Source organism: Panicum virgatum, chromosome 7N (genome assembly GCF_016808335.1).
Source record: "Panicum virgatum strain AP13 chromosome 7N, P.virgatum_v5, whole genome shotgun sequence".
Classification (NCBI taxonomy): domain Eukaryota; kingdom Viridiplantae; phylum Streptophyta; class Magnoliopsida; order Poales; family Poaceae; genus Panicum; species Panicum virgatum.
In genome coordinates this window covers 47,546,298-47,607,245 of record NC_053151.1, presented here as the reverse complement: position 1 = coordinate 47,607,245, position 60,948 = coordinate 47,546,298, and the positions used below count along the sequence as shown (strand labels likewise).

General features: G+C 47.8%; 9 protein-coding genes and 3 long non-coding RNA genes across 19 annotated transcripts; 5 read left to right on the top strand and 7 right to left on the bottom strand.

Moving 5' to 3' along the window:
- Positions 1-314: 314 nt before the first annotated feature.
- On the bottom strand, positions 315-5,331 carry LOC120682113 (putative chloride channel-like protein CLC-g). Its single transcript, XM_039963866.1, has 7 exons — positions 5,020-5,331; positions 4,712-4,912; positions 4,452-4,629; positions 3,504-3,766; positions 2,514-2,783; positions 1,117-2,245; positions 315-818 (listed from the first exon to the last, which is right to left on the bottom strand). Exons 1-7 carry the CDS (start codon positions 5,280-5,282, stop codon positions 684-686), a joined length of 2,439 nt encoding a protein of 812 aa, XP_039819800.1. The 5' UTR covers positions 5,283-5,331; the 3' UTR covers positions 315-683.
- Positions 5,332-9,129: 3,798 nt separating this feature from the next.
- LOC120683086 (coatomer subunit epsilon-2-like) lies at positions 9,130-11,247 on the bottom strand. The gene is made up of 7 exons (XM_039965105.1): positions 10,984-11,247; positions 10,741-10,833; positions 10,490-10,641; positions 10,112-10,247; positions 9,772-9,927; positions 9,537-9,616; positions 9,130-9,429 (listed from the first exon to the last, which is right to left on the bottom strand). Exons 1-7 carry the CDS (start codon positions 11,152-11,154, stop codon positions 9,336-9,338), a joined length of 882 nt encoding a protein of 293 aa, XP_039821039.1. The 5' UTR covers positions 11,155-11,247; the 3' UTR covers positions 9,130-9,335.
- Positions 11,248-14,482: 3,235 nt separating this feature from the next.
- LOC120683182 lies at positions 14,483-15,995 on the top strand. The gene is made up of 2 exons (XR_005678696.1): positions 14,483-14,661; positions 14,877-15,995. It is a non-coding gene; the product is annotated as an uncharacterized LOC120683182 (long non-coding RNA).
- Positions 15,996-16,477: 482 nt separating this feature from the next.
- Positions 16,478-17,999, bottom strand: LOC120683181. Its single transcript, XR_005678695.1, has 2 exons — positions 17,014-17,999; positions 16,478-16,775 (listed from the first exon to the last, which is right to left on the bottom strand). It is a non-coding gene; the product is annotated as an uncharacterized LOC120683181 (long non-coding RNA).
- A 9,754-nt stretch (positions 18,000-27,753) lies between these two features.
- LOC120682495 (haloalkane dehalogenase-like) lies at positions 27,754-31,846 on the top strand. The gene is made up of 11 exons (XM_039964444.1): positions 27,754-28,213; positions 28,335-28,410; positions 28,749-28,834; positions 29,280-29,373; positions 29,446-29,522; positions 29,609-29,736; positions 30,173-30,244; positions 30,465-30,535; positions 30,862-30,937; positions 31,215-31,358; positions 31,556-31,846. The coding sequence occupies exons 1-11, from the start codon at positions 27,857-27,859 to the stop codon at positions 31,593-31,595; spliced, it is 1,221 nt and encodes a 406-aa protein (XP_039820378.1). The 5' UTR covers positions 27,754-27,856; the 3' UTR covers positions 31,596-31,846.
- A 1,224-nt stretch (positions 31,847-33,070) lies between these two features.
- Positions 33,071-33,792, top strand: LOC120682038 (putative lipid-binding protein At4g00165). The gene has a single exon (XM_039963777.1). The coding sequence runs from the start codon at positions 33,120-33,122 to the stop codon at positions 33,486-33,488; it is 369 nt and encodes a 122-aa protein (XP_039819711.1). The 5' UTR covers positions 33,071-33,119; the 3' UTR covers positions 33,489-33,792.
- A 3,809-nt stretch (positions 33,793-37,601) lies between these two features.
- Positions 37,602-38,514, top strand: LOC120682037 (14 kDa proline-rich protein DC2.15-like). Its single transcript, XM_039963776.1, has one exon. It carries the CDS (start codon positions 37,666-37,668, stop codon positions 38,278-38,280), a length of 615 nt encoding a protein of 204 aa, XP_039819710.1. The 5' UTR covers positions 37,602-37,665; the 3' UTR covers positions 38,281-38,514.
- Positions 38,515-38,765: 251 nt separating this feature from the next.
- LOC120682036 (NEDD8 ultimate buster 1-like) lies at positions 38,766-43,007 on the bottom strand. 4 transcript variants are annotated; one of them, XM_039963774.1, is made up of 12 exons: positions 42,538-42,881; positions 41,906-42,031; positions 41,730-41,826; positions 41,544-41,579; positions 41,270-41,457; positions 40,943-41,045; positions 40,620-40,801; positions 40,463-40,540; positions 39,696-39,798; positions 39,577-39,613; positions 39,292-39,455; positions 38,766-39,261 (listed from the first exon to the last, which is right to left on the bottom strand). In XM_039963774.1, exons 1-12 carry the CDS (start codon positions 42,879-42,881, stop codon positions 38,929-38,931), a joined length of 1,791 nt encoding a protein of 596 aa, XP_039819708.1. In that variant the 3' UTR covers positions 38,766-38,928. The 4 variants fall into 4 exon arrangements, with proteins under 4 accessions (XP_039819708.1, XP_039819709.1, XP_039819705.1 ...); XM_039963775.1 differs by having other exon boundaries at positions 38,766-39,231; XM_039963773.1 differs by having other exon boundaries at positions 38,776-39,455; positions 42,538-43,007.
- Positions 43,008-44,859: 1,852 nt separating this feature from the next.
- On the top strand, positions 44,860-46,654 carry LOC120683985 (protein ALP1-like). The gene has a single exon (XM_039966070.1). It carries the CDS (start codon positions 45,084-45,086, stop codon positions 46,398-46,400), a length of 1,317 nt encoding a protein of 438 aa, XP_039822004.1. The 5' UTR covers positions 44,860-45,083; the 3' UTR covers positions 46,401-46,654.
- Positions 46,655-51,385: 4,731 nt separating this feature from the next.
- On the bottom strand, positions 51,386-53,912 carry LOC120682918. Of its 5 annotated transcripts, XR_005678643.1 has the most exons (8): positions 53,863-53,912; positions 53,645-53,720; positions 53,506-53,562; positions 52,974-53,080; positions 52,772-52,894; positions 52,141-52,291; positions 51,843-52,034; positions 51,386-51,618 (listed from the first exon to the last, which is right to left on the bottom strand). It is a non-coding gene; the product is annotated as an uncharacterized LOC120682918 (long non-coding RNA). The 5 variants fall into 5 exon arrangements; XR_005678644.1 differs by having other exon boundaries at positions 51,386-51,638; positions 53,506-53,720; positions 53,863-53,911; XR_005678642.1 differs by having other exon boundaries at positions 53,506-53,720; positions 53,863-53,911.
- A 1,828-nt stretch (positions 53,913-55,740) lies between these two features.
- Positions 55,741-56,600, bottom strand: LOC120682711. Its single transcript, XM_039964709.1, has one exon. The coding sequence runs from the start codon at positions 56,532-56,534 to the stop codon at positions 56,001-56,003; it is 534 nt and encodes a 177-aa protein (XP_039820643.1). The 5' UTR covers positions 56,535-56,600; the 3' UTR covers positions 55,741-56,000.
- An 837-nt stretch (positions 56,601-57,437) lies between these two features.
- LOC120683768 lies at positions 57,438-60,266 on the bottom strand. The gene is made up of 8 exons (XM_039965845.1): positions 59,888-60,266; positions 59,574-59,746; positions 59,283-59,464; positions 58,843-59,127; positions 58,688-58,746; positions 58,532-58,568; positions 58,365-58,436; positions 57,438-58,266 (listed from the first exon to the last, which is right to left on the bottom strand). The coding sequence occupies exons 1-8, from the start codon at positions 60,003-60,005 to the stop codon at positions 57,597-57,599; spliced, it is 1,596 nt and encodes a 531-aa protein (XP_039821779.1). The 5' UTR covers positions 60,006-60,266; the 3' UTR covers positions 57,438-57,596.
- Positions 60,267-60,948: the final 682 nt, after the last annotated feature.

The following is a 60,948-nucleotide window of genomic DNA, read 5'->3' as shown; positions in this document are numbered from 1 at the left end:
AAATAGACTGTAAATCGCGAGACGAATCTAATGAACCTAATTAGATCGTGATTAGACATTAAATTGTTACAGTAAAATAACAGTAAACATATGCTAATGATGGATTAATTAGGCTCATTAGATTCGTCTCGTAGTTTACAGACGAGTCTTGTAATTAGTTTTGTGATTAGTCTAGATTTAATACTTCAAATGTGAAAAGATTCCCTTTCTCAATTCCAAAACCAGTGAACTAAACACACCCTTAATGCTTCAAAATTTTATGTAAAAGAAATTGCAGCATCGCCAGCCATAAACCCTGGTACACCATCAATTCATCATGGCCTCATGGGAGTGCGGAATCATGAACGATAATAATAAATGTAGTCACATCACATGAGATTAGTACAACACCACCAATCAACCCGACAATAAACTGATCCGTTCAGCTGCTGCCTGTGAATGAATTTACATCAACATGTTGTTGCATCCTCTTGTTCGTGGGAAACGAACTCGTTAGCAGCCATGTCTCATCCTCTTGTTAGCTTACAACATACAGTATTATTTTCCTACACTAACGCGTCACAAAAAAGAAAAAGAATCTGCACTACTATTCAAGGTGAGTTGTTCTCTGAAAAATGCACAATCTCCCACGACGACTTTTGGAGTAAAACAGCAGCAATGCGATCATCAGTTACTTGGAGGCATCATAATATGCTGGTGACATTCAACTTGCCAAGTCGCACCTTCTTCCATCTGCTCTTGAAGAGGAAAGGATGGAGACCCAGTATATGTTCAGGCATGAAATCGTGCCTAGTCAGTATGCCAACAACAGGTGCCCTCTGCATTTAACAAAATTAAGCAGCCCAAATCTGTCAGTGATAATTATTTGAAGTGTCTGTAATTCCTAATACTGATTTGTGTGATAAGGACAATGCTACTAGCATGGAATAAAAATGCAAACTATGTCATGTTGATCTTTCCCGTCAATGACATCTGCTGTCATATTACATTTGGTTAGAGACAATTTGCTGCTAACAAAGGGGCTCAGATCCAGGCAAGCATGAAAAGGAAATACAAACTAGAATCCTGAAATAGACATCATAATAATAATGTAACTGAAGCGCAAACATGACTAACCTTAGAGGATTTTGGCAGAACCAAAAGATGTCTCAATCCAACTTCACGGAAAAGTATAAGAGCCTTAGCCAAAGACATAGTCTCAAGGACAGTATAAGGAGATTTATTTGTGAACGGATGCAGGTCTACAAACATTTCCAACTCTTCTGAACTTAATTCAATGTCCTCAATCCTGTCTTGTTTTCCTGATCCGCGTTTAGCAAACTCATCATGTGTGAAATGCTTCGAAGCATTCAGTGTAGAAGATGTGCAACTGCGGATGAAATCCTTCTTTCTCAATAGAACAAGCAGGTGGTCTCGAAGAATTAGACCATACAATGTTGGACTATCTGAAAATGGTGGCTCATCAACTACAGGGAAACCATTATGGCCTGTTGTCTTCAAGACATGCACTATGTGGCCAACCTTCTCTATACCACTGAATGTTTGTAGAGGACCAGTTACAACATCACTGACTGATAATTGTCTCATGTAGGGTTCAGCATATCCTTCAAGATGAGGAAACCCTTTCAATCTAACAAGCAAATCGTAGACGTTTGTATTGAAAGCGTCTGCCACAACCTTTGATATCAGAAGGACAAGCATAACCAGAGGAAGCATAAGCAGATTATTAGTCAGTTCTAGGATAACAACACAAACTGAGACTGTCATTCTCATCGATCCACCTAGAAGAGCAGCAGAGCCAAGAACCGCAAAAAGACCATGATCCAAAGTTGATTGTGACCCAATCAACATGGCTACCAGACGACCATAAGCTGCACCAGTTAAAAGAACAGGCACAAAAAGACCAGATGGTAGAGCAAGGCCATAGCTGAAAATGCCAAGAAAATATGATGCAGCAAAGAACACAAGTATCGAAGACATGTGAAATTCATCATCAGTGCCGGCGCTGTAAAGGTTTCTAATAGTGTCATCATTGGTGTTGAAGAACAGGCTAGCCAGGTCATTATATTCATTCATTCCACACTGAAACTTCTTGAAATTACCAGATCTTCCTATTGATGGGCAAGCTTCTTCTGTATCAGTTGGACAAGGTTTGCAAGACGCAATCCATGGCAAGCCAAAAAGACAACAGGATGTACAAACAGTGACTGTTGCAGCCAGGAGAAATTTGTATGTTTTCCCTTTCCTGAGAGCAAATGAAAGACTTTAGGCAAGAAGATGTCGCAAATATTTGAGTGATTTCAAGTGAATGTATGAATCTCAAGTATACATGGTTCAGCAGACACACGTTGGAGTTTTTTTTTTGAACAGTTCCTGTTTTCGAAAGTGATAGAAGACAATACTACAAGTGACACATTTTGCGTGTTGAAATGAAACTTTAATAAAACAGAGCATGTGCAGTTTAAACTGTAAAAGTTAGGGTTGTTTAAAATTAAGGCAGCATCAGTACATACTCGCTGATAAGGTTGTAGAGACGGAGAACCTTGTCCAGGAAAAAGTTGTACAGACTCCCCAGTATTCCTCCAAAAACCCCTAGAGTGATTACTGGAGGTAAATCGACCAAATGGTAGGTGACATAATCTGCTGTCACGTCAAACATTATAAGGCCACCTTTCCCAAATAAGCCACACTTGCCACTTTTACAGAAATCTATCAATGCCCTAAGGACAACAGCAACCATTGCTGTTGTGAAAAAGGCTCGCCATAGTAAGGCACTCCTCCACCTGCAAATAAAAAGAACATATCTTCATATTTGTAAATTGTACATAAAAACTTTCTCCATGAAAGAAGCCATTTTACAGAAGTGTTTGAATATGTCATTCTTTACAAGGGATATGCATACAGAGCACATCTGCTGCACCCTACCCTTCAATGCATGAATACTACCCATACTTGAACATGTTTCAATGAAAACAGATCATGAATAGTAGAGTAATGGTTCAAATTGTTAGTTCCAAACAAAGTCCCAAATAGAAGTAGTGAAAAAAGAGGGACACTTTCTGTTTGATGAAAGAGGCTGCAAATGATAAGTAGCACTTCAAATTATGGAATTTTCTTTCCTTGTTTCATCCATCTTATTTTTATGCAAAAATAACTTCAAAGTCATCAGCTTTTTTTTTGGGAATTCAACAAATAGGAGGCTTTGTTTTTTGTGAATTCAACAAATATATCCATCAGCTGAGCACATATTCTGTTGTTTGATAAACCTTTGTTTTTTCCCCAAGCACATGGTTCTAGATCTTTTCAGACGATGGGGGCATCATTCTTGAATCTTGATCAACAAATAAGGCAGGTTATGGAGGTAATTAATAATAATTCAAATCATGAATCAAATGTTATTGAAGCCTTCACTCTCACTTTCATTTTCGCTCCTCGATAAAAATAAATCTAATAAACGAGGGGAGTGCAAGAAGACATCATGAAATGCATTTCAAAGAACTTACCATGATGATACTGTTTCCAGGGCAAAAAGGACTCCACCAACCGGTGCCCGGAAAGCAGCAGCAATACCAGCAGCAGAACCGCAAGTAACAAGGTCCCTCCGATCCCTATCATTCTTGAAGTATCTTAGCCATTTACATGTCATGTGATATTTACGTGACCCGCCTTGTCCAAGTATTGATGCAATGCATGCACCTGTGTGTACCAGTGGACCAGCTTTTCCCACATGCAGTGATGATGATACAGCAGCAATGCATCCCACAATCTGCTCAAAACCAGCTAATATGTATTAGATATTTAACATAAGAGCTCTATGTTTTCAAGTGCCAAGAAACAAGTTGAACTGAAAAAGGATAGTTTCTTTTGCAAACTAAGACCCAATTCTACGCAACCATAAATAGGAAGAGTGTCCATAATAATAGAAGCTGCACTGAAAAGGGTAAATTGACTTACAAATCTTATCATATACATTCTCAGTGCCCTAACACTTCCCATCAAAAATAAGTTACTAGATCATAATCTAATTAATCGATGGCCTCGTAAGGTGCAATATTATACATTTATACTTCCACTTCTTTAATGCATATACCCGCAAAAAAAAATTCTTTAATGCATATACCATGCTATAGTTTTGTAGCCTGTACAGAACCGATCATGTTCAGTACTCCAACTACTGTAAACGATGTATACCAGGACCTTGAGTTTCACTTCACCAGAACGACAAAGTACCCAAAAAAAGAACCACATCAGAGCCTGTGAGACTGTTACAACCGGTTAGAAATATCTCTGCTACTTCACTACAACCATCAAGTGACAAGACCAATAATTCAGTCAAACCTGTTCATATCACATTAAACACAGAACCAGGTGTAAGGGCGTAATTACATTATGCCACTCTAAACTATCAATGACATTTTTGCTTAATGAATGAAAGAGGTAGAAAGAATTACCTTCACTATCAAAGTTTTCAAAGAGAATATATTGGGGGCGTCAACGCCGTTCAAGTAGGCCTTGACCTCCGGGATGCCTGATCCGGCGGCCGCCGGCGCCACAAATACCGTCAGCACCGCCGCTAACATGGTGAGCGCAAAGTTGGACGCCAGGAACACCGCAAACGCCGACCCGTGTCTGACCAAATTAACTTCTTAGTCAACACCACTCCCACGGCAAAATTCCAATTAATCAAGTGCCAGAACGTGGTGCTGCTTACTTGCCCTCGAGCATGAGGTTTGAGGTGACGACGAACTTGGCGCCGGCGACGTTCTCGACGCCGAGGTTGGCGACGAAGCCGGCGGCGGCGGCGAGCGCCCCGACGAGGAAGCAGAGGACCCACTTGAGCGCCACGTAGCGCAGGATGTGGCCCCGGCCCCGCGCCCTCCAGTCCTGATTGAACACGTCGTTCTCGATCAGCCTGCACGGGAGGCGCCGCACGCGTCGGTGAAAAAGCGGAAGGAAAGCGAGCGAATCGCGCCAGATTGGGGGAGGAGGCAGGCAGCAGAGCAGGGGAGCCGAGCCTACTCGTAGTCGAGGCTCTGGATGGGGCAGACGTCGGCGCCGACGAGCGCGACCTGGGAGGTGATGTTGGACTGCGTGTGGCTGCCGAGGAGGAACCGCCTCCGGCGGCGGCGCTGCTCCTCGTCGCCGTCCTCGCCCGCCGGGTCCAGGAAGAAGGACGAGCCCGAGGAGGCGAGCAGCGGGGCCTCGATGTCGCCCTCCGGATCCGCCGCGCCGCCGCCGCCTCCCCCGGCGCCTCCTCCGTCCTTGGGGTCCCTCGGAGCCATCGCCTCCGCCGCTCCGCTGCCCGCCACTCGCAGGCCGCAGCCGAGCCGAGTAACTGATGCGAGCAGATGGGAACTCCTACTGGGGACGCTGGGTTTAGTAACGAGACGCAACCGAAGGACTCGGAGAGAGAGTTATCGACGTGACACTGCCCGGTGGGGCCAGGGATATCCGGGTCCCGCATGGACGTGACGGTGGCACTGGCACGACACCCTCGTGTGGGGGCGTCGGGTATGGAAACGGTTGGGGGCGCGGCTCCCAGTCTCCGGTGGCAGCGGCGCGCGGTGGCGGCGAGCGGCGCTACTCCTGCTAGTGGGACAGGGCAAGATCGGGTTTTTTGGATGGGTTTTAATACGGATATTATTGGATGGGTGGAAATGGGTGACACTATGAAATGGGTTGGGGCGGGTTGGGTTGACGACATAGACGGGTTGGGACGCTATGGTAGTAGATCGGCACGTAAGTCGCATATCATCTTCCATCGTAACTTCGGGTTGGGGCGGATTGGGGCATTGGGCCGACGGGGTGGGTCGGGGCGGGTGGTAGTTAGGGCTCTTGAAATATGGGTAGGGGCGGATTTGGGGTGAGTTCAACCCCATTAGCAGACCTAAGCGGCGCGCTGTCATGGACAGGCCTTCTCGGAGTGGCTGCCTAGTGGGGCCAGGCTAATGGAACGGGTAAAGCAACAAACGGCAATGGACCAGACTAGTAACGGAACATCGAACCAATAGCAACAAACTTGTCTTCCTCCGAACTCTGTCCCTTTTGTATCTCTTGCTATTCTTGAACTCTAGCCTCCGATTCTTACTTTCCGGTCTGAACTCCCTCTAATTCCTCCCCAATTTGTATTAATACTCTTACTATTTTGATTTGGAGGTCTAGCACCATAACACGCTCCTTGGGTACGGACAAGATCTGGCGGCGTTACCATCCCCGGAAGTCGCGTCGTGCGTTTGGATCAGATTCCCCTGGCGGGTGGAATCTGTGCTCGACACTTGTGTCTTACTATTCTGCTTGACCCTTTTGATTCTTTCTGCCTAATATATATTTAAGCGAGTAAATGTTGACAGATCTGTCGATCTGAACAAACTAGACCTACTGGATTAATGAATGGATCACGAGGTCTTTCGGCATGGTGTCACTTTCAGATGACGGATTCAGTGTTACTACTACGTAATTCTCAGCCTACACTTTTGTCAAAAAAGAAAGTTGGAGCACGCCAAGGTTTTTGCAAATCTTTTGAGCTACTACCTTCTTCTGAAATTCACACTAGTGCATCGTGAGTTGATGGCGCCTGTCTCTCCCGTCGTCCTCGCACGGGCGGCGTGGGAGACTCGAACCCCAGCCACCGCCGCCGCCCTTCTCTCCTGCTCCCTCCCACCGCGCCGCTGCGGGCCGCCGGCAACTCGCGCGGCCCGTGGGAAAGGCGGCGGCGTGGCCTTCCCCTCCTCTCCGACTGATCTGGACGAGCGCGACCTCCATGGTCCCCGGAGCAAGCTCGTCGGTGCGGGCCGCCCCCGCGGCGGCGGAGGCTGAGGCCTTCAAATCCGGCGTCGTCCCGGCCGGATCTGGGGGCTGCGCGGCGGGGGTGCGGGTTTCTGTGGCTGGGCGCGGTGTCGGGGTCCGACGGCGGCCGGAGGTGCTAGAAGACGGCAGCTACGGCGGCCTTGGCCAGCGCGGGCGGCACTAGCGGTGGGGGCGTCGCAATGGCACTTGTGGTGCCTGTGGCCGGCGCAGGACGTGGACGGCGGTCAGCGCAGGGCCCGGGGCGCACCGGCGCGGCCCATGCGCAGGGGCGGTGGCGGCGGTCTGCAAGGTGTAGTGCGCGGTGGGCTCAATGGAGCGGGAGGCCCTGTGTGGGGGACGCCAGAGTGGCTGGCCGCTCTTGACCATGGTGGTCGGGAGGTGGTGCCGGCGGACATCTGCATGCGGACAGTGGGGACGGAAGCGAGATGGTGGTGCTCCCCTTCTCTCCTCGACGGCTGTGCGGGTTCGGCGTCGCCTCGGTGGCGGGGCTGGGTGCTTCCAGCACAGGTATGTTCTCGCGGTGCCGTGGCGGCATTGTTGGGATGTTCCGGGTCATCTTCCTAGCAGTGGAGTTGCAGGGGCGGCGGTGATGTTGTTTGCTGCTGCTTGTCTATGAACGTGCGTAAGGCGCAGTGTTCATCCGGGCGAAAGGCTTCACCGGCACTCTTGCTGGTGGTAGTGGTGACGGCGCTCTTGGGGCACCGTTCTCCCTGTTGGGGGCATCACTATGGGGAGCCGTGTCCTGAAACATGGGGTCTTGGGGTGAAAACCCGGTCCAGTCTACTGGACGAGCGATGGCGGCGCCATCGGCGTCACACCCTCCTTGGAGGCGCCGCTTATGGAGACTCGTATCAGCTTGTGACAGTGTGGGGGTGGTCTTGATGGCTTGTGTGCAGCGGCAGAGGAGGTGCGCAAGGTCTTTGTGTTGGTGGCAATGTGCAGAGGGCCCACGGGTGCTAGAGGTCTTGAATCGGCACGCATAGCAGTGGTGACCTCGGTGACGGTTGGGCGGAAGTGGTGCTCTCAAAGCGGTTTTAGATATCTGAGTCCTTGGCAGAGAAGAGACGGTGGGTGAGACGAGACCCCCACGTAGAGTGGCCGGGATCAGTGGTTTTCATTGGTGCCGTGATGGGAGTTTTCTGCTATCCCAACGCTGGAGCAGGGAGATCGACGATTATGGGTGTGCGGCTTGAGGGTGACAGTCCCGTGGTGGAGGAGTTCAGGTGGCTGCTCGGGCTTGCAGCGGGCTACGGCTTATGGCGTGGTCCAGCGTTGGTGACGACGGTGCAATCTTGACGGCTTGCTTCAGTTTCTCTCCCAGGTGGTGGTGTAGCGTTGTGTTGTGTGTGTTTTGTTTGTGTGGTGTACGCTTCGGCGCGTTATGTACGAATGCTTCTTCTTCTTAAATGACAGAAGAGTACTCCTGCTATTATTTCAAAAAAAAACACTAGTGCATCGTATTTGGTGTCTGAAACAGCTGCCGATGGGGATTCAGAGACCCGTGTCCGTGTGGGGATCGCCGGAGTCTGGTCAGGATCTTCTCGGCGTTATCCGTCAGACGGTATGACCGTACAAGGGGCGCGTGCGCTTGGATCTGGTTCTCGTGGCCAACTGGCCATGGACATTGCGCTGGATGACTGGATCTCGTGTCTTGTTCGGCTTAATTCTTTGGTTCTCTCTGGTACCCGTGAGTCTGTCTCATGATATTAGTTAGAGCCTTTGAGTGCCTGGTCCCTCCATATGCTGACAGATTTGTGAAACCTTTTTTTCTGAAGAAGCTAGTAGATCTGCTGGAATATTTAATGAAGTCTTATGGTGCAGTGCACTTTCAGACGAGGGGTTCGGAGCACAAATTGGCCATATCTAGAACATCATGTGGCAGGTTTAGAGTATACTAATTCTCAACCTATACTCCTTTTTTGCGAGTAATTGTAATTCTCAACCTACACTTGCCAAAACGCTTTTTATTATTTCCTCGAAAGACAGCGAGAGCTTTGCTATGATATATCATTAGACGGAAGAGAAAAACAACAAACAAAACAAGTAAGAATGAAAGAAAAGAAAACAACAACTACCAGCTCCCCAAAAAACTATTGCTTTAAGAAATTTAGAAGTAGAAGCACGGACACGTCAAAAAAAAACTGTCGCTTTAGAAATTTAGAAGTAGAAGCACATCAATGTTATTGAAAAATCTTTTGAGCTATTTGGTGTCTGAAACAGTACAGATGCAAAATCTTCTGAATTCACACTGCAGCGTATTTGGTGTCAGAAACAGTACAGGTGCTCCATCAGAGCACTCAGAAGCGAAGCGTGTGATCATAATTACACCAATGCATCGTATGATAACCTTTCTTATGGTAGTCAAGATCCCACCACACAAATTTATTGACAGGTATGGCATGTCTGTTAATCGCGAGTAGTAAACTTATCCAAGCACGTACTAGCTGCTCTGCTTCAGAAAAGATGATGACAGGGTTATTCTGATTTATCCCAGAGAAAACGCAACGGGTACAGCAAATCAATCGAGTTCATGCCATCGCTTGGCAGGCTCTATCGAAACTGTCGGCGGCGGAGGACGTTCGCTTCACCAGCGTGTGCTCCGGGTTTACTAGCTTCAACTGGCTGCAAAACAAATCGGATTTGCTCGCATCAATTCAGATCAAGCGAGCCATACAAATTCAGACTTGTCAGGCAGGTTCTTCCAGCAATACAGGCAGGCGTTCACTTACTTGAGGTATCGCGTTGCAGGTTTTCCCAGGTTCAGGCTGCACACCGTCAGGTTCGCAAGAGTTTCAGCATCCTTGGCGTCCTGAACAGTTTCAGTAGTTTCGTTTAAGCACAAGGAAGAACAGATCGAGGATTCGGTTATAGAAGCACGGCATCGGCGTGTGCTGCGATGGCGTTGAGTGTTGGGCCAAGGAAGCGCCCGTTTGGGCAAAGCCGAGTGAGATCGCCAGGGCTAACCTTGTTCAGTGACTCCAGCAGCAAGCCCTCCGCGTCCTCGAAGTTGCCCATGTGCATGGAGCACAGGGCTTTCCCGTTAAGGATCGTGCAGGTCGGTGGGTATTTCTCAGATAAATCTTGGAAGATGAGGTGCGCTTCTTGGATCTTGGACCCGCCCTGAGAACCATGGTAAGGTAAGGTCATGGTGTATCATGCCAACAAAATTTGAAGAACTCTGAATTTTCTTCAGAAAGTAAAGTGGCTGAACTGGAACACTGACGCTGATGGCCAAACACAGCAGTAACTTTTTTATCATGCCATTTCGTCCAATAGAGAACTCACAGGAAAGGCGTGCGCCTACCATGACAAGGTCGACCCATGCGTTGGCGAGCTGCGTCAGCGTGTGGTCTTCGTCCAGCTGCTGCATGACCCTGAGTTGCTTCTCTGCGTGGTCTGCCCGGTGCATTTGGAGGTATATCTGAACATTCAGAGCAAGCCTGCATCACCAAATTGAACGACGAGCCCTTAACGTTTTGTGCATTGTATTACGCTGAAAAAATGTTTTGTGCATTGTAAAGAATAGTATCGGAGGAGCTGAAAAATCTGCAGTAGCTAATTAACTAAAAGGCATCGAGTCGAGGAATAAGACATGCATGATTTCGGCGAAAGATGATGGAGAATAATGAATACTTCAGATGGCTAAAAGGAGATAAGGGCGCAGGGGGGAACTGATGCTTACAGTTCCATGTTCCCACCAGAGTGGGTGTGCTTGAGAGCCTCGGCGTAATCGCGTTCGTGCATGAAGATGGTGCCGGCCATCAGCCGGAGGATCGGATTGCTCCCGATCGCCGCGTCTGACAGGAGCTCACGAAGCCTGGAGACTGCCGATTCCTGTCACAACGATCACAAAGGAGGAGATGCAGAGCTTCGCTGACAATGTGGTAATGAAACGAATAGAACACATAAGATTGCAGAAACTTGGACACCGACTCTGTTCCCGGTGTCGCCGGAGAGGTACGCCGCGAGGAGCTTGACGGCCTGGAGCGCCGTGGCGGCGCCGGGCCCGATCTCGCCGATCACCAGCTGCATTATTGCCGACGTACGGGTCGTCAAAACGTGCGCGGCGGCAACGGGCATCTGAGTTGGCACGCCAAGCGCAGGCGTCCGTACACGGCGCGCCACGACGCGATCGAGATGGCCGCGACGGCCAAGGACGTGAGAGCGCGCGCGCACCTGGTGTGAGCCGATGGCGATGTAGGAGCGGTAGAGGAGGGCGTCGCGCTCGAGGAGGTCGTCGGGGGAGAGCGCGTGCGCGGGGACGGACTGGCTGCTGGTGATGGCGGCGTGGTACGCGCCGATGTAGAAGCTGTTGCGGAGGCCGAAGAGGTGGTCCGGCGACGCCATGCTCCGGGGGCGGGCGGTGCTGCTGGGGCACTGCCGGCAGGAGACGATCGATCGAGGGGCCGCGCGCGCGCGCGCGCTGGGAGGATCGGAGGAGCTTCGGATCTCGTCGATCGAGGCGCGGGTGTTACGTTACGTTGTTGACCGTGGAAAAGGGTAGCTAGCCGCGCGTGCGCTCTACGTGTCCCCGTTCACCAGAAATGTTTATAGGATTCGATGATCAAAGATAAAATTGCTTGATTTAGAAGAAGGGAACTAGAACGATAACTAAATTTTTATGTCAGAGTGATAGCTAACTTGAAACAGTAGGAGTATTTACGACAATGGACCCATAGTATGCACACTATTTTTTTTAAAAAAAATCTTCGATATTGCCTACTTGCTAACTTGCACCCTAACCATTCATTAGTTTATTCACTAATTAGTTTGATACTAACATATTTTTTATGCGAAAGTGTGTCTGGCGTACAGCCCAACGGCTAGGACTACTCCATGGACTGGGCTGGGCCTTCATGCTACAGTACACAACAGCGTAGAAGAAATAGTATGATGACTAGGATGCTCTTTTTTCTTTTTTGTATTTAAAAAAATCAAAATTTCAAAAATATATGTCCGTTTGGAAAAATTTCAAAAATATATCCCGGTCGCCCTATTGGGGGGCGACAGGTCCTAAATGTAATTTTTCTTCTTCAAATTTACAAGGAGGTCCCTAACTGGAGGCGCGTGGGGCAGGAGGGGGCCTGTCGCCCGAGGGGCGGGCGACAGCCCGGTGTCCGTGTGCGTGCATTGGTTGTCTGTTAAATTTTTTTTGTGTCCAGATGCCCTGCAACCCATGTCTTCGTGTCGTGTCCTCTGTGCGTGTCCTGTTGCCTGTTCTCGACAGGACAGGGCCCTAGCTTGCAGCTTTGGTCCCTAGAGTAGGCATAGTGGCTATCCACTGTAGTACTATATATCTTTGTGCTATACTAGTCCTAATCTTTTGTGTCTCGTGTATGCATTGTAAAAGCAATTTACAGAGGATTACCAAACTAATTCGCTTTGTTAATCACCCGTGCACTCTCGGATCAATCCCTGAGCGTGTTCTATCCCCGTTCCCTTCTCATTTGAGCCAAAAATTCCACCAAAAATCTAAAAAAAAGAGAGAGGTGAGGAGAAGAAAAACGGCGAAGCTCTGCCGAATTCCGCACTTGTGAGCCCAATAATGCACATATCGTATACCAAATCGATGCGTAAAAATATAGGTACTGTCATAATTCTATTGCCTTATGCTGCAATATCAATAAGGTATTGTCATAATTCTATTCTAATTCATAATTAATTTAAAAACAAGTCTGTAATAGTACTAAAATTGTAATACTAAACGAGTGTTCTAAAGCACCAAATCTAATTCAGCTAATCCGCTAATTAAATTAAATTATTATACAATATCAACGGATTCATACGGAAGTTACCGGTAGATCACAAGTGCGGAATTTGGCAGAGCTTCGCAGCTTTTCTTCTCCTCACCCCTCTCTTTTTTTCTGGATTTTTGGTGGAATTTTTTGGCTCAAATGAGGAGGGAATGGGGGTAGAATACACGCTCAGGGATTGATCCGAGAGTGTACGGGTGATTAACAAAGCGAATTAGTTTGGTAATCCTCTGTAAATTGCTTTTACAATGCATACACGAGACACAAAAGATTAGGAATAGTATAGCACAAAGATATATAGTACTACAGTACTGGATAGCCACTATGCGTACTCTAGGGACCAAAGCTGCAAGCGAGGGCCCTATCCTGTCGAGAACAGGCAACATGACACACACAGAGGACACGACACGAATAAGGGACATGGGTTGCAGGGCACCTGGACACAAAAAAATTAACAGACAACCAACGCACGCACACGGACACCGGGCTGTCGCCTGCCCCTCGGGCGACAGGCCCGCGCCTGTGGGTGGGCCCCCGGTCGCCCGAGGGGTGGGCGACAGGCCCCTGCGCTCCTCCGGTCAGGGATCTCATTGTAAATTTAAAGAGAAAAAAATTACATTTAAGGCATGTCGCTCTCTCGTAGGGCGACCGGGGTATATTTTTGACATTTTTCCAAACAGACATATATTTTTGAAATTTTGATTTTTTTAAATATAAAAAAGAAAAAGGTGCGACTAGGATCAGGACCCTAGTAGCCCTATCCTTTCCTCCGCCACTGAAGCTGCATGACAGCTTGCTTTCCATTGCATGTGTAATTAATCGCATGATTTTATACTCTCTTCATCTAAAAAGGAATGAAATTCTAGCTACTCCCTCTGTCCTGAAATGTAAGTCATTTTGGCATTTTACTAGATTTATTGAACATTCTCTGAATCTAGACAAACTGTATGTCTAGATTCATTGAACATTCTATGAATCTGAACACAGTAAAACACTCTACAGGATGACTTATATTTCAGGACGGAGGGAGTATGTACCTAGACAAGTACTTGCAGGTATCAAAATTACACTCTTCATGATATAGCAAGTGTATATAGGAAAGTTTTTACTAATGACTAAAACTAAACCCTTCTTAGTTAGTTAGTTTCTAAAAGAAGAATACTACAATATTGGCAGTAGGTAATATGCATTGATTACTGCTAGGTATTTGATTGGTGCCCTAATTAAGTTTACATGTGCAATAAATGACCCTAAATGGATGCATATATATATATATATATATATATATATATATATATATATATATATATATATATATATATATATATATATATATATATACACGGCAGCGCTATTCTACACCCCATGTGTAGAATGGTATTCTACACCCACCACCCAACCCAGTAGCTACCCAGCCCACCAACCGGCCCGGACCATTACCCGCACCGACCCCCAGCTAGTCCACCTTCATTCGCGCGAGCAGGAGCCCCGAGCGGCGCGCAGCGCCGCGAGGGGCGACTGCGAGGCGGGTCTGCGGGCCGCGAGCAGGAGACGCGAGAGGCGCGGAGCACCGCGAGCGGTGACTGCGAGACGGGCCGTTTTCGGGCGCGGAGGCTATGTACACGCAGATCCACGGGCGGGCGGAGGCCACGCGCGCAGATCCGCGGGGCAGCAGGGCAGCAGTGCGGGCGTGGAGGTCGATGACGCGCTGGGTCAGCAGGGCAGCGGCGCGTCGGTGCGTGGGGCCGGCGAGGGCAGTGGGCGGGACAAGCGGGGCGGCGGTGTGTCGGCCTTCCTGGGAGCGGCGGCGCAGCCTCACTGGGAGCAGCAGTAGGTGGCCGCGCGGAGCGACAGCATTGTGGAGCGACCGCATGAGTCTACAATAGGTAGGCGGCAGCGCAGCCTGCTTGGGAAGCGAACAACTTGCGGCATCGGAACATTCTAACAGCAAAGGCGACGTGGGCCGCCACCGGCGAGCCGAGAGCAGCGGCGTCCAGCCGCACGGGAGCAGCAATCGCGGTGTCATCTGAACTTCTCACTCCGTAATGGCGTAATTAACTTCATTGATACGGCAGATTGAACTTGTCACACAGAAATTGAGGTAAATCCACCACCTAATCTAATTTTTCTCTCCATGATTTGCTCCGATTTCATAGGAGTACACAGAAATACTGATTTACACAGTAATTGCTGGAGCTATCATGCTAGGAATCAGGCCTCTGCTCCACCCATGTCTCTGATTTTGCTGCGATTTGTAGGATGTCTCTCTACCCCCAACTGATTTTGTTGTATTTTGATCGATCTCGTGGATGACAGGAGTTTAGGGGCTTTCTCCGTGGCAAGCAGATTTGGGGATCCAAATTACTGAAATCTTTCAATGGAATTTGGGAAGAATTTGGAAAAAAAAAATACTGAAGGACGCGACATCTTCGGTCAGTAGTTCAGTAATACTACTGTGCTTGAAATACCAAATTACTGAACTAAAAAAACCAACAGACGACTAGATTAACTACTCGATTTAGATTATCAATCTCAGTAATAGAAAAAAATTGCACAAGCTCGGCAGTTTTAGTTTTAGTAATTTTAGTTACCGAGCTCTATTCAATAGTATATAGTTCAGTAGTAGTCGAGTATTTCGTTCTTTGATCCAGTAGTTCAGTAGTGTACAGTAATTAGCCTTTTCAAACTATGCTTAGCTCAGCTTAGCTGGATTACTGGATTGCTAACTATTTATTACCGCATCTCTTGATTACTGAATCCAAAGCATACGGATGCTTTATGTTGTTTTTCGCTCCATGTTTTTTTTTGCACCAAAAATGTATTACCGATGCTCTCTTGTAATATTGGCACCACAAATTGTCAGAAAATGCATTTGTTCCATAGTTCATGAGGCCAAATTTGATTTACTGGATGCAAATACATTGAAGCATGATGGGTGCAAAAACCAATGGTTTGTGCTAGAACAGCGAGGGATGGACGGCGTAACTTTTTATGTGGATTGTGCTTCAGCATAACCACAAGCTCGTCCCTGCAACGCGCATGGCGAAATGTATACGGGCGCACAAGGCAAAAGACCCAGCAAAGTTAGAGCGGAGCTGTGAAGACGCGAATGCTAGGGGATTGCCACTGATTTTGCTGTGATTGGGCTCTCGTACCGAAAAATTTCACAGCCCCCTTCATTTTGATAAGTAATTTTGACCAATCTCAAGGAGCTCAGAAGTTCATGGCGCTGTTTTTTTATTCGTGTGTGTTTCAAGTGATCAAGTTCAGTAATCTGCCCCGCTCTAAAATCTCAGATGCCTTGTGTTATTCCAGTAATACATGGTTCTTTGGTAGTTGCATTTCTGAAAATAAAGAATGCCGATAATTACTGAGCATGTATGAGTAGATGTGTGCTTGAAATGTGCGCAGTGTTGCTATACATCTGCTTTGGTACTTGCAACTGAAAAAACTGGATCCAAGTAATTGCAAAGCATGTATGCCAATAATTTTACTGGAATACTTAAATTACTGATGTACCATGGCTAGTTGTTTGGATGAAATAAAAAAGTACATTGCTCATGATCTCTTGTAATACTGGGTTACTGGTTACATTGGTCATAACATGTTCCTAAAATTACTGGTTGGATTACTGGATTTCTAAAATGAACCACCCAAAACCTAAAAAATACAGGAAGAAAATGCAAGTAATGCTAATAATTTTGAATCCATCCAATGCACAGAAAAGTTCTAAATAACTGGATCTCAGAATTACTGAATCCATCAAATGAAGAAAAAACTATAGGTGAGAAGTCCCAAGTCACCAAAAAATTTGAGGGAAAAAAAATACTAGATGTACATAAAAGAAAGTATTGAATAACTGGATCTCCCAATTATTGAATGTCAGCACATACGTGGCGTGTTACTAGAAAAACCTGAGAAATTACTGGAAAAAGTACATAATGCCGAATAGTACATGTACATAATTACTGGATTACTGAATCCAAGGATATACATATAGTTGGGTGGTGACTACGCATATGTACACATATTAGTTATGATTAACTATCTCATGCAACCTCCAAAAATAAAAAAGCCTTAAAAACACATAAAGTATCTTTCTCTTCACTTGGAACCCCTCTCTCTTGTGAAATTCAGTACTATCGCTGTCGTATGCATAAGACGATGAGTCAGAAAGGGGTGTTATTGTCACATAAACCTACCACCGGTAAAACTCTGAAAAAGATCATTGAGAAAAATAGAGTGAGACCAACAAGATACTGAATTACTGAGTTACTGCTTTACTGAGAATAACTTAAATGCTACTACATAGTACTACTCTACTAGGTTACAAAGAATTACTAGAAAAATATGCAAGTATCGCTGGGGTATTGAGGGATCAAAATATACAGTAATCGCAGAGAAAAATGGGCATGTGATTTTGGATATTGAACATTACTCCTGCAGTTCTCACCTCAATTTGTCAGCGTCGTTGCTTGTTTAATGACTAGCTTGACGGGTTTAGCGTGTCTCCATTTCCAACATACCCCGAAAAAACCTAGAACATATATATAGGTAAAAAAATGTGCAGATGATTCAGTAATTAGCATATTCAAACTATGTTGAGTATCTGGCTCTAGATGATTTAGGAATTAGCCTATTCAAACTATGTTGAGTTACTGAATATAAAATTGCACGAGCTTAGTAGTTTTTTTAGTTTCAGTAGTTTTAGTTACTGAGCTCTATTTCAATCTCATGCAGCTCAATAGTCTAGTATTTCATTACTAAACTACTAGACTACCTACTCGGTTCATATCATCAGTGCTCAAAGAGTCGAAAAAAAATACTGGTCTAACTACTAAACTAACAAATTACTGATACTACAGGCCTAACTACTCAATACTGAGGTACGTAGTAGCAGGGGTTTTAGTAATAGAGAATTACTGAAAATACTACAAAATAGGATGGAGGAAATACTAAGATGGAATTACTCTGTTACTGAGGTGTGTAGTAGCAGGGGATTTTACTAATATAGAATTACTGAAATACTAACAAAGATGACATACTGAATGTGCGGGATTTAGTTCATTCTCATCGACCATCAAACAATGGCCAAGGAACTTGCAAAAAGAAAAAGAGCCATGAAGGAAACAGATTACTTGGAAAAAGAACTAAATCTGAATGCAACAGATTGGCTACTGAATTATATAAACAATATTACTGAATATGATTACTGAACAATGTTAATTACTGAAATGAATAGAATTTAAATTTAGCTAGACTACCGCCACGTTATGCGTGAAAGCACATATAGGATCCTATGAGAAAATACGTAAAATCCATTTTCTACATGCCCCCATGTTACTGAAACTAAATATGTTCAAATAAATTACTGAACTAAGTTGTTCAAGCAAATCTATGAACCGCATGCTAATGACATCACAAAACGCATAGAAAAAAATTTGGAGGATTAGTAAAAAGAGGCAGAGAGGTTGTGGAGGTGTGAGAGCCGCACCTTCATTTTCCCAGCGGCGCTCCTTCATCTGGACCAGCACAACTATGTGATACTAAATCCTAAAAAAAAAGAACTAGCCTAGCTAGCCAAAATATTCAGTAATCACCGATAAACATGGACATGTGATTTTGGATATTAAACATTACTCCTGTCGTTCTCACCTCAATTTGTTTGTGCTGTTGCTTGCTTAATGACTAGCTTGGTGGAATCAACATGTATACATTTCCAATATATATATATCGGGTCAAAAAGGGCACACGATTCAGTAATTAGACTATTCAACTATGTTGCGCATCTAACTCATTCATGATATGATTGAGCTCAGTAATTTTTTTAGTTTCAGTAGTGTTAGTTACTAAGCTCTATTTCAATCTCATGTAGTTTGATAGTCTAGTATTTCATTACTGAACTACTAAACTACCTACTGGGTTTAAACTAAGCGACAAAAAAGAATAATTGTGCTTGCAATAACAAATTACTGAAACTGAAATACAAATACTTACAAAACTACTATACTAACTACTCAGTTTAGTCATCAGCGCTCAGTAATCAAAAGAATATACTCGACTAACTACTCAATTTAGAGCATCAATATTCAGTAATTGCCAAAAAAAATGTTCGTTCAATTTTGGATATTAAGCATGGCTCCCAGTATTCTCACATCAATTTATCGATATCGTTGCTTATTTAAAGATCAGCTCGTTGCTTGTAGAAAGACCAGCTCGATGGGATCGGCTTATCTCCATTTCCAGCATACCAACCGTAGAACACACATATCAATCAAAAACTTGCAGATACATGAACACAAAAAATCTGGATCATCGAGGGGATTGCAAAAAGGAAATTATGCTCACTGGGAGTACCGCGCGTAGGCTCAGAATGCATCTTCCACATACTGCTCGTTGGGGTCACACAGGAAAGGGAGGCTAGGCACGTAGGGAAGCTAGGGAGCCTATAGCTATGCATCAGCCCGTAGCCCCGTACCTGCAGTCTGCAGCTTGAGGTCGCAGCAGCGGCCACTGCTCAAGGGCTCGATGTGGGGATGGGGGAGGACGGCGGGCGTCAAGCAGCCTCTGGACGCCGCCGCTCGCGGCCGCTGGGGGCACAACGCAAGGCCCCAGCAGGGTGTGCGCGGGGACCTCGCGCATCACGCGTCTCTGCAGCCCCTCATGCCGGCCGCTTGTTGAGGACGCCGATGAGCCGCTTCCGCACCATGCCGCTCAATGCCACAGCAGCCTCCACGCCCCGCTGCTTCCGCGCCGCCGCAGCCTCCGCGCCCTGCAGTTCGACGCTGCCGCAGCTTCTGCACCGCCGTAGCCTCCACGCCCGCGCTGCTCAACGCCACCGTAGCTTTCGCGCCTCGCAAAGCCACCTCCGCGCCACGCCGCTCGACGTAGCCGCGGCTGCCTGGCTACGCTGCTTGCTGCTGCCGCGGCCTCCGCTCCCATGGGGCCGCCGCCCTCTCGCTGCTCGCAGCCGCCGGAGCAATTTGAATCGGGATCTGGTGAGGTTGGGGGATTGACCGAAGGGGTAATTGGAGCAGGGTCGGGGTGGGCCAAGTTGGGCCGAGCGGGTTTGGCGTGGGGGAGATGTGGCTAGATCAGTTGGTTGGGTGTGGGTGTAGAATGCTAATCTACACCTAGGGTGTAGATTAACACACACACACATATATATATATATAGGAAAGTTTTTTACTAATGACTAAAACTAAACCCTTCTTAGTTAGTTTCTAAAAGAAGAATACTACAATATTGGCAGTAGGTAATATGCATTGATTACTGCTAGGTATTTAATTGGTGCCCTAATTAAGTTTACATGTGCAATAAATGACCCTAAATGGATGCATATATATATATATATATATATATATATTACTGATCTATATGTACAAGCAAAGGAGGATCGATTATCTAGCCTCCCTCTTTTCAGTTCATCTCGGTATAAGAATCAATGGGGTCCCCGGAAACTAGTCGGATGAATGCAGTTTTGATGCTGTTGGTGGTGCTCTTTGGTTCTTCCTAGCCTCAGCCCGTTGTAAGTACTACTATCAAGTCAAACAACACCTTATTACAAAAAAAAAACATAAAGCAGAGGAATTGTGCTAGTTCACATGTTTTATTGTACATAGCTTGTTATGATCTTTTACATTGATGAAAATAATGTTTTATCGTGATACTTGTAGGTGGGGGAGATCGCCCCCAACTGGGGCAGGGTGAGAGTACATGAAGGAACTATACTGTCGCAACCAATCAGACTTTGCCGGACGGTCCGAACGCGAGTGGTGTTAACAGTAGTACGATTGTTGATGTATTTTGTGTGAAGGAAAGATGTGGACAAAGCACATGCTACTGCTGTAACACTAATCAGCCCAAGCCATGCTTCGAGTCTTGGGACATCTGCAGGCAAAACTGCTTGAGATGCGCCCCCAGATGCCCGTCGTCGTTGTAGGAAAGGTAGGATGCGTATAATGTAGTCGATTGTATTGCAATGAGCCCCTTGAGTGGTATATATAGGAGTACAAGGCTTGGAGAGCAATGCACCTCACCTAGAGATAAGAAAGGTTATCACGGGATTACATCAATGCTAAACTACCATATCTGGAGTTGACTAATATACTCTAACATCCCCCCGCAGTCGTAGCGGTAGCAACACGAACGGTCAGACTGGAGAACAATGGAGACGTATCCCCCTGCAGTTTGGAACGCCGGTGCGAAAGCTTTAACTGGAGACTCATGCAGATGATAGCCCTTTAGTGCCGTAGTAGCCGAAGTCGAGGTGGACGTGGCCGAAGCCGTGGAGGGGGTGCGGGTTGAAGCGTCGTCGAGGTGCTCGAGTACACAAACTCAGCAGCTTTTTGCCGAAGATAGCAGCAGGACGGTGCGGCGGATGACGATGGTAGACGGCGCAGTTTGCGACTTAGGTCACGCTCAGGACAGGGGTGGCGACGACACAGGTTGCAGCAAGTGTTGCGCTCAGATCAGGGGTGGCGACGACGTCTTCCTTCAGGAACATCGGCGGCGACGTCCGCGCGAGAAAGGCCGGAGGCGCGGAGGCGGATCGAGCGCCTGCTTGACGAAGACCGGCGGCGAGTGGCGCCACCGCCTGAAAAGGCGACGAAACCGGTAGGGTGGCTTGATCACGAACGTCGTTGCTGCAGCCTGGAGGGCGCAACAACAACCTCGTCCTTCGGGAGTGTCGACGATGAACGGCGACGAACGGCAGGGCGACGCAAACCCGATAACAAATCGGGAAAAAACCTAAGAAAAACACACAGCAGCAACAGGGTGACCTTCGGGTACAATCTCGGGTGCCGTAGCGAATTCCTCTCTCCTCCTTGTCTCTTCCCCGCGTGGTCAACACGGGACAGAGAAAACAGAGGAGATTGTAAAACCCGAGCGGCTCTCCTCCGATCGTCAGGCCAAGATCCGCCCCCGCAGCCGCGTCTTCTCGAGAAGCAGAGGCGGCGCTGGGGGAGGAAGGGCGGTGGCCGATGGCGCAGGGGAGGTAGCCGGCGAGGAAAGGGCGGTGGGGCGGAGCCCACGAGGCGGCGGCCCGACAGCGACGTCGACCGGCGATGCTGCGGCCCATCCGCCCGACAGCGCGGTCTTGGCTCCTCCCCTCCAACCACGCACGCGCGCGGTGCGCCGGCCGTGCGGCGGCACTGGGAGGGGCTCCTCCCCCTCGGCAGCCGCGCACGCGCGCTGTCGTGTGGCGGCGGCGCTGTGAGGGGGGGCTGGCCTGAGGCGCGGAAGGGGCGGGGAAGCCGTGAGCGGGGCCGGGGACGACGACGCAGAGGCGGCGGCTGCCCAAGGCGGGGCCATGGCGATGCCGACGAGCGACGCGGCCACGGCGATGGTAGAGGTCAGCCCTCCTGCTGCTTGTGGACGACGACGGCGGCGCGGATCAGAGGGATCCGCGGCGCATCCTAGGAGGGCGCTGCCCCCGGCGGAGATCAATCTCGATCTCCCCGGGGGCGCGCGGGTGCAGCGGAAGCGGCGGCGCGGCTAGGGTTAGGATCTCGTAACCTAGGCGTCTGTCATGTAGGAAAGGTAGGATGCGTATAATGTGGTCGATTGTATTGCAATGAGCCCCTTGGGTGGTATATATAGGAGTACAAGGCTTGGAGGGTAAGTCACCTCACCTAGAGATAAGGAAGGCTATCACAGGATTAAGTGTAATGGCCGTCATTTTAACACATCAGGCGCATCAGCTTAATTAAACATAATTTGACAGTCTGTTTTCAACCCACGGCCCGATCGAAACATCACCAGTAGTCTCGCATAACGGCGAGCGCAGACGGTACACTACTACAGATTCAGCCTTTTATCCCGGTTCCAAACTGGCTTTTATCCCGGTTTTGGAACCGGGACAAGGCTTCCGGGAGAAAAAGCCTCGAGGCTTTTGTCCCGGGTGGTAGAACCGGGACAAAAGGTGACTGACGTTAAAAAAAATTTGCACACCACGGGATTCGATCCCAAGACCTCTTGTCTAGCGAATGGTTTCCTTGCCAACTCACCTAAGTAGTACACGTGACTCAGTATAGAATAACTTCCTTTTGAACTATCACGTGGAGGGGCCTTTTGTCCGGGTTGGTAACATCAAATGGGACAAAAGGGGTCTTTTGTCCGGGTTGGTAACACCAACCAGAACCAGGATAAAAGGGTTGGGTCTTTTGTCCCGGGTGGAGCCACCAATCGGGACAAAAGGGGGGCCTTTTGTCCGGGTTGGTGGCTCCACCCGGGACAAAAAGCCCATGTCCCCCACGTTGGCCCGGCTAGCCGTTGGACCCGGGACAAAAGCCACCTTTTGTCCCGGGCCCAAAGGTAATCGGGACAAATAGTCTGGAACAAAGGCCTATTCTGTAGTAGTGGTACTAGCATGATACAATTTTATAAAAATAGATAACAACATAAATAGTTGCAAAAATAGTTTTAAATTTAAAATTTATATAAAATAAATGACAGCAGCGGAAGAGATAGTATAACCTAAGAGAAGGAGATTTGATTGAGCGCGCCGCGATCCGTGCGGCCGCTACCGGTCTGACCGGCCGGTTCATACCGGTCGGACCGGTCCAGACTAACCCAACCCAAATTTAGACAATATTTGTTCAAAATTTTTTGAATTCGAATTTTTATTTTTACTTACAAAATCATAGTGTTTTAAAAGAAAATTAATCATCACATGCGTTGAAAGTACTCAAATTTTAGTTGATGGTTTTACTCGTGCAAATTTAATGCTAATGATCTTGTTAATTACATAGTTAATCTTAATTACAAGAGATAACACCTGGGCTGTTACACCTCGTCTGGCCCATCCCTTCCCCTCACGTCACCTCACCTGGCTCTCGTTTCCCACCCCTCACGTCACTCATCTGGTTCCCCTCTCTAATTAAACAATCTTTTATCGTAACCTATTTGTATGTTACAAAAAATATCATAATTTATACAAACTAAAATATTAACCAGATAAAGCATACAAATATACAACAAAGTCTATATAAAACTTTTTGAAAGGAAAAATTTTAATCGAAAGATTTCATAAAAAATGGATGGGATATAAGATAAATTTAGGGAAGAAAAGTCTAGAAAAATTTTGTTCAAGAAAAAATTCGGGAGGCGAAAAGATCGAGGAAAGGAATATAAGAATAGAAAACTTGGAGATAAAAGTTTGGATACAAAATTTGAAGATAAAAACACAAATAAAAAAAGGTGACAAAAATCCGAACACATGAAAATTAGAAAAAAAATCAGGCAAAATTATGCAACAAGGAAAAATTATGTACATAACATATTTTTGCATAAAAATTATCAGCAAAAGAAGAAGAAAAAACACGGGCCGTTGACCGCCTCTCCCATCCATGCTGCTGCTCGTGCCGGTATCACCTTCTCTCTCACCAACGGTGCTGGATCCAACGGAAAAAGATGAAATGAAAAGGGAAAAAGGAAAACAGAATGTGAAGAGACGTAGAGAATGGGCACGGACAGCATGTGGGTGGCTATGTGTATTGCCCACTGCGCCCCCCACGTGCACGAGCGTCGATCGTAAGGAGCACAGCACGTGGTCGACCGGAAATGCAGTTTTCGCGCAGCTTTGATTTGAAGAAAGCATCTGTCCTGTTTAAGGATAAAAATGGAGGGAAAAAATCCCATACCACTCGTATTTCTATATTTATTATATTCATTTCCATATTTACAAAATAAATACAAAAATGAAACGGGAAGCAGAAATATCCCATTTTTAGCCGAGATGATCCCGTATTTGTAAAATATGGGAAAAATAATAGGCACACCCTATATTCACAGTTTAATCGTTGAATAAGAAACATTGATCATATTTTTAAACAATAGCTTGCGTAAAAGAGTTGCCTAGTGTTATATTCATACAAAGTGAATTGTGATTAAATAATAATGTATTTCGGTAAACTTTCGCTTCCCGCCCATTTCCTAAACCCATATATATATATATATATATATATATATATATATATATATATATATATATATATATATCCCGTTTTCACTTCCGTACCTGACTATTCCGCTCCTGCTCCTTTTTTCCGTAATAAAATATGGAAACGGAAATGATTGAGGTATTTTCCCACTGTTCCCATCCGTTTTCATCCCTAGCTCTCGTGTCTAAGAGTCCATCTTATCTTTAACGCCAGGGCTAGTGTTACAGTGTATAGGGAAGGCTAAAGTGCTGCAGAATCTAGCGACTGCACTGCCATTTTCGGTACGCTGTTTGCGGTGCTAGAGGGCACTTACCTGAACGGGGTGTTACTTGGCCTGCTTGAGTTTGTTTCCGGTGGATTCTTTTGTGCTCGTGGATGGCATTCGTGTCGAACGGACGCACGCGCTTCTTCGGTAAGCATTGGGCCTCTTTCAAGTTGAACAACAATAAATGTCATGTTTAGTTTCCACCCCATAAATCCCGTAAACGCAAAAAAAAAACGTTACATCGAATGTTTCAACACATGCATGGAGTACTAAATAAAGTCTATTTACATTTTTTTTGTATGGATATGCTGTAAATCGCGAGACGAATCTAATGAGCCTACTTAATCCATGATTTGCAACAGTGATACTACAGTAACCATCCGCTAATTATCGATTAATCATGGATTAATTAGCATCATTAGATTCGTCTCGCGATTTACAATCCATCTGTGCAAAAAAATTGTAAATAGACTTCATTTTGTACTTCAAATTAGAAAGATTCCATCACAATTTTTTTTTTGCAAAACATCTAAACACGGCCTAAATCTGCAGAGACGAAGAGAGGGGCGTCTCTCTCTCTGCAGCAACACACGGCGATTGTTCGTGGCCAGTCCTCTAGCAAGGCAGTTACTACTGAAAATGAGGTGAGCTCATTCTTCACACCAGTACACCACCGTTCAAGATCGGATTTTGCAGCATGTTTAATCGCCAAATACGCATGTCAAATAAATTAAAAGTTGTTCAGTTGTTTTTCAAACACCGCTTCGTTTCGTGGCGCAGGACCTTGGTGGCGACTTGGCTTCTGGTTTGCAGGGTCGCCGTGATCGCGCTCTGCAGCGCGTCCCTTGCCTGCGTGGGTGCAGCGAGGGATGTTGATGACTATATATATACCCCATTCAGGTAAACCAAATCCTGTCTTACTGTTGTTTATTCAGCAGGTCCCATTAGAACAGTTATTAACAGGTTTTCATCAGGTCCCTCGAGGTCGCGGTGTCGGTGTAGCTGCCCTGGAGCGTGGCGAGGCTGGCGTACGATGCCGCGGTGACCCTCTTCCACGCTCCACTGCCCGGGCGTCGCGCCTCCTGGGCGATCGTCGCCGGCGAATGCGTGAGCACGCAGCAGCCTGCCCAATACTCTGGCTTGATTTCCAGTACTAGTTCATGACCCGTCCTCGGATTGAGCTTGACCATCGCTCGGCCGGTCTGCAGGTGCTGTCGTGCCTAACGTACGCGGCCGGCGCGTGCGCCCTGGCGGTGCAGGTGTACTTGGAGCGGGACGCGCGCGCGTGCTCGTTCCTGGCACCAGGGGCCTGCGGCGGGTACAAGGCGTCCGCGTTGCTCGCCCTGTCCGCGTCCGTCTTCACCTCCGGCATTGCCGTGCTGCTGTTCTACCTCCTGGCGTCTCGGCACGCCCACGCCCTGGACTAGCTACCTGCACTGCATGCACCATCAATTCGATCACCATCACTACGAATTCGAAAAGTTGTTGGTGTCGTCACTGTCGTGTATATTGGGGCGCTTGCATGGGCCTGACCATGTTTCTGTGGCCCTTTCGTTCTACCGAACCGACTAGTCTATCAACCCCCGGCTCCTGTACAACTCCTACACGAGCTAATTAGAATTAATATAAAAATAAAATCAATAATTATAATTATTTATATCATGTTTTTTTTCATCTATTAAATATTCTAATGCATACTCTAAAATATATATATTTATTATTATCTAGTTATAAAGATTTCATTTTGCATCACAACTCCATATATATGTATTCAATATATATTTAGTTCAACTATTTGTTTGTAAATTTGTATTCTTGTCATTTCCGTCATACATGAATACATGATGACATATATTGTTGGTAGTATTTTATATAAATAATAATATAAATAATATATTAATAATGATAGAAATAAAATTTAGAATATTTGTACACTTTAATATTTTTATTATAATTATATAATTTAGATTCATATTTAGGAGGAATTTAACTTGTAATAATAACAATATAATTGGATAATTTATATGCAAATTTAAGGGGGTATTTGTATTATTTTTATAATATCATAGGTGGGTAATTTATACAAAGATTAGAAAGGTTACTTTAGATTTTTTTATAATGGCAGAGGTGGGTAATTTAGATACACGTTTAGGGGTTACTTTAGTATATTTTTATAATAGCAGATGTCGGTAATTTATTAGAAAAGATAACAGATCCGATGGTTATTATAATTAGAGTTGTTGGCTTGATGGCTGGATGTTTCTATTTTTGTGAGAATTTATAGGATTTCTTTATTTTTTAGAGTATCCTATGAGTCTAGGTGGTTTCATGTAGAGACTCCAAAGGAGCCTCCAATTAGTAATAGTAAGATATGTTGCTCGTGTGGTTGATCATTTTTTCGACGATGCCGACTGTGAGGTTCCCTGATACTGAACGGCCCTGACGGTGATGGCCAAAACATTAACTAGAATTGGACCTTGTTTAGTTGTTTCGTGTAAAGTGTTTGAAAGGAAATTTTTTCACATTTGAAGTATTAAACATAAACTAATCACAAAACTAATTACAGAACTCATCTGTAAACTACGAGACAAAATTATTAAAATTAATTAATCCTTTATTAGTGTATTTTACTGTAGTAATTAGTGTCTAATTATAATAGTCCCTTAGATTCGTCTTGTAATTACAAGTAAACTATACAATTAGTTTTTCATATAGTCTAGATTTAATACTTCATGCATGTGCCGCACTTATTTGATGCGATAGTTTTAGAAATTTTGCATCTAAATGAGACCTTGGTTCAATTCCTGCCTCAAATTGGTTCTGAAATCGATTGGTGATTCGGATCCTACTCGGAATCTGACACCCAGAGGCCCCAGCGGGCAGTGGCTGTTGTCTCGGCCGCCGCCGCCGCCGCAGCCACAGCCACGAGACGAAGGAACTGGCCGGCCCCACACCAATCCACCGAATCTTGGGTCGCGTGGCTCGGCGCCGCTGCGCCACCCGAGCGAGGCGCTCCCGCTTCCTTCGCGGCCACACTTCGAGCGACGGGCCGACGGTCAAGGGATCCACCCACCCGAGCCGCCGCCATGCCGCGCTGCTGCCCCTGCGCGACCTCCTCCTCTCCCGCCCTCTTCCTCCTCCCCACCGTTCCCGCCTCTTCCACTTCCAAAACCACCAGCAGCAGCAGGGTTGCCTTGGCCCCGTGCGATGGCGCCTTCAGCTGTGTCAGCGGGAGGCTGCGGTGGGGGACGAGACCGAGAGGCAGGTACGCCATAGTCGCGGCGAGCGGCAAGGACGGGAGTGGTACGGCGGAAGAGGAGAAGGAAAAGGACGAGCCGGGGTTCAATCCGTTCGGGTTCGTCACAGACAACCCCTCCAGCCGCAGCGCCATCCAGCTCCCCGCGGTTCCCGCCGAGGACGGCAATGTCGGCCAGATGCTCTACGTAATGCCGCACTCCTCGTTTCGTCTCCGTGTGCTCGATCCTTCTAATAATTACAGATCAATGAACCATGCTACCACATGTATGTAACCATTTGACTAGTGACTCACCTTGCTGCGTCCAGAGGATCGAGGACAAGGGGAGGGAGTACGGTTCGTATGTCAGATCAAGAGAGTTTCGATGGTTTGTGAGGGAAACAGGTACTATTCATTCATCTATTTGTTTGTGATTACAGAGAACATTGCATGATATATTGGATACACATACACTCGCTGACACGGTGCTACAAAGTAGTACCACACTTCATTAACACAGATTAGATACAACATGACTCTGTAAAGCTTTGGTGTGAGAAGTGAAAACAGAGCAATTCTGCTTAGCCTTGTAAGTGCATTATGCCTATATAAGTTCATCCACTAGTTTTATTGCTGAATGAGATGAACCAAAGGGCTGCAACCACAACCATCATGTCTAATTAACCCTGGATAAGTAAAAGGCATGCAATTGTTGGTCATATGTGTTTGCTGATACATTGTAGGTTCACCTGATGCACGACGTGGTACTATTGTGTTCCTTCACGGAGCTCCTACTCAATCATTTAGTTACCGTGTGGTTATGGCTCAGGTTAGCTTCATTGAACTTGTAGACCATTGGAATAAATACAACTTATGAAACGATCAGTTGTTGGCACTGTGCATTATTCAGCAATAAACAGGGTGCTAATTCTGTCAGTTTATTTGCATTTTCTTACTTAGGAAGACATATTCGAAATTTCATTAGAAAAGACACTTTCCATTGGCATATGCAAAAGTTCATTATAAAAGTTTGGAGTGCTGCACGGGTATTGTTTTATTTTATTTTGCAAACCAATGACTGCATTTCTATAAGCTATTGAAACCAAATACAACAGCAACAAAATATGTTGTTTCCTTTTGAGCATATGTAGTTGCAATACTTCCATGATAGCCTAAGAAACCCCATATTCTATATAATATTATTGTTATTAACCACACTGCTGCTTTTGTTTCATCAATCATTCAATTCCCTAAGTAGCTATTGAACTTAAAAGATGGCAGATGCTGGCTACCACTGCTTTGCACCTGACTGGATCGGATTTGGGTTCAGTGAGATGCCACAACCTGGATATGGGTTCGACTTTAAAGGTCAGGAAAATGGGTGTTAAACTAGAGGAATTTGCTAAAGCTAAAGACTTATGCATATTGTATCATTTGCAGAGGAGGAGTTCCACAAGGCATTTGATGATCTTCTTGGTACTCTAAATATCACTGAGCCCTTCTTCTTAGCTGTCCAGGTACAAATGTAAAACTTCCAGGAAAATCATGGACTAGGGAAATCCTTGTTTCTAATGTAGCAATTTTTCCTTTCATTTCATTGCAGGGATTTCTTGTAGGTTCTTATGGGCTGACATGGGCACTGAACAACTCAAGCAAAGTCCTCAAGTTAGCAATCCTTAACAGTCCACTTACTGTTTCTTCTCCAGTCCCTGGATTGTTTCAACAGCTAAAGTAAGTTATTTCTATCCAACTTGGTTTCTCTCTCTTAGTAGTTCTCCTGTTCTTCTCCTGTATAGATTCAACCTATATGCATGCTTTGGTAGATTTCAAACACATGAGTTCAAAACTTGTGGATTTGAAATATGAATAGGTATATAATCATATGAACTTTGCATGTAAGTTGACTAAAATATGCATTTGCACTCTTTTAGTTGTCGTTTTTGAATGTTTATGGTTGCAGTATACTACTCTATGTAAAAATTCTTGCGGTCGAGGTTGATTAAGTTATCTATTTTGTTTAATTCACTGGTGTAGGGCGGTCATCTTTCCCTGTATAATATTGACTTGAGTATACCCTGCTTCTATTCATGATTTTTCACTTATGTTGCGGTCATTTTCAGTCAATATTCTAGTTATATAACTAAACAGAGGAAACCTTGCAATGCAGATGGCCACTCGTCGGTGAATTTACTTGTCAAAATGCTGTTTTGGCCGAGCGTTTCATTGAAGCAGGTAGCGCGTATGTATCCTTATCGCTCAAAAACTGTTCATCGTGCCTCTTTCCTTCGTACTGTAGTGTGGGTTTCTTGAAAGAAGAATAAAGTTTGGTTTATTGTCCATATCATGTGTTTTTGTATTAGCCTTGTGATCTTGTCAGCTATATGCATTTTATATTTTTACACTATTCATTTTGCACAGTGGCTTAAGATGCTTCATTTTGTCCTCCATTTATTTGGCAGCTATGTGCTGAAATTGGAAAAGGCTGATGTATACAGATTACCATATCTATCCAGTGGTGCACCTGGATTTGGTGAGCTCGTACTCCTAAGCTATCTATTTTCCACCACTTTATACGTATTGCTTTGCCATTCAGTTTGATTTACTTTCCCAATCACGGAAGAAAATTCACAATGCTTGAATTATTTTCACTTGATAGTTGACACCCTGCATTTCCATAAATGAATGACATTGTGCATATCCAGAATCATTTGCTGTACTGTCTACGAGCATACTTTTTCTTAATAAATAATATAGTAATCTAATTGCAGAGTTTCTAGGTTTTCATGAGGCTATAAATTTCTAGTTGCTACAATTGTCTGGTAATTTTGACTTCTCACTTGTATGCGTTTTTTTTAGCTTTGCTTGAAGCTGCCAGGAAGGTCAACTTCCAAGATGTGCTACGTAGAATTTCATCTGGATTTTCATCCAACAGGTAAGCGCCAAGCATCCATGTGCACTACACACTCTAGCCTCTGGTCTAATTAAAACAGGCAGACTATGGTTTATTATATGCAAGCTTGGAATTTCACTATACCGTCGGATGTGAGCTGCTAAAATTACAACATTACTGATGCACCATTAGTCATAAAAATTTGTAGAAGCACCTCTACTGCATCAGAAAATTCATTCTGAATATAAGCAATCAATAATAGACATGTAGACCTGCGACAATGTGTTTTTTGTTCTGACCAAGAAAAATCTCGTTGCAGTTGGGAAAAACCAATACTGCTCGCGTGGGGAATATCTGACAAGTACTTACCATTATCCATAGCTGAGGAATTCAAGAAAGCTAATCCCAATGTTGTAAAACTGGAGGCGATAGAAGGAGCTGGTCATATGCCGCAGGAGGACTGGTACTTGTTATATACAGTTTATAAATCATAAACGCGCATTCTAGTATGTGTGCATCCTTGCGTACAGTTTATATTATATACATTTCTGCACGAATCATAAATGATACATGTGTCACTCTTAGTATGTGTGCATGCCCTGATCTTTAGACCTTGTTGACCATTATGCTGATCCATGACGTATCTGGCATGTTCTGCAGGCCAGAGAAGGTTGTGAAGGCCCTGATATACTTCCTGTAAACGTGGACAGAGATCACAAGGTCATCTGCAAGGGTACGGAAACAGATGAATATGCTTGCTGGCTGCCATGTCTTGGCTTCGTCCAACTGTCTGATTTCATTGTGCCGTGGATTGCTTTGATATGGTGGCGCGTGACACATTGTTGCAGAGCTCCACTAAGGCATGTTTCAAAAGCATAACATGCGGAGATTATGATAAGAGTTAAAATTCAGCAAGGTATATAAGTGATCATACAGTGTTTCTCGTGCGTATAAGAGCAAAGCTACACTTTTTTCGCGCATGCTATTGTTAACCAGAGCATTTTTTGGGAACTTTTCAAGCCCAAGCCTGCCACCTAAAAAACTAAAAAGCCCATGCCTGCAGCTTCCGCGCTCGGCCGGCACCAACCAGCTCGGCTCCACTGCTCGCTTTCGCCTGCTGCCGTCGTGCGAGGTCACTTGCGTTCATCAGTTTTGTAGAGGCTTAGCTGGCAGCTGTCCTTCCTCTACACCGATCGATTCTTATCACCCACATCCTTGCAGAGAGTCAGTTTATGTGCGGCGGCGACTGGCTGAGATGGGCGACGTACTCAAGTGTAGCTCGGACGGCGGTAGGCTGGCACCGGTGTCGCCACTCGCGGCACAAGCATGCGTCTCGCCATAAAAAAAAAACACTACCCGGGGGAAGAAACGCCCCACCGTTTTTTCATTAAGAGGAAGCCACACCGGCTTACCCGGGTAGAGAAACCCCCCGAACCCTGACCCATGCCCGTGAAGGCCAAGCCTTACGGCGAGCACAGCGAGAGAGATTTTTTCTCTCAGCAATCTGAAATTCGCTTCTGATGAGAAGCGAACTCAGGACCTGCCGAGAGCGCGACGCTACCGGGCCGGGCTAGCCATCTCAACCGCCCGGCCTTTCGCGCATGCGTCTCGCCATCGTCACCCCTGTCCTCGCTTTGCTGCATCGATGGAGCCACCGGCTCCTCACATGAGCTCTCGCACGCGCTGCTGCTGCGGCTGGTGATGGTGGCTCCCCTAGCAGCGGCCGGTGCGTGTGCGGCCGGCGGCGACGTGACCGTGGACCACCGGAATCGCAAATTGGCAAGCGGCTCGCTCCGGCCGGGTCGCCGTCCATGCCCCGTCGTTTTACGAGCGACACGCCTACAGGCTACAAGGCGACACCTTGACTATCAATTTTATAAAAAGGATATCCATCATTTGAAGTATAAAGAAACTGGTAATATGAAACTACTTTTATGGTGAATGTAGTTGCATCAACACCATGCTGCAAAAACAAGTTAATATGAAACTACTTTCTCGAAGTTGAAAAATAGTGTTGACTTAAGATCTAGAGATAAACCTAACAACTTATATTGAAACAGAATTGGCACGTCCCCTGCAGTACCTACGTACGTACTCCGTGCCATACATGCCAAGGCCGAAGGCCCCAAGGGAACGAATGCTATAAAAGAGGACGAAACGCGCGTCGCCCGTCACCCTAGCGCATACCACGTAATAACGTTTGAAGCCTGAGCAAAGAAACAATATGGCCACCCGCCAAGCCACCGCGGCCGCCACCCTCGCGTTCCTCGTCGTCGCCGCGGCCACCGTCTCCGCCGCGGCGGCGTCACGCAAGGTGCTGCATTGGAAGGACTACCTGGGCTGCCCGCGGGACGCCGTCAAGTTCGGGGCCTGCGTCGCCGCGCTCGGCGCCGCGGGCCTGCAGGCCGGCGCGCAGCTCGGGACCAAGTGCTGCGACGTCGTGCAAGGGCTCGCCGCCGCCGAGGCCGCCGCCTGCTTCTGCACCACCATCAAGGAGACCGTGCTCGGCATCCCCACGGAGTGGACCGTCGGCGTCGGGGCCCTGGCCAGCGCCTGCAAGACGGAGCTGCCCGACGGCTTCAAGTGTGTCTGACTGACAATGGTCACGTTTCACTAGTGCATGCACACACACACACACCTCTATTCCTCACTGTGGGCTATGGCTAGCTCTTGCTGAGTTGCTGTTGATGTGAAACCTTATTCGGTTTTCCTGTTCAAACTAACATCGCATTGCATCACTGTCCTTTGCCCTATATGCAGGTTTTGTCAAATGTTTTTTTTAAAAAAAAGGTTTTGTCAAATGTGTAGCCGTTAAATTTAATTTGTTTGTTCTGCATGACATGAAGAGTCACTCGATTGCTGTAAAATACATGTGCTCGGAATCAATTTGGGGGATCGATCTAAGAACATATCGTCAGCAGAAAGCAGGCAAAATGTGTCCCATCGCTCTCGAGTGGCCATGACTCTGCTACGGTCATCAGTAACGCCACGCCCTCGTCACATGACGAATTGAACAGCAGACGGGTCGCGTATAAGCTTGTCAGGAGGGGTTACTACGGCTGTCTACACTCGTGATATTCTAAAACCATCCTATATGCCTATGTTCACTTCCAAAATTTCTCTCTCCAAATTTTACTATTCACATCAAATTTTTTACCTCAAAGCATTAAATATAGATAAATAAAAAAACTAATTGTATAGTTTTGATGTACACGACGAGACGAATCTTTTGAAGCTAGTTAGGTCATGATAGGTCAACAATTACCACAAATAAACGAAAAGTGCTACAATGTGCCACAATGTCCTATGTGACTCTTTTTACCACTATTTGACGGATCTAAACACAGCCTATAAGAAATATTTCTGTCTAGTCACTCCTTTATATCCAGTTCTTCCACACCCATCATACTCTACATCTGAACTTCTATATCAACTACCAACAAGTGGGGTCCACACGTCATACTCTATTTCCCTTCCTCGCCCTCTCTCTCCTCTCTCTCTCTCCCATCTCCCACCCGCGCGCCCCCTCCCCTGCTCTCTCCCCTGCGCGCGGCGGAGGTCCTCCCCCCGGCGGCCTCCCTCCGCTGCTCCCTCCCTCTGCGGCAGCCTCCCTCCCCGGCGGCCTCCCTCCCTCTGCTGGAGCTCGCGGCGTCGCGGCGGAGCATGGGCCCCGCGGCCGGTGGCGCGCATCGGCGCGCTAGCCGCCTCCACGACCGGGGCGAGGAGCTCCGCCGTCCGCCGCGGTATCGAGCTCGTCGAGGGGCGGCGACCTCGGCGGCCCGGGAGTTCGGCGAGGCAGTGCGGCGGCGGGTGGTCGCGCGGCCATCCATCTCCCCGGCGGGCGGGGGCGACGAGGCCATGGAAATGGGGCCGTGGAGCGACGAGGCGGGCGGGGGACGAGGGCCGTGGAGCCGTGGAGCGACGAGGCGGCAGCAGCGACCTCGGTGCTGGCCGCGAGCAGCGTCCGTCGCGCGCGCAGGTTGAACTCGCCGACGAGCCGCTCGTCCTTGCCGTTCACGAAGGTCGCGCCTCCGCGAGGCCAAATCTTGCCGCCGCGGCGGTCGCGTTCGCCGGCCGCGACGTGCGCGTCGCCGCGCAGTCCTCGCCCGGTCGCTGCGCGCTCGCCTACGCGCGTTCGCTGGCCGCTGAGCGCGGTCCCCTGCGCGGCTGCGCCGCCACGCGACCTCGCCCGGCCGTAGCGCCCTCGCCTGTCGTAGACGGGCCTCGCGACCGCCATCGGCGGCGGCCTGGGGCGGGCCCCTTCGTGGAGGGGGCGGAACGGAAGGGCATGGCGGGCGCCACCACCGCGGCGAAGGAGCTGGTCGGGAGAGGCCGGATGCGCGGGCCAGCGGCGGGGCGCCACCGCGCCATGGCGTCCTCGCCCTCCTCCTCCTCCGTCGGCAACCGGCCGGAGATCCGCCCCGGGCAGCGACAGCAGCGGCGGCACGAGGCGAGGCGCTGCTCGGTGGCGCGCAGGACTCCGGCGAGTGTTATACTTAATCCCGTGCACATTGATCTCATGATGTAAATAGGAAGTTGCATATTAGTTGCATGTTTACTTTACAATATATTTAGCTAGCTGCTGAATGCATGTAACGATGGATCAGGCCAGACCCGTGCTGTGTCCACGGGGCGGCCAGGAATCAGTCACCGCCATGCAGCGCAGGAAACGTTCTCGCGCACCAGGCGGGCACGGCACAGCGCGAGCGCGCATGGCGGGGGATCGTGGGTCTCCGACTCTGTAACCGTCGTTGAATAAAGAGAGGAAAACGCCACAGAAAAGGCCGTGACTTTCGTGCAGCGGAAAACAAACTCTCTCGTGTTCCCTTTCGCGTTCCTGAGCGACGACGTGAGCGAGAGCGAGTTCGCCGGCGCAAGTGCCGATCGCCGTCGGCGCAGCCACTCCGGCAGCCGGCGCCAACAGCGAGCAAGCAAGGGCGCGCGGGAGGAAGGCGAAGTAGGCGGTGGTGGGGCCGGAGCCGGCGTAGCGGACGCCCGCTACCCCGCTCAATTTACCGGAAGCGGAGACGTAGCGGGAGTTTTACCCGCGGAGTCTATTCCTCGCGCGCGCTACTGGAGCTCGAGCTGTCGCAGAAGGGAGGCGAGCTGACTGTGCTTCTTCAATCTCGAGCCAGCGATGGTGGTTGGCGCCGGGGTTAGGGGAGGGGGGTGGCCGGGGTCCGAGGGGTGGTTGGTGGGGGGAGCGGCCGCCGGCGAGGTCGCCGGCGGCCGGGGTGGTGGAGGGCGGCGGCGGCGGCCTTAGGATCTAGGGTTGCTGGGGGTGGCGGCGGCGGCGGTGAAGAGCTCCATGGCCACCGGACCTAGAAGAGAAGGTGGTGGGGGGAGGAATCGACCGGCGGTAGGCGGTGGTGTGTGGGCGGGCGGCGAGGTGGCGCTCCGTGCCGCCGGCCGGGGTGGTGGGCGCCGGCGGCCGGGCCAGGTCCCGGGCGGGGGCGTGGCGCCGGAGAGGTTAGGGGAGGACGGGGATGCGCCGGCGGTGGTTGGTGGGCGGACGGCGCGGCGGCGAGAGCCGCCGGCCGGGGCGGAGGACGAAGGGGCGGGGGCGGAGGACGCGGGGCGGGGGCGGAGGACGAAGCGCCTTCTGCGAGTGGATCGATTCCACTCGCGCGCGCGGTGAATAGACACCCCCAGTTTTACCGGACCCGCTGCGGCTTGATTTACGGCAAAATGGTACTGGAGGGAGCGGTAGCGTACCGCTCCCCGTACCCAGTGCAGACAGTCTACGTGCTGGTTTCGCACGCTATGATGAACGTATGATGAGACATCAGGGCACTGTTATCCGACCCAGATCCGTGCATGCATGGAAGTGCTCGTGATTGGTCTAGGCTGACTGACCCCAGCCAGATCTAGTTCTGTCAGTAACTCGCATGCAACTGCTGGGATGCTAGGACTAGGCCACTAGGGGACTAATAGGGTGCATGATCACAGTGATCAAGTTCAACTAGCTTGATTTTGCAGTCTTGCAGACTTGTACGTAGGCATGCATAATTCAAGCACATACTCATGCACAAACAGAAACAAAGGATCCTGCTAAAAAAAAAAAACAGAAACAAAGGATCGAAGAGGATGATGAACACAAACATACAACAGCACACAAATATTTCACCGCGTCATCTCTTATGTGTTTCTGAACCAACGCTTCAAGCATCTATATATGTGCATTGCGAGGCGCCACAGTGAAGACCAAATATGAGATGTTGATCATCTTAGCACAAACGGAACTCTGAAGACGATTGGTTTTTAGCTTAGGCATTGCTTTTTCTAATGTGGAATGATTTCATTTTGTGGAAAAGGTTTTGAAGCCGGAATAACATTCTTCATCCATTATATATCTACTAAAAGATGTGCATTGCCAGCTTGCTCTTACGGGAACATCATGTAGGCGCAGGCAAACGACGAGCCCGATATATGCAAATCGGGCACCACCAGGGGCCGGCCAACGCAGCGCGACGCAAGGGACGATGCGGTCAGCAGTGCGTTTCAATCATGCCCGCGGGCGCGGCCAAGCGAGTGTCACACGCCGCTGCGCCTGTCTTTGGCGCCATGGCAACCAGCCAAGGCGTCCAGCACTGCCAATCCCACTGGCTCCACGTGAGCTGTTGCCGCGCTGCGGGCCACCGCGCCGGTGCCCCGGCGCGCGCAATAATGCCCGGCCCGGCGGCCTCCTATAAAAGCGGCGAGCTCCGACGACGCCACCCCGCAGCTCGTGCAAAAGCATCATCATCATCAGCTCGCTAGCAGCGGCAGCAATGGCGCTCGCCAAGCTCTCCGCGCTGCTGGTCCTCGCCGTGCTCGCGCTCTCCTCCTCGCCGCTCGCCCTCGCGTGGGAGAAAGCGGAAACGGAGTGCGGATCGTGCCAGAAAGGCACGCCGCCCGCGTCCCGCGGGCTCCCCTTGCCCCCCGTCACCGTGCCGTCTGTCCCCCTGCCATCCGTCCCTCTGCCGTCGGTGCCCCTGCCGCCAGTCGCCGTGCCGTCGGTGCCCCTACCCCCGTTGCCGGACCTCCCCGTCCCCATCCCGCCGATCATCGGTGGGAGCCCGCCGAAGACGCCCGGCGGCCGGAAGGCGTGCCCGCCGCCTCCGGCGCCCCCGACCCCGACTCCCCCGCCGTCCTCGGACAAGTGCCCCATCGACGCGCTGAAGCTCGGCGCGTGCGTGGACGTCCTCGGCAACGAGGTGCACATCGGCGACGCCAACGTCAAGTGCTGCCCGCTCGTGAAGGGCGTCGCCGGGCTCTCGGCGGCGGCGTGCCTGTGCACCTCCCTCAAGGCCAAGGTGCTGGACCTCTCCGTCTACGTGCCCATCGCGCTCGAGGTGCTCCTCAACTGCGGCTGCGCCGTCCCGCCCGGCTACAAATGCGCTTAAATATAAACCACCCCATGCACGCGTGCACAGCAAAGGTCTCCTTTTCTTTTCCCCCTCGACTCGACCACGAAGTTTGAAAGCAGGCTATTTATTTGATTTGATTTGCTATATCTTCTCTCTTGTTGCATGTTTGTATATGCATCTAGTGTCACCTCAATTGTCATCGATCTGTAATTTATGTATCTTGTAACAAACTATATTTGTTCCGAATTCAAATCATGTTTGCACTACTGCTTCCTTTGTTGTACTCGAATCCCTTCAAGGTGGAGGATTCTCTCTGAAAATGGCGTTAAATTAAGGTACATTGTCAGTTCCCATCTCCAGAAATTCGGAAGACATTAGGAGGCCTTAATATTCAGTTCTGAAAAACACGGCTGCAAAGAATGTGAATCTAAAACTATCATATCAGGCAAACATGTCGGAGCCCCGCATAATTCTGTACGCAACATTACGCAACTAAGCAGCGATCCATGGGAGACAACTTCGAGGCAAACGATAGGAAATTTCCAGGCATCATGTAAATATGTAATCCATACGGGTAGCATTATGTACAAGCCACCATACTAGGTCAAACTCAACATCTGAATCTACATGTATTTCTTATTCTGAAGCTGGAGTTAACTATCTAATAGTGTAGATCTTTGCACATTAAGAACTAGCAACAGACTCCAGTAAGCTCATGTATTCTGCTATGGCTTGTCCTTCGTCGCTAACCTCAATATCGTAGTCATCCAAGGCATCCCCCGTCAGTTCATCGGCAAGCTCACTTTCCATGGATACGTCCCTGGCTGGAACCGGAATAGAGTTTGTGTCTTCATCATTCACAGCTACTTCATCAGTCATAACTACATCTTGATTTCCCTCTTGAGGGTTGTCGTCCACATTGTTTCCCTCTGGAGGGTTGCCGTCCACATCGTTTCCCTCTGGAGGCTTGCTGTCCACATCGTTTCCCTCTGGAGGCTTGCTGTCCACATCGTTTCCCTCTGGAGGCTTGCTGTCCACATCGTTTCCCTCTGGCAGATTCCCATCTGCTTGGTTTCCCTCTTGAGGGTTTCCATTCGCAGCATGTGGAGGAGCATTTCCATCTACAGCATGTGGTGGAGCGCTAACAAAAGCCTGACGATTGTTGATTGCTCGAGCAGTCCTAGCAGCAGCTGCCCTGGAGCTCGATGATCCTGCACCAAAACCCAGCAAAGAAAGAAGAGAACCAAAAAACGGCGTGAAATTTCATTACTCCAATTCATTTGAGGACACACAATTTCAAAGGGTGATGATGAATGTATTAGTCCATCATACCACGAGTTGCTCGGCTCCTCCTTGCTTGAATTTTATTCTGCAAGCGAAGAAAAATGTGTAAATAACTGTGCAGCAGCTTTTTGCGAATACCTAAACATAGGGGTGCAGAGAAGGCATACTTGCAGGATGCAATTTTCTTCAGGATTTGTCAAAAGATCTAATGCCTTCTCAGCATCATTTTCATTTATGCGCAGTGCTTCTGCGGCAAGATACTTTTCAAATCTTGAAAATGAAAACAACTGGTCAGTAACAACAGGAAATGCAACAGCATAAATCAAAATCAATGTTTAAATTAGCAACACCAAGCACAATCAATTGAAATTTATTCTGCATTTGAATAAGACATCAGTACTCTCTATGAAGGTAAAGCGTGGTTTCCAGGAATAGGTGTCCTAAAACTATCTAAACACTTCTAGTCCTCTGAGGTTGGTCATGAACCACATGGAAAACTAGGGTAACATTGCTGTAACTTCAGTCAAGTTGTAAACGAAAATCCTTGTGCTGAAAAGAAACAATAATAACTATTGTAAGATGCTATAGAGATTTAGCCAACAAAATGAAATTTTACTACGTTTCCATCACAAACATTTGCTCAGTAACGTTCCTCTGTAACAACTAACAACAAATGTATATCTGAATATTTGCAAACATCAACCAAATGTTACATAAAATTAAGTCCATAAACAACATGAAAGCTGTGATTCTCTGAGCAATCAGGTGGCCTTTTTAAGCACTTTTCCTTTATTATTTCAGGTTTACTGACTCGGAGCCCCTTCCTGGTTTTCAAGGTTTAGGCCCCAATCCCAATTGCAATTCACTAGAACTCTTGATAATACAATTAAAAAAAACAGCTCTTGAGTAAGTGTAAAAAGAACAACATTCTTACCCAATGTTAGTTAAGTCTTTCAGCTTCTGCAGGTCAACTGCCTTGTTCATCGGAGTTTTACCGTATCTCATTTGTTCCCTATGATAACACCACGAAAAGTTCACTACTAAGAAAAAAAAAAGAAAAAAATTAAAAGGGAGGGTAGAATGTTGCTCACAGAATCTCTCTTTGTCTCTCTCGGTCCTCCTCTTGTCTACGGATTTTCTTTTCACGTTCCTCACACAGGAGATCCACAGATGATTGAATATCATAGCCGGTCATCTTCAATGCTCTTTTTGCGGATCGTGCTTCATAGCCCATATCCATTAACATTGATATAGCTTCATCTGGTACTTGAAGCTAAATTTCATATCCGTTTAAGGAAATTAAAAAATGAGACTGATTTGTCCAACATGAAAAAGGTGATAAAGCACTGAAGAGCAGAAATAACAATATACTATATACTAAATAACTAAAAGAAAGATGATCAACAGAATGTACCTGCAGGTATTTAGCTTGCGCAGAAGTGAGAGATTCACGCGCCTTTTCAGTATGACCATTATGATATGCTACCACTCCTTCCAAAAGCTCCAGCCTTACGTAACTATAACACATGGAGGAAAAAAAACGCATGTTAGGAGTCAACCAAGTCAACTGCAGAATGATTCAAAAGGACAGTTATTTGAGTAAACTCCATAGATATTTCCTTTTAGAAAAGAAGATGCTGGGACATTCATCCACACATTTATATAAAAAAGTAGCAATTCTGACTTCTGAATGAAAATAAGCATGCTCAGTAACTAATATATAATACAAAACGAGCCTCACATAGCAAGATCTGCTTGCCGGCCAGCCTGAAGTACTCTGAAGCGAGAGGAATCTTTCCCATGGGAACGTTCAAATCCTACTCGTGCTTTTTCAAGGCGAGTCCCTGCAACCTCCAAGCATGATACATCACGAAGCACAAAATAGCACCATACTATATCTAGTTGAAGCATTGGCATATTATCAACTTTCTGCAGAACAAATACCAATTGTAAGCAAAGTTTCAGCATTCTAATATTGATACAAAGTGAGGTACATTCTTAACTATTCAAGTTACCTGAATGAGTTTTGAGTCACAAAGGGAGAAAGCTTCCTGTAAGACAAGAAAGAATTTGTCAATGTAGAGAAATTTAGTTGAATAGAAAGCAGAGCAGTTCAAAAACTGCACAGGTTTCTTGCAGTAGCAAGAATACATTACAATCACATAAGCTAGATAGGAATAGGGCAGTAAAAGGTAGCATACCTCAGCCATTATTAATACATCTAGTGCTTCCTTGTACTTTTTTTTCTTCATCTGAGTTTTACCTTTTTGGTGAAGCATTAAAGCCATCTTCAAAGCCCTAAAGATAGCACAGATGATGGAGTTAGATATTGTACACATCGTATGCGAGATTCTGAATAGAAGATTTAGTACATTACTTCATATCATCAACAGATCCAAACATCACTTTCTGGCCACTTTGATCCTCAAGATCTAAGTTGTAGTCTTCATCTTCAAGGAAAGACCCATCTGTGTGCCTTTGAGACATTGCTTTCGCAGCATCCCTACAAGAAAATCATACCGTTAAGTGATCATCAAATGAACGAACTCTGTGGTAGAGGGGTTCAGTGCAACCTTAATCCTGGTCAAAGATTGCTTCAAAGCGTACAGGCACACAAACCTCTATACTGCAGACATGTGCCTTATCTGAATTCATTGACTGGAGTGCTAGATTTTCCACATTACAGAGTAGGATCATGATCTTCATTAGATTTTCACCAAATTATGGTTCTTCCTAATTTTCATACTATCACATAACCATACAAATGGATCGTGGGTGTATAAATCACGATGGACTTGACAATTTCTTGCTACTGCGTTCAATCTCATAACCAGGAATAAATTGGTATTAGTTTTGCAGTTAAAAAAATACGCAAGTCCAGCAGTAAACGCGTCCAGTTCCCTAGTTTCAGAATGCCAAGTAGAATCATATCCTTACGACTGCAATTTCGGCTCCAGACTAGGGTGCGAAAAACATAACTATTCCCCAAATTGAAAAGAAAATCCTTACCAGAGCCTGACAAGCCTAGCGGCGTGCTCCTCCTCGGCCTTCGCCTTGGCGGCTTCGGCGGCGATTTCCTTGGCGCGATCGGGGGATGCGAGGGAGGAGAGCACCTTGGCGTTGGCCTTGAGCCCGGCCTCCAGCAGCGAGGCGGGGGGGTCGTCCTTGAGCACGCGGCCGCCGAAGATGAGGCCGACGCGTTCGGGCTCCACGCCGCCCCCAACCCGCCGCGCCACCTCCGCCCGCAGCATCGGCGCCGTCCAGGCGCCCAGGTCCACCTCCAGGGCACCGACCCACTTGCCGACCACCCGAATTCGATCCGCCGCCGGCTTGGGGGCCTCGTCGGACGCCATCGGGATGATCGGAGTTCGGGGGTTTGGCTTGAGTGTTTGGGTGCGTCGATGGTTTTGCGTTGGCTTTGGGGGCGGTGTCGTCGGATAGCATCAACGAAACAGGGTTGTTTTTCTTTCCGCTTTTATATACGGGATAGCATCAAATGGGGTCGGAAGACTCGGGATTAGGGGGGACTTGATTGTTAATATTTGCAATGAAATCTTCATTGTAAAATTGATTTTAGGTTAACATAATTATGATTTTAGGAGTAAGATTTGTTGCCAATTTATAAAGGAGTCTTTGTAATTTGAGTTTGAGTTAAGATTAAGAATTTAATAAGATACTAATACATTTCGGACGCTTATTGTATGGTTCAACAAGGATACATTTTTTTTCTTCTAGCGCCTGTCATACTGCTAATTTGTATGAGTTTTTCAATCGGATTTTGGGTGTAAATACTTTCTGTTTTTAAACTGAAACTCATGATATCACTATCCCAGTATACCTTAATAACTTGGTTTGGTGTGATTCCCTTCTCCACCGTCCACCGAGAAAGAAGCGAGGGAGGCCCTTCTTCTGCTCCAAGAAAGGCAGGGGGCCCTTGTTCTGACTGATCGAAGCAAGCAGATGCCGTGGTTTTGACCATCTGTTACTGAAAGTTACCTGATGCTTCGTTGAGCTGAGGGATTAGAAACAATACGCAACTGGTCTTCCACCATTAGTCCGTTAGTACTAGCATAACTGCAGAAGCATATTCTTTGCTTACCTACAAAGATTTCCATTCCATACCTAGGCCTGTTGATCTTGGCAGGACCATAACGAGGCATAATCCCCCCTCCTTCCTTTCGCTGAGCAGCCCGGCCCCACGCTAACTGGGCCGGACCCCGCTAGCAGCAACAGTCCGCATGAACCCCCAACCCAATCTGATGACGCGTTTTTTTATTTTTTATTTAAAAAAAAATAAAATTTTAAAAATATATGCCGAATAAGGAAATTTTCAAAAATGGGTGGGGACGGGTGCCTGTCGCCCATCCAATTTGAGACAGGACCTAAATGTAAAAAAAATTACATTTAGATCCTAGCACCCAGGGCGCATGAAACAGTAAACTTATAAAATCGATATAAAATTGTAGAAAAATAAAAAAATACAAAATCAACTGTTCTGGATTCTATGAAACAATATATACAACTTTTGTTACATAAAATTTTTCATTTGATCAATGTTCTTGCTCTATTTTAAATACCAGTTTAATACACTTTTATTTAAATATCAAGATCCATCCTTTGGATACATGTCATCTTTGTCCAGAGTGTTGCATATGGTGAGCATAGACTTGTACAAAATTGGTAAGCCCAGAAAACATTTCTAGAATAAATTTTTAAATTAGATCTTCAATATGTCTAGTTTAAATGGGTTATTTATCCATGCTGCTATACTGAGTATTAGAAGCCATAATTTTTACAGTACCATTATTTTATTTCCTAAGAGCTATAAAAAAGTTTGGTAAATTTTAGATAAGCACAACTAGACCAAATGAATTATTTCAGATTTTTCTAGGTACAAAAACTATTTTTCTTTATTTAGATATATTGATCAAATAAAAAACTTTATGTAACAAAAGTTGTAGATATTATTTCATAGAATCCAGAACAGTTTAGTTTGTATTTTTCCGATTTTTTTCCGATTTTACAAATTCACTGTTTAACACGCCTTGGGCGCCATGATCTAAATATAATTTTTTTTTATATTTAGGTCATGTCGGTAATTTGATGGGCGACGTGCACCTATTTTTGAAAATTTTTTTATTTGGCATATATTTTTGAAATTTTATTTTTTTTAAAAAATATAAAAATGAAAAAAAAGCTCAGATGACTCCTGACACGGAAATTACTGCGAATTAATTACATGGCCCCTCGAACCCGACGACGTGGCAGTCACATTCACATCCGTCTCTCGAGAAAGCCCCCGTTTCCCTCCCACCACCGCTGCGTCGGCCCTGCCGCAAGCTGCAGACCTGCCAAAGCCCACCCATGTCGTCGTCAAGCCCGAGGCGAGGGGGAGCCCATCTCTGCTTGACCCAACGAGCCGCGCCAACGAGCTCGCGCACTCCACTGCTCCCACTCCCACTTGTCGCCGTCGCGACCACCGCTACCGTCCAGCTCCCCGAAACCCGCGAAAAGACAACCACCACCTCCCCACTACGCGCGCTCGCCTCCCGACGATGGCCGCCTCCGGCCGCAAGCGCTCCCGTCGCGCCCGCGCGCCCGTTCCCGCGCCGCCGTCGCCGCCGTCGCCGCCGCCTCCCCAGTCGCCGCCGCAGCTGACGTCGCTGCTGGCGCTGCTCGCCTCCTCCGTCACCCTGGCGCTGCGGTTCGCGTCCGACCGCGACCTCCTCCTGCTCCCGTCCCAGACGCTGGCGCTGGACCCGCTCCTCCTCTCCGCCGCGCGCGCCGTGTCCCGCCTCCTCGCGCTGCTCCCGCTCCACCTCCAGACGCTCACGCTCACCTCCCTCTCGCTCTCCCCGCCCACACCGTCGCCGCCGCTGCCCTCCTCCTGGTTCCTCCGCCTCCTCTCCTCCCCCACGCTCCCGGACTCCGCCTGGCGCGACGCGTTCCGCATGTCCAAGCCAGCCTTCTTCCAGCTCCTCCACGCCCTCGCGCTCCCCGCCCCCGCCGCCTCGTCCTCGTCCCTCGCGCTCCCGCCCGACCACAAGCTCGGCGCCGCGCTCTTCCGCCTCGCCCACGCCGCGCCCGCGCGCGCCGTGGCGCGCCGCTTCGGCCTCCCGTCCCCCGCCGTCGCCGCGCGCACCTTCTACGAGGTCTGCCGCGAGATCGCCAACCGCCTCGCCGTGCTGCTCGACCTCGCCGCGCCCGACCGAATCGCGCGCGCCGTCCCGGGTTTCTGCGCGCTCTCCCTGCCCAACTGCTGCGGCGCGCTCGGGTACGCGCGGTTCGGGGAGGCCGCCATCGCGCAAGCGCTGGTCGACGCCGACGGCCGCTTCCTCGACGTCTCCATCGGGTGGGATCCGGAAATGGCGCCGGCGGAGATCCTCCCACGGACGAAGCTGTACACCTCCCAATCCATCTTGCTCGCCAATGCGCCTCAGGGCGAGCTCATCGGTGGCTCGGTGCCGCGCTACTTCTTGGGGCCGGCTTGCTGCCCGCTGCTCCCCTGGCTTGTGGCACCGTACAGGCATGTGGATGCCACTGATGACTTATCCAAAGAGAACATCTTTAACCATGTGCACGCGCACGGGCTGCGGGTGGTGAAGAATGCCTTTGGCCATGTGCGGGCAAGGTGGAGGCTTCTGGACGAAAGCTGGAAGGGCGAGTGCCAAGAGGCACTGCCGTATGTTGTGGTTGCTGGTTGTCTGCTCCACAATTTTCTCAACAAATGTGGGGAGCCGATGCCTGTAGAGATTCAGGGGAATGCTGACGCTGATGAGTTCGGAGACTTTGAAGGTGACAATGACAAGGAGGGGGAGAGGATCAGGGACGTTCTTGCTGCACATTTGAGCTTGCTGAGCCGAAATCAGTGAGTCTATATATTCCCAGCATCATCCATCTGGAATGCTTATGTAAATATGTATCTTATGCTAATCTTACAACGTGAGCTGCTTTAATCCATTGCGAACTGTTCTCGGTTTATTTTACTAGCCCACTGCTAACTTTTTGTTTGGCACTGCAAATTGGATGCCACGCCTAATGTTGGTAGTCTGATGCAGCTTCATCTTCTGTCTCTGCAAGTTATTCATCATCACCTGAATAATAAAACTTTAACTGATAGTAGCTCCATTGGCACTTGATTCTTACTGCTTAGCATTTCAGCATTTTCTTAAGTTAACTCTCGAGCATGATATGCATTTGATTTCATCATATGTATAAACTGATGTAGTTCCTGCACTGATTTGAAATCGTTCCAAACTGTTCTTTAGAATATATTCCATGTACCTTTCAAATGCCTTTTTATGTGCTCTCAAGCTGAATATAGTTGCTTTTGTTAGAGTCAAGGGTCTTTTGTTCCCCATCTATTATCTTATTATTTAGCCAACAAACAGAGCCTCCACGTTCGCTCTCGAGACCTAGAAATTTCCACATTAATCGGAGAAAATTTAAAAAATAAAAATTACCCACCACTGCCATTACGATAAAAATTAGCTTAAAATACCCATGTGCCTAATTAAAAATCACCCACCAATGCCATTATGAAAAATTAAATATAAAATATCATTTAGCGATGTATCAGTTACAAACATACTATTTAATAAAAACTAAAGCTAACAACATTCAATAAAAATAAAAATAAAATATTAATAATTATATGCATAATATTATTAAAGCAGATCATATTTGAATTGTTTTAACCAACAATAAGACATAATTTACGATAATGAACAGGGTGATGTATGATAACAAATAGTATAATTTTTACAAAATATTAAGGATACAACGACATGCAATTTTTTTAATTTTTAATTAATACTAGCCGCGCAAATGCGCGGGCCATACGTTTAGTTTGCACTAAAAGAAGAGCTTACCGTATAACAATCATACCAATATGAGTTGGAGGCTTGGAAACACAGTCTCTCTAGAGTATTAGCTAAATGCCTAAACCAAACAATATCTTTTGATAAACTGAACTTCAATATCACTGTCTCCTGAACTGAAACATCTTTAGCTGTTGCACTATGATATCATATGCAATGTAAGTTCCTTTTTTAGGAAAACATTGACAGATCTATTGTCCAACAAAGTTTGTGTTCGTTATGATGCCTTGATGAGATATCATTTCATCATCTTCTTTGGTAATCTTTAAAAATCATCAATGCTAGATTCATAGCTCTGTCTTCAAGAAGCCATCTGACATGTCATTTGATCCTTGTAAAGTGAACCTGTATAATTTACGGTTTTAACCTTCAGATTAAAATCTCATCAATGCCTTTACCTGATTCATAAAGTTATGGTCGTACCTAAATAAATTTACTGACAGAACAATTGAGACGATGCAGATATATTGTGATCTGCTATCTATATATTAGGAACTTTATATAGAAAAATCAGATTCTCAATACCATGACATTTGTTACTGACTTAGGCAGGCAAAAGGGTCCATATGATTTTCAGTTCGTTTCAGAGGCTTGGTGCAAGTATTTAACTGCTCTCCTGTGCTCCAAGATTACATAAAGCATGACTGATTGTTCAGCTAGGATATAATCTGATATGTGCAGTTAGGGAGGTAAACGGATCGGATACAGACAGATATTACTGATATTGTATTTGTTTTCATATTTTTGTTCGAATACGGATAGTGCTAGGTTTTGCCGGATAAGATTGCAATGGATGTTGACATCATAAAAATGTAACTTTTGAGTATTTGAATACGGATTAGTTACGGATATTGAATACTCGGAATCAGATACGAACAGATAAAAAACCCTTCCAGACCGGATCGAATTCGAATACAGTCAGGAAATATTCATACCATTTACATCTAATAACTCTGAACGATGCATTGCATTGCTATAGGCCGTGACCTTTCGTTATAATTTTTATGGGGTGACTGCTTCCTGCCTCTTATGCTTGTTCAAAGTAAATGAATTTCACTCTGGATGTGCTGACGATTTCAAATCATACATTCATACTTGGATAGCTGTCCTGATTCCTGAGATGTTATAAATACTACATGTGTGTGTGTGTGGGGGGGGGGGGGGGGGGGGGGGGCATATTCGCCCTGTAGCTGCTGCTACCATATTTACCACTTTACTTGTGAAGCAAATGGCACAACCAAGCTCAGTAGCAGCTTCAAGATTCAGATGTGGGATCATCAGGTCTTGTAAAATGAAGAAAACCGAGATGAGGATGAGACGGATGTGGGATCATCAGGATCGCTTTCTTCTGCATAAAAGAGACGGAAACAATTCTGGTCAACAATTAAGAGATTAAATCATCATGTAACAATGTAACCGAAGGATGGGATGAGACCCCCCCCCGGCGTCACCTCCGCGTGGGCGACACAGGCGGGACCTTCACCGCCGCCGCCACAAGGCCCTTCCTCCCTATCTCCACCGCCGTGCCGCTGCCGGAGCCGGTCGCCGGAAGCCCGCGCGGCTCGCGAGGACGGCGGCGGCGGGGCTGCCTTCTCCTCCCTCATCTCCCGGCGGGCGTGGTCGCTGCGGGAGACGAAGGGGGCCGCCGCGGGCGGGCGGCACCGGCGCCGGCGAGGCCAGATCTGGGGCTCCCGCGGCCAGATCCGGTGGCCCTCGTGGTGGATCCATGCCGGAGTACGGCATTGGTGCGCATGCTTGGTCGGGGCGTGAGCCCCGAACGCCGACGTGCGCGTGCGGGCGTGCGCTCCGTTGACGGGCGGCGCCTTGCCCGCGGAGGAGCCGGCGGGTGTGCGCGGCGCAGGTGCGCGTGGGCAGCGGGAGGCGAGCTCGCGGTGGCGCCGACAAGCACGCGCGCGCGGGCGCGCAAGCACGCGCTGGTCGGGTCGCCGGCGCGTTCGGGCGTGCATGCGGGAGGCGCGTGGGGCGGCGTCAGGGGTCGTGGGCTGCTCGTCCGGAGGGGTGGCGGTCGGCGCAGCTGGGCGGCTGCCATGTGCAGCTGGTGCGTCGATGCCTTACCGGAGGCGCAGGGTGCGACTTTCGACGACGGTGGTGGCTGGCGAGACGGTCATCGGGTCCGGCGTTTGTGCGGAAGGGGAAGGAGAGGTGCCTTTGGGCGAAAGCCTTGATGACGGCGACACCCGTGGGCGCCGTTTCCCCATTGGGGGCGTCATGCTCCCCTCCCCTCTCGCGTCTTCCTCCATGGGTGAAAACCCTGTCCTTTCTTGGACGTGCGATGGCGGCGTTTTCGGCGCCGTACCCTTCCTGAAGGCGTCGCACCTGGATGTCGTCATGACCCCGATGATCGTTGTCTTCGGTGTTCGCCCTTCATCTTTCGGCGGCCGCCTGGCATACGGGGACTTATCCTGAAACGTGAAGTCGGAGCTGCTACGTCGGGGGATGTAGCTTGGCAACGATAACACGGAGCGGGATGTCCTTCAATCTTGGGGTTGCTGCAGGTGTGGTTTGGTGGTCACCGGGGGCGGGACCTTGATTCACAGTTGGAAGTCGGAGCTGCTCTTCGCGCTGTGCTTGAGCTCGGCAACGATGACCTAGGTGACCTCGGTCTTTTGCCGGTCCGTGTTTAGAGTTTGCTTCGGGAAATCGGAGCTGCTGGCTTTTACCAGCTCGGCAACAATGACTCGTTGCAATGTTGTGTTGTTCCGCGGCACATGGGTGGGTTAGTCAGTCAGTTGGTTTGGCTAACCTTTTTTTGTAATTAAAACTTCTATTCCTTCTTAATTGAAAGGCAGAGCTCCTGCCATTTGCTTCAAAAAAAAAAAAACAATGTAACCGAAGCTTGTGCAGCTGTCTTAACAATGGGTAACTGAGTACAGTATTGATTCTGCTAAGGCGCTGTTTAGTTTCCAAAAAATTTCTTACAGTACCCGTCACATTGAATGTTCGGACACATGCTTGGAGCATTAAATGCAGTTGAAAAAATAACCAATTACACAGTCTAATTGATTAGTACGAGATGAATCTTTTAAGTCTAATTAGTCCATAATTGGACATCATTTGCCAAATAACAATGAAAGTGCTACAGTGTCAAAATCCAAATATTTTTACGAACTAAACAGGGCCTAATTAGGAGTTCTGAACTGTATGGGTGCCAGTCCGTAGTTTGCCTGGGAAATAGAAACAACTAGAAATGGTCGCGGCTTTGCCGCGTGTGGCCAGTGTACGTGCAAAAATTGCAAATCAGATAAAATTAGGTACGTGTAGTCCAAAAAGGTTGTTTGTCTTAATTATTTTTCTTGCGGAAAAAATTCTGTGCAGGTTAAAAAAGATAGAATTAGAATCTTCATGTAGATGTCAGTTACTATGCTGTTTAACCAGATGGTCATCTGCACATGGGCTAAAAATGGTTCAAAAAAAAAAAGCGCCAAAAAAATTCACCAGGAACTTACTATGTTTATGTGGACACAAAATTTCAAGGACTATTAAGTGCTTAAAGAATTGGCAGCTAACGGCCTAACACTTTCATCGGCAAATGAAAATAGAATCCTAAATGGCTGCTCCTATATTGTTCATAGACATGAGCTCTGGTAGTACAAACAAAGCATTGTACTTTCGCTAGCTGTAATTGATTTTATGCATTGTAAAAAGAGATTGGATTAGATTGTTGTCCGCTTTTTCTTAAAACACATTTTAGCTGCCAAGGAACAATTTGGCCTTTACGAAGCACAATAGTCTTTCATAGGAAATACAGAATACAACTGATATGTAAATGAATTTATAGGGCGAAATATGTCTGACACTAAAAAATGGATATGTTACTACAACAGGGGCAATAATATTAGATGTGAATAAGATCAGTATATTGCTTGGGATTCTGTTATGTATGCTCTAATAAGCATGGAGGCTAAGACCTATTTGATACTGCAATTGCAAGATAGCCATAAGAGAAGTTCAAAACATACCTTTCAAACAAAATATCATTCACCAGGAAAATAATGTGCAGCTGCCCCTCTGAATCCTCAAAGGCAAATACTCTTTCCTTAAGAACTTGAGGCAGAGCCGACACAAACAGCACCCTCTGCCCTCTGCATAAACCATGACTTTATTCCCTTCATTGATTCCCTGTTGCCACTAAGATTTCTAAGCACATCTTGTACCTCAGCAGCAAAATCCACAGTTCTAACAATAGAGGCTGCAATTCATATTCAGACACTAAATTCAAAAGCAATGATAGGATTATTAGTTTGCAAGCTGTGAAGTCTATATGACTCCTAAAACACAACTAAATTATACGTTAAGAGTGCATTTGTCGCCCACCAGCAATTGAGCAGCTAAGCACACTTCGAGCATATAGGAATCAACGTGTCTTTGAAAGAATGGGAAATTCTATGGGACAAAAGCCGTTAAGAAATTTACCTATATGGAGTGTCCCCACTAAATTTTTCTGGTTGACATAACCGGACATAAGCTTAATATATCCACCACCGCACTCGATATCCTGCTCAAACTTGATGGAGTACTGGACCACCAGTGTCCTGTTCTCGTTACTGAATTGTGGGAACTTCGCTGAGATAGGAAAATGCCTAGCATCCATTGTTGTTTGTATTCCTGATACGGTATACACAAAAAAAACAAAGCACATGGATCAATAAACTTACTGGAACTAATCTGTTGAGCAAGTATATCATGTTTTATGATCAAATGATCGACATACATAGTCAATTGAAACACAAATGTGCGAGGGATGAAAAATAAATCTTTGGCATCAGAATCTCCAGAGTATGTTCCGGCCGTGTGCTTTAACCTTCCAGCTTTCCCTTCACTCCTTTTACAATCAGATTGCACCCACCGGGACTCCCAGCCATCTGAACATTCGAACCGAAACAGAACAATTTAGTACTAACATGGTAAAACATTTTAAATTAGAATGATGATGGTCGAGGAAGCTTTTAAATTATAATTGCAAAACCAAGCTCATGTCATTAGTTTTTCACTCCATGCCAATCTCAGCAAGCTGCTAAAGCGCTGCACCCAAATCCTAGAGCGCTTCGGGTACTACTAGTAATAATTTCAGTTGGAATCATTGAGTACATCAGGTCATCAGTTCAGCTCATATCCAAACAGTCAAAACCTCTTGAATTATCCATATCAGGGCTTGAACATTAATGTTTTTTTCAGAACAATATAGGTGTTGATCTTTTCTTAATTAAATAAGCTATTGTTCTAATTAGTGTACAGTGTTGTTCAAGTTTACAAATTTGAACAAACTGTCTTCAGAAAAGCAAGTCCAGTACTCCTACTATGCCCTGTGCAGTAAAGAAGAAGAAGAAGAAGAAAAAAATTACTTGTAACTCACAGGTCCACTGGCAACTGTAGAGATATTTCCAGCCCATGGCAAGGCAAATGAGGGATCAATGCTTCGAGCACGATCAAATGCTTGTGTTGCCAATTGCTTGTCACCTGAGTCCCTATAAATGTGGAGGTCAAACTATTAGTTATCCCCTGGTACAAGCAGAAATTAATAACCTGTTGCTTTCACAGCAATACCTTCTGCTTCGAAGCTAGATCACTTGATATTGAACCTAATGTAACCCAGAAATCTTTATTAAGTGGTTCCACTATCGAGGCACCCAATGATAATTTTTGGTAGGTCCCTGTTGTACAGCAAAGGAAAATAGAATACTTTCAGGCAGATTTTATAAGACCAGTTGAAAAGGTATGTTGTGCCCGAATAAAAGAGTGCTGCTTCGAAGCCAGATCACTTGATACTGAACCCAATGTAACCCAGAAATCTGTATTAAGTGGTTCCAGTATCAAGGCACCCAATGAATACAAATCTACTATAAGCTATATTACTATTCAGGAGAAAACATTAATTTGTCTCTGCAACCTTCTATTTCTGGTAGAGCAGTCACAAGAGATAAGCTGCTGAACTTTAGTTAGAATATCCCTGATGATTGTTGCGAATAAAGAAAGGGGATTCAGACTTCAGAACTTGCACATCATATATCTATCAAATAAACTAACAGAGCTTAGCTGATGCTTTTCACGCGATAGTAGCAAAAAGCAAAGCGTTTACCTTTGTTACTATTGTCTTGTCTTGATCCTTTCCTGCTCTTTTGATCTTGTAACCTTCCTGTTTTTGATAAAACAATTTGTAAGAAATCCTAACTTGATTAACCAAGGTTTATATTATTTTAGATGAAGCTAATACAAACATATGTTTTAGTTATATTTTGTGTCATAAAGAACTTTGGTACACCAAAATATTATCCTGCTTTATTGTTAGCAAACCTGCGCAAATGAGAAAAATAGAAAACATGTGCTTAGTAATTTAATTGTGTGCTACTTAAATATAAGCTTGGATGTAAATAAGTAAACACACATGAGCATATGTGTGCATCAGGTAGTAGTGTGCATGCCTGGCTGGGTTTACCATAGCCAGTGGCTTTGTCCATGAACGCCGCTGCATCCAGGGTCCTGCGGGTTGGGCTGTGTCAGCTATAGTGGGGATTTGACATGAGGGTGAAGTGGCGGCATCACGGACATCAACAGCAGTGCATTGGTCGGTGACTCTTCACCACAATAGGCGGAATGCGCGAAGACCACCAACATCAAGTAGTTAAGACATTTCGTCGAGCACTTTACTTGCGCACTGTTCCACGTCGTCCTCTAGCATCAACTTGCGGTCTCTGTTGCCCTGGGTGGCTACGCATACCCTGGCTTGGGACTGCTTCTCGCTGATGCTAAAGGTGCCGTGCGGGCAGCGAGACCATGGCGCCCGAGACGGGAATGGGCGTGTTCTAGCTAGGACTGTTGCGAACGCGAGCGATTGGCGGGCCCATGAGCATCATGATGTAATGGTGGTTCTATTTGTGCGATCAATTGAAGGAAGAAAAGGCTGGAAGGGGTACCTCACTATGAGGGCCGTCCATGGCGGCGGCGGCGGTGTGGCAGGCCGGCGGCGAGGGTGAGTGGGGTGGCGTGCGGTGCAGTGGCAGACGGAGCTGGAGGAGGAAGGCAAAGGACGGAGGCTGGTAGGCGGAGCGGCAGGCGCGCGGCGGTGGCTTGCGAGGTGGAGGGGCCGCGGCCAAGGTTGGCCGTGCTGCTGGGAGCAGCGAGAGGGTGGAGACGGCGCTGCGAATGCTCTAGGACGTTTGGGAGCTTGGGACGTTTTTTTAGCCGTTCGATGCTAGATGTTAGGCTGAGATTTAACAGGTGATATGGCCATGCTGGCCGGCCATCTTTTGATCCAAGAATCGTAAGTAAGAGATCAGTGAGCACTGACAGTTGGGCTCGATGATTTCTTTGTTGGGAACTTCCTCACGTGGGTCTCTTTCATGGTGGTTCAAGCACACATCAGTGCGTCGTCATGGACGCATCGAAAAGTTTAACCGCTTTTACATCTGTTAAAATCCGCTTGGTGTCACAGCTGTCCAAATTGGCTGAAACAATCACACTGTAACAGTGTTGGTACTGCTTTGTCCTGAGGATGTGAATTGCTGTACGGTTGTTAGTTGGACGCAGTAGTTTCTCGTACAACGCAGTACCGATTACTGACTGCTGTGGAACGTCGTCCTGACAGCGCAGGCTGTCGTTCGTGAATCAGATCGCTGAAGAACATCCGAGCCTTCAAAAAAAAAAAACCTTCCGAGCCAACTGATGGCCCTGCAGACTGCAGTATATGGTGCCCTCATGATCGAGTGTTGGTGTTGCTTTTGTACTGGCGCACTGTTGGGACTTGGTACCAACTGCCCGGACTAAACTACGAGCAACCACTGCAGGAGAGCTGTCTGCTAGTGACCAACCTTCAAATCAATGTTGGTTTGAACTCTGAAATGCCAACTTCTACTTCAGAAATAGCTCATCGTCATGTATGGAACTCCGAGAAAGGCAAAACAAATTAAAATAAACTGTGAAGTAATTCGATTTGAATTGCCAGGTAATGGTAATATTGGCTCTGTTTGGTTTTGCTGTGCTAGTGAATAGTGATATTTTGACCGCTAATTACGGTGTCAAATAAATCCAATATACAAAACTAATTTCAGAACCCCCGCGCTAGTGACCCTGAAGAATCTAATGATGCTTTTGACCACGCGATTAGAAGATGGTTACCATAGTATCACTGTAGCAAATCATCAATTAACTACAGTCATTAGATTCATCACGAAAAGTTACACACATCTCTGAAAATATTTTGCAAATAGACTTTATTTAGTACATCATGCATGCTAGATTCTTTTATAAAATGGAAGGAAACAATGCGAGATTCTTTTATAAAATGGAATAAAATGGAAGGAAACAAACAAGGCCATTGTTCGTGCAAACAAGCAGAGATCACCATGTTTATTATACAGCGTAACAACAACAGAACAGCCTAACCAGATGTCCGACGCCCAGTTCCGATCATAGACTATGCAGACTGTGCATGCAACAAGATGGGTGGGACTGGACACGGTGTAGAGCACACCAAACGCCACTCACTCATCAAACACAAGCACAACCATTAACGAGCACACTAGACACTGATCGTCCCTGCAGCTCGCGATCATCATGAGGTCTTCCATGGCGGCGTCAGTTGGGCTTGAGGTCCTTGAACAGGCGGTCCCACCTGACCATCTCGTCGCCGTTCTCCACGTCCCCGACGGCGTGCACGGCGGCAGCGGCCCTGCCGCCGATGGCGGCCTTGGGCGCGTACCCCTTGGGCTCGGACGCTGCCCGCCTCAGCGCCTTGCCGCGGCGCTGCTGCCTGGCGGCCGCGACGCCCGCGCCCGGGCTGCGGCCGTCGTCGGGCTGCTGCTGGCTCGGCACCAGCACGAGCGCCGTGGAGCCGCCCTCCCCTCGGCGCGCGAGCGAGCGCACGCACCTGGCGACGCGGCCGAGGAGGCGGCGGGCCAGCGACCTGCGGCGGGCGCGGCGGTCGCGCCAGGCGAGCTTGAGGATCTCGAGGCGGTGCTTGGCGACGGAGATGCCCATGCTCTGGAGGAGCTCGTGGTCGAGGAAGGCCACGTCGCCGACCTCCAGCTCGTTGCGCGCGAACACCAGCGCGTACTCGTACACCAGCGCCGGCTCCAGCCGCGCGCCCGACAGCCACGCGTGCCAGTCCATGCCCTGCCCGCCGCGCGCCTTCGCCTGGCTCTGGCGCTCTGCCGCACTTGCTGCTGCGGCTGCGCGCTCGTGCTCTGGGCGCTGGCGATCGTGGTAGGAGCTGAGAGTTTATATGAAGTCATGGGGAGTGGGTAATCGGCCGGCCGGACGGCCTGGAATCATTGTACGCTTGCATCTCGCGTCTGATGGAGAACGATGGGGTGATCCGGGCCGTCCGTTTCTCCAGGCCGGGCAATCGGCACGGCACGGCACAGTTGGTGCCTATGACTTTTTGTCACGTACTCTGCTTTGGTTGATCAGCACAGGCTAGTGCTGCATCGTATCACGTTTACTAACTTCGCCGTAGGCTAATAGCTGCGATCAGGGCCTGCACATTCTGAAGATACAGAGCTTTGCTACAACTACACAACTTTGTGCGTGATCGTCCCGGTCTCCGGTCTGAAATTTGGGCCATAGAAAGAAACATTTCCCTTTTGACCTTGGAAACATGTGGTTTCGTAGAAATGAAAAAGGCGGAAACTGTGAAGAAGACGGTTAAACAAACAAGCTCTGTGGAGTCTGAACCCTGTGTGATCAAGCGGAATTCAGTCTGTGTGGTCACGATCACCTAATACTGTCGGACCTGTGAATGCTACTTGGTACAGTCTCGATTATTGAAGCGTCTGTGACACAACAGGCCTCGCGCAAAGTTCTTGCGAGATGCAAATGCAACAGCTAGCTACCTATGGGTGTGTAGGTATTTTTCATGTTCTTCTAGTACACTGGAAAATCAGAAGGGCCAACGTAGGGAACTTTATGAAATGCCCCAACTACTAGAACACAAAGCATTTGTCCTTGGTAAGCATAGCCTTTGCCGACTCCAGCTCACCGGAAAATTTTTGTCATAGACAAACACTCGCAGAATTACCCAAGACAGCAACAGCAACCATGCGTCGTCATCTTTCGCTTTCACTTTCATATGCACAAATGCCAATTGTATACAGCTCAATCAGAGTCAAAGACACATCACGTACGAAGAACTGCTCGATCACGGCACACCCGCCGTCCCAACCTCGCATGCAGTCACAGCTGCTTGGCCATGGCGCGCCGCCGCCGCTGCCGCGTGTGCACCATCCAGAAGACGACGGAGAGCATGACGGCGCCGGAGATGATGATGAGGCCGACGTAGACGTGGCGGCTGTAGCGCTCGAGCCCGGGGCAGTTGTTGTCGCTGATGGACAGGAACGTCTCCCGCACGAAGGAGCAGTCCTGCAGCTGCACCAGGAACGGGCCGTACTCGTACAGCCCCTGGCTGACGCTCGTCGCCGCCGTCATCTGCCCGTACGCCGCCGGCGTCAGGCGCCCCGGCGTCGCGCACACCTCCGACCCCGGCGGCCCCGCCGTCCGGCACTCGAACCGCTTCCACTCCCGCGCCGCGCTCTTGAAGTCGACCTCGCCGGGCGCGCACGCGCGCGGGCTCATGTCCGGGTTGAACGGGTTGCACAGCACGGGCATCAGGGGCCCCGACTGGTTGAAGTAGAGCGGCAGGAGCCCCGGCGGGAACTCCCGGTTGGAGATGTTGACGACCACGTTGTTCACCAGCGCCACCAGCTGCGCCGTCACCTCCTGGCTCCGGTACAGCGACAGGTTCGCCGTCGCCACGTCCACGCACGGGAGGATGTCGTCCAGCGCCGTGTGCGCCTGCGGGTGGGTCACCCAGTCGTCCATCGCCACGCACGTGTCGCCCACCACGCTGCCATTGCCACGCACGGCCGTCGTACGTTATTAGCCTTTCCTCACTCTGCATCTCCAAGATCGTCCAGGATTCAGAAACTGAACGCAGTGGCTTACTTGTGCAAGAGAAGGAAAACGCCGGAGGTCATGAGGATGACGGTGAGATTGAACCATGCCAGGACCACCAATCTGCAGAGATATGAGGTGTATGTCTCTCTTGATGAGAAAAAAGACAGGAACTGCAGGGTCATGAAATGAATGGTGCTGCAGGAAACACTACTTACATGGAGACAAGGAACCGCAACCCCAGTACGGAGAACACTGCAAAAAAAAAAAAAGTGTTCAGGATTATTCAGATCAGGACATTAGAGTGCTCCGGTAGCTGAAACAGATTCAGGACAGAGGTTACTAAATTCAGATCAGGACATCAGAGTGCTTACGGAATCCGAATACCGCAAGGCCACCCATTACAGCGGCAGCGGCCATCAGTTCGTGCTCCCTAAAATCAGCAAAAAATGGTGGCATCGGTTGAGACCAGGAAAATTGACTTGAAGCGAAACGTATCGTACAGATCGTGTTAAGCAGCTGCACGCACATGTGGTTCACCACTTTCTTGATCTTGATGGAGTTCTCCAGCAAGCGAGTGGAGAACTCGTTCGCCGAGGAGTTGAGCTTCTCCTCGACGATGTCGATCTTCCCCTGGACGTCAGCTGGGAGGAAGATTTGGTCGATGGTGATGTTCTTAGCCGCCGCCAAGCTGCCGGCGAAGTTCCTCAGGTTGTCCGCCGTCAGGTCGCCCTGCCCGACGACGTAGTCGACGGTCTTGATCGAGCTGTGGTGGAAGAGATCGCTACCGCAGTGCAAGATCACACACCCGGTGCTGAAATCGGCAGTTTTTGGAAGGAAACGATATGATTGCAATCGTCAGCACATACTGAATCATGTACCCGAAGCTGAAATCTTTCTTTCGATGAAACAAAAAAGGAAATCATGGCGCGGTATATCTGAATCATGCATGGGTGCAGAAGTAGTCACATTGTCGCTATGGTGAGGATGACAAGAAACGCCAGGGAAGTGAAGTAGCAGCACGGCGAGTAGTCGCCGTCCTTGCTCCCGCAGAAGCAGCAGCAGCAGGAGATGATGAGCAGCACGACGCCGAAGCCGACGAACCACACCACGGCCATGACGAAGAGGGGAACCGCGGTGTACGCCACGGACTGCAGAGAGAAGGGGTCGAGCAGGATGGATGGAAGAAGGTGAGACGAACGGGCGATGCATGGAACACTGAAACTGCGAGGCGGGTTATTGGGACATGGCTTGCCGTACACCCCAGTAGTGCTGGTCGCTGATGTTCCAGCCGCCGGTGTACGTGGTGAGGTTGGCGAAGGGGTCGCTCCGGCGGGTTCTTTGCGAGGCCAAGACGAGGGAGTTGTTCGGTGGAGGAGCAGCGTCGGCGAGCGATCTCCTCCATACAGCCACTATCCCCGTGGCTTGTTCATCTGCTCGAATTCAGGGCCGCAGGTTATTATCGGCCGGCGTGCCTACCAATCTCGATCATAAAACTAGAAGGAAAAAAAATCTCTATTTGCTTGTTCTAAATAAATTCAGGTCACTGAAAAGAGGGCCGGAGACACATGCACCTGACAAAACGCGCCTGCCCAGAAACGAGCCGTGCGAAACGGAGGCGCCGGCGAGGACGAGGAGCAGGACGAAGCACGCGGCGCCGGCAAACGAGGAGGAGGAGGAGGCCGGCGCCATCCCAGCAAATGGGAATGCCGGCCGGCCGTTACGCCTCCCCGGCTTCCTGTTCAAGCGGGGCACGATGATCCGGCGCTACGGGTGGGAATTTCCACAGGAACCCGGCGGGTCGATCCAGGCCGGAGCGCTGCGCGGCTCCCTTTCTCCTGCGCCTTGGGGAATTTTCACATCGTACGTTCCCTCCCGTCCCCCTCGGCCCGTTTCGGTGCTCGCTTCCATGTGGGAGTGCGGTAATGGCGAGGGCCGGAGACGGAGGGAACGGAGGGTCGGTCGCCCCACTACCTGCTGGCGCACCTCCAAAACAGCCATGCCAAAAATAGCATCGCAGGTTGGGTTTCTGCGTGCATTGGATTTCGAGGCATGCTCGGGCCAGCCAGCTATTGGGCCCTGACTGGGGCACACGTCGATCAGCCCATTAAGCCCAACCTGCTAATGGGCCCCGACGAGAAGTAAGATCCATGATGATGGTAGTAGTCTCTCTAGAGGCACAATCTAATGGGCCGAGATCTCTTCTAAAAAAAAGTGAAAAAAAATTAAGCGGTTTTGCGTCAAGTCTGTATGCTCACATTTTCTGAAATAGTTTAAGCTATCTTTGTTTTGACTTTGACTCCGTGCAAGGACATTCATTTCCTACTGAACGGAACATGGTCTCCCATCTGAACTTCCCAACATCCAAAGCTTAAAGTATTGAGGAAAATAAAATAAAATAACATACTCGAGCATTGATCTTTTTATTTCGTTTACCCATTCCCCTGTGCAGGCAGAGGCCGCTGCAAGGCAGCATGCCAGCATGTAATAGTATATTCAAGGAGACAGATTGGTTTCTCAGTCTGTCCCTAGTGGTATGTACGTATACTTTATACGTTCAAAAACGAAAAAGGAAAGAAAATCGCAGCAGGAGCTGGTTCTCAAGTCTTCTCTGATCGACTAGGAAGGATACACA

Excerpts from the sequence above, each read along its gene's own strand:
- LOC120683985 (XM_039966070.1), top strand. The coding sequence starts at position 45,084 with ATGGCCGCCTCCGGCCGCAAGCGCTCCCGTCGCGCCCGCGCGCCCGTT.
- LOC120683768 (XM_039965845.1), bottom strand. The coding sequence starts at position 60,005 with ATGGCGCCGGCCTCCTCCTCCTCCTCGTTTGCCGGCGCCGCGTGCTTC. Across the intron at positions 59,128-59,282 it reads ATCCTCACCATAGCGACAAT|CACCGGGTGTGTGATCTTGC; the intron begins GTGACTACTTCT and ends TGCCGATTTCAG. Across the intron at positions 58,267-58,364 it reads GTTTTCCTTCTCTTGCACAA|CGTGGTGGGCGACACGTGCG; the intron begins GTAAGCCACTGC and ends TGGCAATGGCAG.
- LOC120682711 (XM_039964709.1), bottom strand. The coding sequence starts at position 56,534 with ATGGACTGGCACGCGTGGCTGTCGGGCGCGCGGCTGGAGCCGGCGCTG.
- LOC120683086 (XM_039965105.1), bottom strand. The coding sequence starts at position 11,154 with ATGGCGTCGCCGGACCACCTCTTCGGCCTCCGCAACAGCTTCTACATC. Across the intron at positions 10,642-10,740 it reads CCGGCGACACCGGGAACAGA|GAATCGGCAGTCTCCAGGCT; the intron begins GTCGGTGTCCAA and ends TCGTTGTGACAG. Across the intron at positions 10,248-10,489 it reads TCTGGTGGGAACATGGAACT|GCTTGCTCTGAATGTTCAGA; the intron begins GTAAGCATCAGT and ends TTGGTGATGCAG.
- LOC120682113 (XM_039963866.1), bottom strand. The coding sequence starts at position 5,282 with ATGGCTCCGAGGGACCCCAAGGACGGAGGAGGCGCCGGGGGAGGCGGC. Across the intron at positions 2,246-2,513 it reads CTCTACAACCTTATCAGCGA|GAAAGGGAAAACATACAAAT; the intron begins GTATGTACTGAT and ends ATTTGCTCTCAG. Across the intron at positions 819-1,116 it reads TTCTGCCAAAATCCTCTAAG|AGGGCACCTGTTGTTGGCAT; the intron begins GTTAGTCATGTT and ends TGTTAAATGCAG.
- LOC120682495 (XM_039964444.1), top strand. The coding sequence starts at position 27,857 with ATGCCGCGCTGCTGCCCCTGCGCGACCTCCTCCTCTCCCGCCCTCTTC. Across the intron at positions 28,835-29,279 it reads ACCGTGTGGTTATGGCTCAG|ATGGCAGATGCTGGCTACCA; the intron begins GTTAGCTTCATT and ends TGAACTTAAAAG. Across the intron at positions 29,737-30,172 it reads GGATTGTTTCAACAGCTAAA|ATGGCCACTCGTCGGTGAAT; the intron begins GTAAGTTATTTC and ends CTTGCAATGCAG.
- LOC120682037 (XM_039963776.1), top strand. The coding sequence starts at position 37,666 with ATGGCGCTCGCCAAGCTCTCCGCGCTGCTGGTCCTCGCCGTGCTCGCG.
- LOC120682038 (XM_039963777.1), top strand. The coding sequence starts at position 33,120 with ATGGCCACCCGCCAAGCCACCGCGGCCGCCACCCTCGCGTTCCTCGTC.
- LOC120682036 (XM_039963771.1), bottom strand. The coding sequence starts at position 42,881 with ATGGCGTCCGACGAGGCCCCCAAGCCGGCGGCGGATCGAATTCGGGTG. Across the intron at positions 42,032-42,537 it reads GCTAGGCTTGTCAGGCTCTG|GGATGCTGCGAAAGCAATGT; the intron begins GTAAGGATTTTC and ends ATTTTCTTGTAG. Across the intron at positions 40,541-40,619 it reads GAGAGACAAAGAGAGATTCT|GGAACAAATGAGATACGGTA; the intron begins GTGAGCAACATT and ends GTGTTATCATAG.